We start from the raw sequence: 72,089 nt of genomic DNA on the forward strand, positions 1-72,089 counted from the left end.
ACCATAACTTTGGAATTTTTTAGAGTTTAAATAATATTATTTTTTGTTATAACTTTATAAAATATACAAATTATTTTTATAATATAATTTTTTAGGATTTATAATATAAGAATTCTTTTTTCACCATAATCATACTAAACACTCATATGTGTTCATGGTTATAAAATAATTTGTATACTTTGTATAAAAATGAGTTTTTAAAAATAAATTTCAGATATAACTACCTGCATAATTATTCAAATTCACAGCCTCTCCCTAAGAATCGAAAAGTGTAATTGGGTTCTTCAATTACACTCAATTTGGTGAGACCCATCAATTACAATAGACAATAGTTATGTGGCTTTCCAAACATTACCTTAATAAAACTAGCTTCTAAAATCACTTAAAAAATCTACCCATTATTATAGCTCATGCTCAAGCTCTAGTAAAAGTGATATTTTTTTCTTGTAATGTTATTTTTTATTTTAAAATAAATTTAATAAATTTTAAATATATATTTTTAATTTTTTTCATGTTTAAATATTTTTTAAGATATTTTCCGGATGAAGATAAATTGAAACTTATGATAAATTTAAGGACTGAAATAGATTAAAAAGGAGAAACAAATAATATACTTTAGAGATTAAAGTAAGCATTTAATTGTTTTTTTTATAACTTTTATTTGTTTAAAGACACAATCATTTTTTAATATGTTTACATAGTTTTTTTAACCGCAAATTAAATTGAGTTCTGTTTTGGATTCTTAATTTTGCATTATAACTCTATTGGTAGTATACATTAACTTTAATTAAATGTACAATTTTATACATGAAAATTATTTGATTAAATTTTCACAAATTATTGATAACATTATCAAATTAGCACCACTTTACGTCCATATATTGCATACACAAAATAATCATATTAATTTAAAATAAAAATATGTATTTGTTTCTTTAATTGTGTATAGTTTAATCAAAATCAAAGTTTTATATATATATGAATCGCAATTCAAATTTCATATATATAATTGCATCAAATCAAAGTAAATATTAAGCTAAAATTCATTTATAAACTTGATATTTATTATTTCAATAGTTCTAGAAAAAATGATAAATTTAATGTTACGTACACATATAAAAATATTCATGTTTGAAACCTGTATTCGTGTGTAATAGACCCTTCTCCTCCCAAATGGGAAATATATATTTAGCTCTTTTTGAAATTATAAAATTTTAATTAATACAAGGATCAAATGCATTCTAATCCCTATAGGAAAATAATTTATCTAAAAAAAATTATTCCTCCAAATATAATAAAAACTTTGAAAAAACAAACCCATATCAATCAGACAAACCCTGGTCCAACTAACACTACGTCCCAGTAATCTATATAATAAGCCTTAATTTTTATATTAATCCACAGCATCGTTCGCTAAATAGAATCCTAAAGGTTCTTAAAATCATTATATTTACTTAGCACTGATGATTTATCAATGTCTCTCTTCCAGATATAGCCATTGACATGGTTAAACCAAGACATAAATCACATTCCATTTGTAATCTAATGCTCAAACAAATCAAATTACTTTCGAATATATATCCACACGCTCTTCATCTCACCCTTCCTCGCTTTTAAGGGATATGATCCTTCAAACACCGTGACAGACATACAGGTAAAACTTACAGGAAAGCAGGGAAAGATGTGAGAATAGGAGAAGAAAGGCAGATAATACTCGATGTCATATCACAAGAGATGACTAACCTTCTCTAAATCTCTGGTCCGGAACCTTATTACCTTCTAATTCTCTCAATCTCTAGAACAGCTTATTGTTATTTGTTATATACTACCATGGAGCTCAAAATGCGGGCAAAGTTACAGTTTCTATGCCATGGATGTATCTTATCAAAGGAGTCTGGAATATGCGCCAAAATCTCATTAAAACATAGCATGAAGTTTTAGCAAGGATAACCAAATGAGAACAAGCTAACCATAACTACCGGAAAGAGTTCAGATATATCAAACAGTAACTGGAAACACAGCAATCATTCAAGGATCGATCATATATAGGAACAGATGAACAACCTTGTTTCTATTGTCCGCAACAACAACATATAAAGCATTGTTATGAGTTCAAAAGACCCTGTAAGGCATGCAACGCCAACCAATCACTTTCAGATAAGTTTAGTTGAATAGTTACTTTTCACTCTAATGATGGGCATCTCGAAAGAAAATATTTAACATCTCATATCTTAACACCACCACTAATCAAACAGTTCAACATGATGCATAATACCTAAAAGGTTTTGAACTTTCAAAGTTCACCATAATCAATAAGGGATTTGTAGAAACCATAAGTGCATAAAACAAATTCCCAAAACATACGTTTCAAGGCTAAAGTACCATCAAAAAGTGATTCAAAGGAAATGGAAAGAACAGCTTCTTATATTCTCCACTATAACCAACTGTATGTAATCCTTACAACTTTTTGCCATGAAAGCTTATTTAAAGACAGCATAGTTTCTGATTAGACTAACCAGAGAAGGGCATTCCTCAATGCATTATGACTACTTTCTGCATTGCTTTAATTCCTCTCTCTCATGATATTCATATCCCAAGACCCTATTTCTTGATCTTTCTTTGCTTCTTTGGTCCTGGAACCTCCAACCTGCCTACAGAACATCCACACCTGGCTCGGAATACGAGCACCGCTCGTCCATTAACGGGTGCCATCTTCTTAAGTTCAGCTTCCAATTCCTTGTGATGATCGCGGGGCAATTCGAAAAGTCCTTTCTTAACACCATCTTTAACCAAAGTGCAGGAATTCTTGACACATTCCTCAGTTTCCAACTGAATATCGAATTCGGCCGCCTTCCTAAGCCCTTTACAGTTAGGGTTCCTGCATTTCTTGGTTGTACATAGAAGCAAAATCCAAGCAGCTATTGCAGCACAAGAAAAACCAAGTCCTATGGACCCATATATCATAGGAGCTCTCATAATTTCCTCACCAATAACGTAAAAGGCAGTTCCAATGAATCCAGTCAATTTCAATGATAGACACTTTATAGTTGGATACAACAAGAATCCACAAGCAGCGATCACAGCAATCAAGATGACAACATCAATGGCAGCGGATCTTGATCTTTCACAAGATGGAATCTTTAAACAACTTGGTGAATTGAATACCTTTTGTTTCTTGTAAAGATTGTTTCTTGACGACGACGACGACGACGATTTGTTGTTCATCACAAGATCATTTGAATTCACAGAACTTGCCATGATCGGAGCTGAAGAAGCCTGGTCAACCGAGTTGCAGACTGAGATAGAGTTACGGAAATAGACCATTTCAAATCAAACCCGGAATTTTTAAATCCAAAAATAAGGAGAACCCAAATTGAAACTCCTATAAATTTCCCTCCAACCCAAACGCCAAATCCAGATCAAACCCACCTCATAAAAGCTTAAAAAGGAAACAACTTTATTACTTCCACCTCAATATCACGTAATTCAGTTTGTATCCAAATGAATAAATTCCTAGGAAAAAAGAAAAACACAAGAAGGGGAAAGTTTCAATCACAAAGGAAAATGAGATTTGAGATTGAATTAAAAGGATGAAAAAGAAGAAATGGAATGGATTTAATTAAAGAAAGGCCGGCTATGAGAGAGATAGAAGGGGGACAAATGAAGAGTCATTTTAGTTTTTATCCTTTTGGCATTATTATTTGTTTTATCACAAAATTTTGTTGGGGAAAAGCTTGATTGTTTCCGAGGTTGTAAAAGGGAGAATGAGACACGTTTGAAGAAAGAAAGCAAATCATTTTGGTGGGTGGGCTTTTGACTATAGGAATGGGCTCAACTTTGCTTTTCCAATCATGTCTTCATCATTTGTCTCTTTTTTCCCAGGTTTTTTACTACAGGTGTCCACACCTTCTGTTGCTGGATTAGGCTCTTTCCACCGCCAACTTAATTTTAGAAAATACTATAAACCAATTTTAAATAAATATCATCATTTGTTTTTTAAGTTTAGGAGTATAAATACAATACATATTCACATCATTCGAATCTAAATGATGAAAGATCTAACACTTGATGTGAGCCACTTAACTCATGGTTGAGTCCAATATGGGCCAAGCATGACCGAGTTTGCGAAGTTGAAAACATTAGATGGAATTAACTTTAATGTGATAGTAGTCATATCTGCAAGAGTGTGACAATAGTCATTAGTTGGAATGTTACTCTTAAATTTGAATTAATATAATTATAAATGTGAACATTCTCCATTATTCAGTGTAATTTAGATGAAGATGCAAGGAACTAAAATTAATGAATTCAGTTGGTTGGTTTTAGGAAGTCGCTATGAGACCCATACCATACACCATAAACCCTAAACACAACTCTAACCTCAATTTATTTTTTTTTATAAACAATTTAAGTTTTTTTTATCAATTTAAACTTAATTCTATATAAAAAATCTAGAAAAATAAAATATTAAAACTAATATATTTAGGAAATAAAGAAAATTATAATCCAATAACAATTTGAAAATAAAATTAGTAATATCTTCAAGTCGAGTTATCTGCCATTGAAGAACACCCAAAACTGACATTTTAAAGGCTTGTGAAATCAACTTTGATACCATTTTTATATTAAAAAAATACCACAAAAATTTATTTTTTCCGTACTCAAGTCATTTAAATTAATTTTCAAAACCCAAATAAAAAGAAATTTTATTTTGATTCTTTTATTTTCTTATAATGACAATGCTATGTCAAACAACAAAAGAGGTAAAAAAAAACAAACAATCAATAATTTTACTTAATGTTTTTACTTTTTTATTTTTTTTAAAGAATGAGTATTAGATGTTTCTATACAAATAATATTGAGAGAAATTTTGGAGGATTTAAAAATAATTTTTCTTAATTTTCTCTCACGTTATCTATATTTTAATTTTAATATTTTTCTAATTTTTTAAAAAGAATTTCATTTTATATATAATAATGGTCAAAATGATAGAAAGTATACAAATTCAGGGCTAAAATTGTTATTATACCAATTAAAAAAGTGTCATTTAATAGTTGGGTGACAAAAAATAATTTTAAGAATATTAGTGGTAATATTGTAATTTTTTAGTTAAATGACAAAAATAAAAACTTACTTATAATTCAGTGATTAATAATGTAGTTTACTTTTTTTTTCTAATTAAACCTAATATCCACTATAATCGCATTAAATTCGGGATGATTCCCGATTCTTATCTATAAATTCAAAAAACTAATTATTTTTAATAGTAAAATCGATAAAAACAGCCATTTTAATTAAATAGGTTAAAATGTGATGTTAATTTTGGATTTTTGATAAATTTTGAGATTTAATCTTTATACTTAAAAAAAATTAAGTTTTTTTATTTAATTTTAAAATCTCAATCAAACCAATAACTTTGTTAGCATTTTTCATCAAATTTTGTCAATTTAACAAGTTGATTAGACTGTCCTCGTATAGCGTGACTTATTATTGACAAAACTTTAGAAATAAAACCAACTTTCGAATTAGACAAGCTCGGATTTCCATCGTCGATCGTTAGATCAACCCAATTTTCTAATATATACTTATTCTCTCCGGTACCTCGCTCCTCATCGTTCAATTTTGTGGACCGATACTTGGAGGGCCACAAACCTACCATAGGCCAGACCTAAATTTTTAGGTTCTTGTTCTTTGATTTCTTCTTCTCTCTTTTCTTTTCTCTGTGATTTTTTTTGTTTGACTATTTCTTGCTTCATTGTGTGTTGTGTTTAGTGTTGGATTTAATTAATAAAGGGTCATTGGTTGGCGAGGAGAGTTATTGAGACTTTGTGATGGTTGAATGATGATATTGTGAAATAAAATAATGTTTGGAAGGAAGAAAAATGAAGGGAAGCAAGAAAAAAGAAAAACTGATGGACTTGGGAGAGAAGAGGGAAGCAAGAAAAGTTAGGTTTAATGATGTGTTTGTGTGGGAAAATTGAAGGAGATTGATTCGAATTTCGTTGGTTCTTGATTTTGGGGTTTGGATATTAAAAGCGGGAAAAAAAGAAAAAGAAAATAATCTAATGGAACTTTAGGAAATAATTATTTTAATCAATGCAAAAAAAGAAAAAAAAAGGGTGTTGTATGACAATCCACGTGGGCGTTATGTGGCAAGTTAATATGCGACATCATACTCTCGCTGTAACAGCCCAATTTTCAGTGGTGTCAAAAACAATGATTCGAGACCACTAAATCCGATAAGTGAGTTCGTAAATTTTATTATATAGTGTTTATGAGTCGATTGTGAATTTAGAAAGGCTTATGAATTAGTGAATTATGTTTCAGAAATATTTGTTAGATTAATTAGTTTTGAAAATAAGGTATCGAGACCTCGATTTTATAAACCGAGCTGTAAATATTTTTATAAATATTTACGGAGTGTCATTAAGGTAGTATTAAAGTTTCGTTAGAAAATTTTATCATTTCGATAGTTAATTAATTAAAAAGGACTAAATTGAAAAATGTGCAAAACTTGATAAACTGATTAAATAGCATATATGGTAAATGATGGAGGACTAAAAGGGAAATTAGACACCCAAGTAATGGCTGAGGTGGCATAAGCAGAAAAAAATCTTGGAATTAGGTGATTTAAGGGTAAAATTGTAAATTTGGTAAAATTAAGCTTAAATAAAAAGAAATCTAAAGATTACTAGGCAATTCTTCTTCAATTCTCAGCCAAAAACAGCCATTAGAGAGTTGCTTAATCTGGATTTTATATATTTACTTCATGTAAGTTTAATTCTTGCTTTTCTCTTGAAATTCTTATATTTTTGAGACTTTTACAATTAGGTCCAACTATCTAATTCATTAGTTTTTAATCCTGTGGGTAAATTTGAAAGTTTCCATTGATGAGTGCTGGATGTTTATGCTGAATTAACATGGATTTGAATTCTTAATTTTGTTATATGGAGATTTTATCAAGTAATTTCAATAGAAATTGATTTTAGGACTAAATTGTGAAAAAATTAAATCTTAGGGTTTGGTATTAAATTTTGTTTATTAATGGCTGTGTAATAGATTATAATATTTAGATAAAGTGTTAATTGAGAAAAATTATCTCATTTGATGAGTTAATTGGTAAGGGACTAAATTGCAAAAATTGTAAAAGTTGGGGTAATTGTGTAATTTCAAATTTTGAGGGGTATAAATTGTGAAGTGGATTGAAATTAAAATATATGCTAATGAATGAAAAATTGTACATTCTAGATCAAAAGCTCGTAGATCAACGAGAAAAAGGGAAATTAGCCTAGTCTCTGAACTATTATCAATTTTACAATCCAACCCAAGTAAGTTCATATGGTTAAAATTTCATGATTATTTGTCAATTTAGGAATTGTATAATATATTTATTCATATTTTGTTGTTGAAATTAAGATTATTGTAAAAGTATGAAAATTGAATTGAATGTTTAAAACGACTAGAACGCAAGATTGAGTACGATCGTTCTGTGGCAAAGAATGAATTGACGGATAAGACCATGGTTGGACCATGGCAATGTTTAAATGTAAGACCATAGCTGGGCTATGGCATTTTAATGAAAAAAACCATAACTGGGTTATGACACCTTGAACGTAAGACCATAGTTAGACCATGGTAGTATAGATACATGTGTAAGACCATAGCTGGGCTATGACAATCTGATGATAAGACCATAAATGAGTTATGGCACTACAAATGTAAGACCATGACAGTGTCATGACAATGCATATGTAAGACCATAGTTGGACTATGGCACAAAAAGAACAATGTACTCATATCCGTAAGCCGTTCTTCGATTCAGTAAGAAATGATAACAGACTTATGTGATTGAATTGAAAGATTTGTAAATTATTATTGATATTGATCTAGAGGAAGTGTGTTTATTGATTATGTTGTATTTGACAGGGAAAAATGTATGATTTATTTACAATTTAATTTAATTTATTATATTATATTATATTATATTATATTAAGTTCAGTAAGATCAATTTTTAACCTATTGAATTTACTAAGCTTCATTAAACTTACTCGTGTTGTTTAATGTTCTTGTAGATTAACGTGTAGTCGGAAGATCGGATCAACATATCAAGCTACACTATCCAATTTATTCTAGTAGTTTTTGCAATGTAAATTTTGGTTTATATGGCATGTATAGAGTTGGTTTGGCAATGAAATAGTTTGAATTGTGGTTGTGAATATTAAATGTTTGTATGCATGTAATTAGTAGTATAATTTGATAAATCAATGAAATGAGTTAAATAGGTAGGTATAAGTAAATGAAATATTTGTGATGTTATGTCATGTTGAGAACATGTTTTAGCTTGTATTGATTGCTTGGTTAGGATATATTGGTGTATGTGAATGTTGAGTACAGGTTAATGTCAAAATGGGTGAGAAAAGTGGCCTTAAAATGGTCTATTTTTGTTCACACGGGTAGAGACACGGGCATGTGTCCCCTGCTTCTAAGAAAATTTTTGAAAATTTGGGAAAAATTCCTTGAGTACCTAGTTTAGTCCCGATTCTCTTCTAAGGTGAATATTGGGCCTCTAAGGTCCATCTAAGGGACAACATGAGTGTTATATAATTGATTCTTAATATGTGTAACAAAAATTGGGAAATGTCCGTATTTAATTCGTAAAGTTTGGTAATGCTCCGTAACCCTATTCCGGTAACGGATAAGGGTTAGGGGTGTTACACTCGTTATTCTAGTAGCGACATATAACTGTTAAGTGATTGTTTTGTAATAATCCAATAATTTTGCAAATTTAAAAATTTTAAATGTTTAGTGGTTGAGATGTAATTTTAATCTAAATCAATGGACAATTGGTGTAGCTTACCCACTAAATTTTTAACCAATAAAACTAATCCTTATATTAAATAGATTATTTGTTCTTATAACTTGAGAAATAAAAGCATGAGTTTAGAAAAGCATTTAAATCGGTGAAAATATATTTTATTTTCCATCATATTACTAAATCACATTTTAAATTAAATATAATATTTAATTTATAATTATTAGTTAAAAAGTTTGACGTAAAATAGAAGTTTTGTAATGATACATTTAAAATTAATATAATTTAATAAAAATTGTGATGATTACACATTTAAAAATAATATAATATAATTTACAATTATTATTTAAAAAGTTTGATATAAACAAAATTTTACTAATTTTAAAATAGAATTATTACTCAATAGAACTCTAAGAAAAAAGTTGTGATAATTATAATTATAATTTATAATTATTAATTAAAAATAATTGTGATAATTTTAACATTAATATAAGAATGACTTCTTTATTTAAAAAAAAAGTTACACTAATTCTATTTACGTAAAATAGAATTATTAATTGAATAAAACTTTAAGCATCTTAATTATAACTTAATTAGTATAGAGTTGTATACAAATTAAAATTTAACTTTATTTTTTTATATAGTATTCGGTAATTAAGTATATCCAATCAAGTAACATTTTAAAAAAATTACCGATAAAAAAATAGAGATTGCGAGCAACAGTAAGTTAGAATTATATAAAAGAAGAATGGAGCATTAAAGTTATGATTCTTCGAAGAGACAATATCTAAAAATATTCGAACAATAATGACACTAGAGATAGATAGAATGTTATTTTAATTGATGTTAGATAATATAATACTCTGATATCATTTTTAAAAAAAAATTGTAAGTTGTTTATACTATGCGTGGTAAACAATCCTAAAATTATTTTTTATTTATCCATTATTTGCTTGTAGCAAGTGCAAACCATTACGGGGATTTGTTTTGAGAAAAAATTTAAAATTAAACGATTGTTTTGTAATCATTATTAATTTAGTGTAAATATCATCTGTATTTATTTTATTATATAATTTCAAATCTGTATATTATTTTAATAATTTAATTTAATATTTTTTTTCTATTTTAAAACGTTATTTTATTCTCGATTTTTTCAAAACTAATAGAAATTTGGTATAAATTAAACTAATCCTCATTTAATTATCATAAATATATATTTTAAAAATTTTAAAAAAATATTATATAATTAAAAATACATAAAATCACGTGTGTTAAACAATAATATGATTTAAACAAAAACCAAATGACTTTAGTTTGTGTATTTAAACAAAAAAAATATTTGATATTTTAAAATTTCAATTTTGACCTAAATAATATCAATTAAATATGTTTAATTAAATTTTATTATAAATATTGTATTATGCTTAAATTTCTAAATTTAATCCATATTTTTCAAATTGATCATTCTTAAACCCTATTTTTCTAAAAAGAAATCAATATTTTCCATTTTTTGTCAACCCTTGAATGTTTTGGGTTATGATTGAAATTCTAATCTTAAAAGAACCCGACTATAAAAATTAAAACTGCAACTTGTACATAATATTTAACTCTTTTGAAAATTGCAATCTTGTGAAGAATGGTGGTAAACTTTAATTAATTTACAAAATTTCAACCGAGTAAGTGCTGGGCCAAAAGGTGGTAGTTGCTAGACTTGATCCAATGGCATATTTTTGTGACTTTTGTTATTATTCATAGAGATGTCTTTTCAACTCAGGGTGTGTTTTTGGATTATCTATAATCTCAGGGATGAAATTAGTAATTCCTTTAGGGATTGAAATTAAATTGTTATTTTAATGATAATAAAAATATAATTTCATCATTTTAATACCCTATACTTTCATAATTTTTAAAGGATTAAATCAAATTTTTATATTATAAGGGGTTAAAGTATAATTTTACCATTATTAATTTAGAATTAAAAAAACTTCATTTTGAGGGAGTCGACCCCTACAAACCCCCTTAGTTTCGTCCCTGTATAATGCATACCCATTAAGATTGCATTTTATTTATTAATTCAATGAATTATTAAAAAAATAAAAAAAAATCATTATTAAAACATTCATCGTATGAGTATTACTGACAAAATCCATAGAAATAAATAATTCTCTAAACAGCGATTTATAATTCCTCAAAACCATCAACTATGTTTTTGTTTGCTTATCTATATTAGTTTCACTTCTATTCTTTCAAGTTATCAACGGTGGATCTTACAGCACTTTGATGATCAATTGAAGTTTTCTCTTTATTTATTCCAACACCCTTAAATTATTATTTAAATTCTACATTGGGCCATAAACTTCAAAACATTTTAATTAAGTTTCAATATATAAATATTGTATCAATCTTCTCATTTCGTTAGCCCAGACGTATTAAATATAGCATAGAACATATTTAGAACACGTAGATCAAATTGTAAATGCATATATATGCTATCACGTAGATAATTAAGATCTATCATATTAAAAATAGACAGTGCACACGAATTTATAATTTGATTAAGGTATTTTAACAAATATTTAGGCTTAAACTAATAATTAAGTTAACAAAAAGACTTAATTAACATGATAGTAATGCTTTGGGGTTCGATTTAGAATAATTAAAAAATAAAGGGATAGTTGGAGGAATAATAACCCGAAATTGAAATGCTTTATAAATGTGAATATTTTTTATGATACAAGAGGTTGGGCAAAAGTGGACAACTTGTTGAAAATTTGGTGGAGACAAGGAAACATATAGAAAAGTCATTTCTGGTGACATTGCAAGCTCTTTATTTAATTTATTTCTTAATAATCCTAATTTGGTTCACCAAATCAAAATCTCACACGAGTAAAGGCCGTATAAAATATATGCTCTAACCTTTTTGGTAGATTACACGTGTCAACACCAAAGCAAACCTCCACTCTACGAGGAAAATTCTCAGCCACGAGAAGAAAAAGATTCTTTATTTGCTCTTTTTTGATTTCGTTTTTACGGAAAATTGCTTCACACGTGTCAAACCAACACGTGTAAGCAAATTAAAGGGAGAAAAAGATTATTATTATTATTTATTAATTAAAAACTTTATATTTTCTGAATCGTTGGCATGGCCTTTTTTTCACTTTACTTTTTTTTAGAGTTGGGGTCCACACGAGAATATGATGCTGATGTGGCAAAAATTTGTGAGCCTCACAATTCGTTGGTGGGACCCATCACATGCGGAGCTTAAAAAATCGGACGGTGACATGGATTTAAAAAAAAAATATTTCTATGGGTTTAATACTTCCCGTGGATTTTAAAGTCGGACGAAATTATTAAAAACTCGTCAAAAAATCGGATAATGCTTGAAAAACGCTTTTTCTTTTTCCTAATTATTTTTTCATTTTGAAAATTACGAGGAAGCTTTTCACGCAATTGTATTTTTTTTTAACCATGGTGGCTGACTTGTGAATATTTTCTATTTATTTTTAAATTCTTAAAGAAAAAAGAAAAAAAAGAGTCGAGCATATGAAGAAAAGTAGGATTTTCTTTTCATTGCTCTTTTAATATTTTGATATGATGCTTGATTCTTGTAGAACCTCATCCACATTTAACACACCCAAGACAAATATTAAGTTTGGGATTATTTCATTATAGAAAAATACATATTAATAAGGGGAATAAATTAAATATTTAAGTTGGTAGTTTAAGAACTTGGTTTATCTCACATGTATGAGTAAAGAGATATAAGAAGCAATAACCTTATGAACCATAGAAAAAAGATATGAAAAGACTAGGAAGTGGAGTAATGGGCCAACTTATAATATCAACCACAAAATAACCCAAAGAAAAAAAAAAGAATTATAGTTGGCAATACCAAAAAGTTTGGCATGGAATTGAATGGAAATTAGCTCGAGGTAAAAAGAGTACAAAGAATATTTAAGATAAAGAAGAAAAAAAAACTTATTAGTATTAAATTGTAAGACATTTGAATATTATACTCCAATAATATTAATATTAATATTAATATTGTTTTTTTAGTATATAAACATTTCAATATTCATGATGGCACTGTTTAATTGGGGGAAATAACATAAAATTTTTATTATTTCACATTAGAGCCAATGATAAAAATGAAGTCGAGTTTCCAACCAATCAACAATTTGCATTAATATTTAATTGTCTTAATCGGGTGAAAGGCGTGATTTGATATTTATTAGAAAAATGTAATTTTTATTAAATGAAATTAAGAAAAAGGAAAAATAAATGCTGACTAGGATAATGCAACATAAAATAAGTGAAAGGAAAAAGGAAGTTATATAAAAGAAAAAGAAAAGAAAGAGAAAGATCTTTTAAGGCCACAAAGGAACTTGTGGATGAAAATTTACCTGCATGATGACGTGGCATATCAACTTGTTTAAACAAATCAAAAACGTAGACTCCACGAGACCATCATCGATTATACCCCCTTTTTCTCCTTACAACCAAATATTAAAATTACAAGATAGGGTAATGACAAATTTAATTTATGCTTTCACTAACAGCTACAAAATATTCTTACAAAAATTATTTAAAAACACACTCTTGGTTTGATTAGAAAAACTAAAAACAACACAAGGGAAAATTCTTATTTCGAATACTTTTGATCTATTTATTTTTATTTAAATCTACTTCTTTATTTTTAATTAAATTTTATGACAAATCAACATCTCCTTTTATGATGCCAAGTTTGAATTTTTGTGAATTAGGTTTTGTTAAAGTTTATATATTGAAACTGTCAAAATGAACAAAAATTTCCTTTTTTTTCTTAACAGGAAAACAATACATTTCATATTTTAAAATTAAAATTATTTTGCTTATTCTAATTATTTATTTTTAGTATTATATCTATAATTATGATTTATAAATTATAGTTAATAATATAATCACTCTTCATGAATTATTATTATTATAATTTAAAATTTATTTCAACAACATATTAATATATAAATTGTAATAAAAGTAATAATTGTTATAAATTTGATAAAAATAAAGACTAAAAATTATTTAAGGAACTGAACTTATTAAAAGAAATTCTATAATAAGGACAATTTAGTAAAACGTATTTCTCCATAATTTTATTTTCATCAATCAAACATAAAAATAATATATTCCAATCAAATAATATATTTGAGATGTATTTATATTAATATATTTTTGTTTATGGTTGTATCTAAATTATAAATTCCTATTATATTAATTTTGCTATATTTATATATTCATAATATTTTTGTTTGTTATATTAAGTCATGTTTTAATTAATTTTTTATGTATATTTTATTTGTTTTCACGCAAGCAGCTAATATTTTTAGTGCTTGACCTTATTTCGCAATTTCGCTTGCTATTTTTATTCTTGCAAACCCACCCACCAGAAACTAAGAAAGAGAGAGAGAGAGAAAAAGTAAAAACTATTTTCAAGAAAGAAAGAGAGAAAAGCATTATAAAGTTGATTTTTTTCCTCTTGAATTTTTTTGATGACAATAAAAAGTTTGTATCATAGTAGTCAGCTTGTGCTACAAAACTTTCTCTCTCTAGAAAGTTTCAGTTTTTAGTTTTGTGTTGGCTAAGGATTTTATAGAGGAAAAAAAGGAAAAAAAGAAAAGACACAGAGAGAGAAAAAAACAGGGGAGATAACAGAAAATGTCGGAACCAAAAGATCCGGCGATCAAATTGTTTGGGAAAATGATCCCTTTGCCTGAGAAATCTCCTAAAGTAGCAACAGCGGACTTTTGTGCTACTTGTGGTGATGATAACACCAACAATGATAATACTGATCATTCTTGTTCTACAAATTCTTCACCAGAGGAAAACAAAGGGGAAGAGAGAGAAGCTGAAAAGGTAAGGAAAATTTTATTTTCTTTTCTTTTTGGGAAATTTGAGGAATACCCATAGTTTAGAATATGGAAATGAAAAATGGGTTGGTCTTTGATTCTTAGTTTTTGCTATAAAAATGGTTGGCTTTTGAATGTTAATGATGTGTGATTATTAGGAGATTGGTTAAATTTCGGATCTTGGTTTAAGTAAACATGAGGTTTTTGGAAGTTAAAATTGGTCTTGTAGATGTATTTTCTTAACCATAATCCAATTGTTTATCATAAAATCTTGGTTAATTGCTTTTAGATTAAGTTTGGTTGGCTGTGTTCATAAGAGTAGCTTGCTTCCTGAGTACTAAGTTAGAGTTCTCCTTTTTCATGTTTTTGGCATTTAATGGAGTTTTTCTTTTACTGCATCATTTTGGAAAATGGTTTTGGAATCTGATTCATGGTTTCATTTTTCTGGGAAAAATTTCTGGCTAGCTTCTTTGGAATTGATAGTTTACCTTGACATGAATTATATGTCATACTTCCAATTATTTCATCAAGTTTAGCTTGGGAATTGTGAGAGATGTTATCTGGATCTCTTTTCACTGAAGATCATCAGCTATGATTAGGGTTTTATGTTCTGATCCAGCAAAAGCTCAGTCTTTCTGGAATCAGACTTCTAGTCCCCATCCCTGTAGAAAGTTACAACCAGTTCTAATTGATTCTTAGCCCTACTAAGCTTTCCGTGTTTGTATATTGTTTGTGCCGGTTACATAGTTAATCTTTCTGGAATCAGACTTCTACTCCTCATTCCTGTAGAAAGTTACAACCCGCTTTGACTGATTCTTAGCCCGAAGTTCTTAAGCGACTTCTCTTATGTAATTTCTATGATAGTTGTTAGAATGGTGGTTGCTATTGCTGTGAAACTGATTCTCCACACAGCAAACGCAAGAAAATGACAACAAAATGCAGTTAGTTTGGATATGCTTTGTTCCTTCTTGTTATGTATAATATGATCATGTTTATTTTTCTTCATACGAATTATTCAGGACACTGTGGGAGCCAAAACAACGGATGTTGAACATGAAGTTGCAGATAGAAAGGAGGAGGAGGGATCTAAACCGGATGATGGTGCTCCTCCAGTTACTTCTGGAGAGTCCACAAATTTGGAGGCAAACTCTGGAGCAAGTGACAACTCTAAAACGCCTTCTGCCGAGAAGGAGAGCACTGCTTTAAAAACTTCAAAAACAGAAGAGGATCAAAGCGAGACCAGTAATCCGCAAGAAAAAACCTTGAAGAAACCTACTAAAATTCTTCCATGCCCCCGCTGCAACAGCATGGATACCAAGTTTTGTTACTACAACAATTACAATGTCAATCAACCTCGACACTTTTGCAAGAACTGCCAGAGATACTGGACAGCTGGTGGGACCATGAGAAATGTTCCTGTGGGTGCTGGACGTCGCAAGAACAAGAATTCAGCTTCTCACTATCGTCAAGTAACTGTCTCTGAAGCTCTGCAGAATGCTCGTATTGACATTCCTAATGGAGTCCACCATCCGGCACTAAAAGCTAATGGTACTGTTCTGACCTTTGGCTCAGACGCACCCCTCTGTGAATCAATGGCTTCTGTTTTGAACCTTGCAGATAAAACAATGCATAATACCACACGGAATGGGTTTCATAGGCCTGAAGAGTTAAAAATTCCTGTCTCTTATAAGGATGGAGAAAATGGGGTTGAGTGTTCAAATGGATCATCTGTCCCGACTTCAAAGGATGAGGCTGGTAAATCTGGGTTGCAAGATCAGATGATGCAGAATTGTCAGGGTTTTCCACCTCAGATGCAATGCTATCCTGGGGCTTTTTGGCCTTACCCGTGGAATTCAGCTCAATGGAGCTCTCCTGTACCTCCACCTCCACCTGCTTTCTGCCCTCCAGGTTGCTATCCGATGCCATTCTATCCTGCAGCTGCTTACTGGGGCTGTACTGTACCAGGCACTTGGAACGGCCCTTGGCATCCTCAGCCTTCCCCTTCAAAGCAATCAGCCTCAAGTTCCGGTCCTGATTCCCCCACCTTAGGAAAACATTCAAGAGATGAGAACACGAGCAAACCAAGCAACTCTGGAGAAGAGGAGCAAGTGAAGGAAAATAATGCAGAGAGAAGCCTTTGGATTCCAAAAACATTGAGGATCGATGATCCGGGAGAAGCAGCAAAGAGTTCTATATGGGCAACACTCGGCATTAAGAATGATAAATCCGATTCAATAGGTGGTGGAGGACTGTTCAAAGCATTTCAATCAAAGGGTGATGAAAGGACTGAGGTTCCTGAAACCTCTCCAGTCTTGCAGGCAAATCCAGCAGCATTGTCAAGATCAATAAACTTCCGTGAGAGCTCATAATCGTGTAACTTTATGACATTTACTTGCTTATGGTGCTGCATACAGCTTGGTGGTGTTAATTATTATACAAATCCAAACCTACTCTGTTAGCCGCTTGGTCATATTCACTCACCATCCCCTCTATATAACCAATTCTCAAAGTATGCTAACTGAGGAGAACAGAAGAAGAGTCCTATCATATGGTTTGAAGGCAGAGTGTCTAGCTAGCTTAAGTAGAAACTGATTTTTCTTCCTTTTGTTTTTTGGGGGTTTAATTTTGTTTTTGGGATTCCTTTTTCTTTCCATTGATGGTATGAGCAGGGTTTGCGAGTTCTGTACATAAATATATATATGAAATGGTGAGAGGTAGGACCAAGTAAGTTTCTGTACCATAAATCCCACTTGTAGTTAAATAAATTTGGGAACTCAAGTTAATCTTCTTATTCTCTTAATCTTAATGTCTTTTTTTTTTTTTTTGATAATGTTGGCTGAGTCTACCTTACTTTTATTTTCTAAAGATCTCTCATGAACTGATATATAGAATCCATTGTAATTGCAACTATGCTCTATTTCTTCTACACACAATTGGATCGAAGTAGCTTTCCCTTTCCGTAACATAGGTAGAACAGAAACAGGACGCAACTTGGAAGATAGAGAAAAGTCCATGTAGGCCCTTCTTTTACAGTTCAACTTGAATCCTTATCGCAAAAGGCCAAGTACCTTTCCCTTTCCATAACTATAGAATCCAAACAACTAGCACCAAAAGGTAGAAAGTTGATCTTAAAGTTTCTTTCTTTTTGTTTCCTCTAATCCTTTATTTTTTTCCCTTTTAAAGAATTCAGTAATACTTAGCAATTGTGGGTGTTTTCCCTGTCATATTTGTGTTTAATATAGATTCTATATATGATGATATATTCTTTTTGTGTGTGTGTTAACCGTTGATTTATGTCGCATGTATAATGTGTTAGGAGACTAGAGCTTAGACCATTAAAAAAAAGACATGGAGATATTTTGATTTGTTTTTTTTCCCCTGAAAAATTTGGGTTCTATTTGAGCCATGAACTGGTTATGGGACCCAAAACATGTGATGCTATTAATACTCTTGGCCTTCTCTGTTCTTTCTGTTTCTTTGCCTTTTTCTTATCAAGTAAATCTTGCAGTTCTTTTCCCCATCCCTGTTTTGCTATTCCTTTTTTTTGGTCTGGATTGCAAATTAAGACTTGTTGCATTCCAGGTCTTAAAAGCTAGAAGTATCAACCAATTGGGCTAAACTCAACTTCTTTGTTTACTTTTTTTTTTCTTTTCCCTTTTCCTTTTAGCAAAAGAAGTTGTAGTCCGGAAATCAAGATTCGAATCCAAATTTATAAAATTTTAACTTTTAGGATATGAACTAATTAAATTAAAGCCCGAACTCGATTCTTTTTATGTATATATATTTTAGGGCAAAAGAGATCATGGTCTTGAAATTTAACCTAAAACTCATTAAACATCATTACCTAGATTAAAAGCAGCGGTATGAATGAAGCGAATTCAAGATGATCTGAATATTTCATTTTGGGTCACATATCAGATGGAAACTTTTGTTAGATAATGCAATTGCTGGATTATGTGCACTTCCTATATCTGCCTATAGATATTTTGGGTTTTTGATTTCTCATATTGTCACATGGGAATCTTAACCAAATAATGTTGGGTTTGTTTCCCTCTTTGTGAGAAAGGCCAACCATCTACTATCTCCATTTTCATCCAGATTGAATTCTAAATTTTTATGAGAGTAAAATTAAAATTTTATAATTTTAAGAGATTAAAATGCAAATTTACCATCTATTAATGCATAAAATTATAGCTTTTAAAGGGACCACAACCAAAAATTTCCAATTTAAAGGGCCAGGGCCGCCGCTTTTGGATTTTATCGGCTCCATTTGAATTATCTATTTAATATAAAATCAATTTAGTACATACTTTGAAAAAGATGGAAAAATGACCTATGACTGGCCATAATTCATAGCCACAAAACCCTTGGATGTGATCCTAAATACTGCTAACCACATGTAAATAAACCCTACATATATATATATAGTGTTTTTAAGCATAAGGTAGCTGAGCATCCCCCATAATCAATGGTCAGTCATAAATAAATCTTATTATTAAATAACAATTCCTAAATTGTTTTCTTTAAAAAGTACAGCTAAATCAATCATAGGGTTTTGGGATTAAAAAGTCAACCTTAAGGTTATAATATTTTAAAGAATTTAATTTATCAAAACTAATATTAATTTCTTCATTAATAAGAGTTTTGATTTAACGTAACTAACTTTCTCTTTTCTTTTCTTAAATTTTAACTTATTCAACTATAACCATCCATTTTTAATTCATATAAAATAATTGTTGATTTTATTTATATATTTTAATTAAAGGATGTAATTCAGTAATTTACTAGAAATACGAGATATGGTGAGCAACAATAAACCGATTAGAAATTATCTAAATAAAGTTGGTTGAAGGTGAATATAGATAGGAATAGGATACGCCAAGCTTAATAAGGTTTTACAACTGCAAACAAAGACGAATTTAGAGAGGCCAGGCAAGACAAGGACATTGACTCTCATATAAATGAGAAATTTAAATATATAATAGAAAAAAAAAACCAAGATAACTTATCTGAAAATTTTGATAATATATCATTAATTTTCACTTTTCTCTCTTATTTGGAGTCCCCAATAGGTTGTCTTTAACAAACATGGGTTCTGTAGCAAAGCACTGTAGATGTGCTTAGCTGAGTTGCCAACACCTGTCTTTTTTTTTTTAATTGTATGGAAGGTTTGCTGGATGGCTGGGGAAAGAGAGAAAAAAAAAGGAAGGAAAAATAAAAATAAAATTGTTATTTATTTATCTTGATTTAAAAAAAATAAATTAAGAAAACATTTAAATAATTTTTTCTACGTAATGCATCTTAAAAATTTTAATTAATTTTATTTTAAAATAATATATTTAAATTGATTGGTCTAGATGTTGATTCTCGAATTGATTTAAAAATTTTCTCGACCAGTCGATCCATTTATTAAAAAGTATAAATAAAATAATTTCAAATAATGAATTTTGAGTTATTTTAAAATATTTATTTACAAAATTTAAATTCGAAAGTTAATTTTGGATTTATAATTTGTAACGATTTACTTGTCATTTTTTTATTATATTATGTATTTAAATGGTTAATTTTAGGTTAATTGTAGGTTGACCGAGAATAATGAGTATTTATATTCTGTAGAATATAAATTTATTTATTTTCGAATGATATATTTAAAATGATTAATTTAGGTAATAATTTGAATTCTTTAATAATTATAATACAGTTGAATTTTTTTTTTTTGGTGAAACAAGAGAAACCTACCATAAAAAAATTAGACTAATTCCTCCAGTGGGAATCTTTCAATGAGGCCATTTGTAAAAATATTTTTTACTCGAGTAACATGTTGAATATTCTAATGTCGAACTTGAACTTGATGTACTCTCCTAATCAAAGTTCAGTTCATTAAAATCAACAAGTACTTACAAAAAAGATTACATTAAATTCTAGACTTTATTAAAACTCGCTCGGTCTATAATCTATGTGGAGATAAATGTAAGTTTTTTAAAGTCCTTAATTTCATTGGATCTGAAGAAGCTTAGCAGCTTCGTAGAAGCAGTCATTCAACAGCGTGTTTATAAAATCTGGGAAGTAGCCATTCCTCAGGACTGTTAAAGAAATAATGGGTGGTTCTTGGTTTCTCAAACTACTACTTCTTTCAATGCTTTTCATTCTCTCCTTCTCTCAAGGTATTACTTTGTTTTTATTTCATGTTTGCTGCTGCTTCTTTGTTTTCTGAGTCTTCTTATCTATATATATACACTTTGTTTTGTTTCTCAATGGGTTAGGATTGGGTAGGAAATGGATGGAGAATAATGTTGAGTTTCAAGATTACAGTGTTCAATTGGAGGTTGATTTTTCTCTATTTCCTTTGATTTTATCTCGTCTTTTATTTTCAATCTTAGGAGCTAAAATTGGGTTTTCTTTTTCTTTTTTTATAAATGTATGGGAAGCAGGAATTTGCAGAGAAAGCAAGGGAGATGATGGAAATCATGGATTATAAAGAGCCAGGGCCAAATACGAACCCCAGAACTAGTTACATATTTGGCCCTCCTCCCCAACCACAACCCTAGCTCTGTTTTTCTTTGTTCTTTTATTGCCTTAATTATGTATGTTTGAATGAATTGCAGAACCACAACCCTTTCTCTGTTACATGAAAATGGCACCTTTTTTTTTATTACTCCTAATGTTATGTATGTATGTAAGTATGCTGGAGTTATTGATTGTAAGGGAATACGAGTGACAATAACCGAATTATCCATTGAACTCTGTAACCGCAATTTTTAGTTCTGGTCTGTTTTTGTCTAAGAAATGTCACTGTTGAACAACCATCGACATAAAAAGAGAGCCTAACTATAGGTCCATAGGTACATGGTGGGGCCAGGGCTTTGGAATCCCACTTATTTATAGTATTAACAGGTTGTTCTGAAATAATATATATATATATTCATGGTACTCCAATTTTACTTAAATCGATTAATTTTTTAAAAAATATTTTTTGGTTACAAGTTACACGCTATTGATAATAACAAATCAATGTCGCACATGCACCCATCAGTAGCATGCAATTTCTACGGTTCAATCCGACATGAGTGTGGGATGAATGCCTTCAGGACAAAATGCTGGGATCTTTCTTTTGTGGATAAGTCAACATGTTAATTCATTCAAAGAAAAGAAGCATAACCAGGAAGCTACAAATGCTCTTAGCAAGCGCATAGGCATATTCATAGTAAGCTTACAACAATACAAATCTATCTCGAATAGACCCCTTAATTTGATGAAACAAAGACTGAACCGGACTTGGTGATCGCCCATCAAGCCTTCTATTCCTTTCCTGCAAGCGCTATGTGCAATCTCAAACCGACAAGCCTGCATAATGATCTTCCATAACTGATTCCAATATGAACAATCAACATAATAAACACGCAGCATCAACCTGACAACCCCAACATATAGTCTACTGTAATCGATTTAGAATAGCCAACCAAGAAATGAAGGAGCTTATTATTGAAAGTTTCATATCTAACCAAGTTTTCTTCTGAATTGCTCAATGACACCATCCGACTTTAAATAACTTTTTAAGCTTTTGTTGTGAGAGGTCTGAAGTTGGTATCTGGTCTTCACGAAACAGGAAAGTTTTTGAAGGAGTCCTTCAATTTCTGATAGCAGATATGATACATTAATTGCTGTTTGTTGGGGGAATTCTCTACAAGCCCTTAGTTTGCAAATATTTGGGGAAAATGTAGAGGGGCTAATAAAGAATCAAATACGTTGTTGATAAATTCTCCCTACAAAGAACTACTTAATTCCCCACATACTGCAATAGTTCCTCATTCATTCAAGTTCCATGCTCTTATAATTTTATATTTTTATTACGTCACATAGAGGTGGCCGTGGCTAACATTTGTGCCCTTTTCTTTGAAAATAGAATGAATGAAAATATGAATGAAGGGAAAACAAGTACGACCGATGGCAACAAGCCGCTAAGCAAAAAAAAAAAAAAAAGGAACACAGACAATTCCAGAGTACAAATTCTTGGTTCTGTTCACTCCAAAACTTTCAACAATCTCTGAAGGTCACATATAAAGTAAATTCTCAAAATGTTGACCAATCAGAACTAGTTATACGTTCTATTACTACTTTACAATATATTTTCTAATAATGCGACCTAAGCTATGCCCTGTCTCATCCACATATTGAAGATGCACTAATCTCCCTGACTTGCACAACATTAATAAGAACACTGTACCAAAGAAGCCTGACAAAAATCCCAATTCTACGGTTAGAAAGAACCAGTCAACTTGGTGTTGATCCTCTCGATTTTTCAGTACACCGCCGGTGCCGAACCTCACATCAGTGGAACTCTCACTTAGTGGTGGCCCAAAAAGCTTGGTGCCATAAAAGCTGTCAGCATTCAAGCTTTGCAGCTGAGTTCCTGTGGGGATTTTTCCAGTAAACTTGTTGTAGGACAAGTTGAGGTGACTCAAGAAAGAGAGGTCTGAGATTGTTAGAGGGATTTCACCAGAAAGATTGTTTGTTGACAAATCAAAACATTCCAATGATGTCATTGCTCCTATGTTATAAGGGATCCTTCCAACTAAATGACTATGTGAGAAATTCAATGATTGCAGGCCTGCAAGACTTGTCACCTCCTCAGGGATTTCACCAGATAAGTTATTGTCTGAAAGGTCCATTGTTTTAACCAATTTAAGAGTAGTGTCATAGTTCACAACCCTTCCTTTCATCACAACTAAAATATCCTCAAAAAAGCTTCCTTTTGAGGTTCTATAAAATATTTTGTCATCTGAATTATTTCCCGAGTTCATAGCACTGAGATTGTTGATACAGCTGGGTATCTCACTTACCAAATTGTTGTGGGCAAGGTCTAGGATTTGCAGATAGGATAGGGCACAAAGTTCTTCAGGTAGGGTACCTGTAAACTTGTTTGAGTGAAGGCTTAAGATTATCAACTTTGGTAACCTCTCTCCAATCCACCCTGGAATATCTCCAGAGAGTTGATTATAACCAAAATCAACAGTAACCAATTCACCGCAATGTCTTAAAGATGAGGGTATTTCACCAACAACAGAGTTGTTTCGAACGTGTAAAGATTGAAGCAAAGTTAAAGCTCCCATGGACCCTGGAATCTTGCCACTAAAATTGTTGTCACAAAGTTTGATCCCTACTAATCTTGACCACTTCTTCCAGCATTCAGGTATTTTACCTGATAGGAGATTATGACCGAGATTTAGAATTTCCAATTTCATTGGCTCATTCAGCTTGTGGCACAAGAAATGCGACATTGATCCTGACAGGGAATTGAAAGAAAAATCTATGGCGGTCACGTTGGAGGAGAGAAGAGGAAGTGAACCTGTAAAGTTATTACAACTGAGATCTATCAAGACAGAAGGTTGAGTCATTGTGAGTAGATCAGGAATGTTGCCTTGGAACTGATTTCGAGAGATGTTGAAGTAGGACAGATTGGAAGACATGTTCCAAAACCAGGTTGGAATTTCAGTTTGTCTGAAATCATTGTCGCTTAGGTCCAAGTAAGTTAAATGGTTCAAATCTAGCAGAGCTGGATTCAACTTACCTCCCAACTTTCTGGTACCGCGGGAACTTCCAAGGTGGAGCTCAATAAGATGGCCACTCACATTGCTGCATATAATTCCATCCCATCTGCAACAATCTCCATTTTTGGTCCAACTGGATAATCGATTTGAAGGATCTTTGAGATGCTGCTTGAACCTCAAAAGAGCTTGCCTTTCGCTTTGAATACAAGTCACGTTGTGGTTTCTGCCGCAAAAACTTAGTTTAAAAGATTCTAAGAACACCAACATTAGGAAAGTTACTGTAACAGGACTCACGATCTTCATGCAAATCTAAAAAAATAATATATATTTTGCTTATGAACACTCTGACAGAACCCAATTTCTATTCAATTGAGTATACTTGTTAAATTATTTGGATATTTTAATAGCACTCAAGGGATGAAAATGTCCGCTACTATTTCACTTCTATGATATATTTTCTACAAAAGCCCAAATTGGACCAGACCTATCTAAACTGGAAAAGTTTTCCAACCTTTAGAAAATGAACCATGCTTATTTTTCATCTGATACTCAGCACCTACCTTCCTAGTCCTTTTCTATGTTTCAACTTATTGAATTTTCTGCTTTTAATTGATCAACCTTCCTGTACTCCTAATGGTTTTAAGTCTTTTCTTTTTCTTCCTTATCCTGGGACTAAAAGTCTCTGAGTTTCTATCACGCTTTCTTAAGCAAAGGTTTCCACATGCCCCACTTGTCTACCTATCCATCCCTGAATTAGTGGGATGAAACCTAACTTAATAATAATAGCTGTTCAAATTTAGATAATTTCCATATGCATATAATCTTAGGTATTATTCGAAAGTGCTTTGATTTTAATGTATGTAGTGTCTGTATATAAACTTATTCATAGATCAACATGACTACTGAAGTCAAAATTTAAAAAGATTTTAAGCAAAAATACTAAACCTTAAAAGTGGACTTGATGGAAAAAAAAAGTCTAGTTAAAATATGGATGGATTCAAGGGGATATTTACTAAAATATTATAACAAAAATAAAAAATTATCAAAATGTTATAACATTTTTTTATTATTTACGAAAATATACCAAAAAGAACAAAAAAAAACCTGCAAAAAGCTGACACCAGCCTGATCAGGCCAATCACATTGGCGGCACCAAAGGTGCCAAAGAGATTAGTGGCACCAATGGTGCCAAAGTGATTGGCGGCACCAATGGTGCCAAATGACTAAAATTGGGCTAATTATCTTCTAAGCCTTCCTTATTTATTATTTTCTTTTTATTCTCCTTCAACTCATTTTTTTATTTAATAACTCTATTTTAATTTAATAAACTATTCTCATTTAATAACTCTATTTTAATTTAATAAACTATTAAGTATTTAAATTAAAATAAAGTTATTAAATGAGAGAATTCTAATTAAGTGACCATTTGCATTTTTAAGGACTTGATATGCAAATTTACTATTTTGAATTTTGAAAGTGAATTGCTGCTGTGCGCACTAAAATTAAAATGTGGCTAATTACCTTCTAAGCCCTCCTTATTTATTATTTTCTTTTTATTCCCATTCAACTCATTTTTTTATTTAATAACTCTATTTTAATTTAATAAACTATTACGTAATACTTAATTTTTTTAAATTAAAATAGAGTTATTAAATGAGAGAATTCTAATTAAGTGACCATTTGCAGTTTTAAGGACTTGACATGCAAATTTACTATTTTGAATTTTGAAAGTAAATTGCTGCTGTGCGCACTAAAATTGAAATTGGGCTAATTGCCTTCTAAGCCCTCCTTATTTATTATTTTCTTTTTATTCCCCTTCAACTCATTTTTTTATTTAATAACTCTATTTTAATTTAATAAACTATTCTCATTTAATAACTCTATTTTAGTTATTAAATGAGAATAGTTTATTAAATTAAAATAGAGTTATTAAATGAGAATAGTTTATTAAATTAAAATAGAGTTATTACTTAATTAGAATTCTAAGGAGGGCTTAGAAGGCAATTAGCCACATTTTAATTTTAGTGCGGGCAGCAGCAATTCACTTTCAAAATTCAAAATGGTAAATTTGCATGTCAAGTCCTTGAAACTGCAAATGGTCACTTAATTAGAATTCTCTCATTTAATAACTCTATTTTAATTTAAAAAAATTAAGTATTACTTAATAGTTTATTAAATTAAAATAGACTTATTAAATGAGAATAGTTTATTAAATTAAAATAGAGTTATTAAATAAAAAAATGAGTTAAAGGAGAATAAAAAGAAAATAATAAATAAGGAGGACTTAGAAGACAATTAGCCCAATTTTAGTCCTTTGGCACCATTGGTGCCATTGGTGCCACCAATCTCTTTGGCACCTTTGGTGCCGCCAATGTGATTGGCCTGATCAGGCTGGTGTCAGCTTTTTGCAGGCATTTGCAGATTTTTTTTTGTGTATATTTTTGTAAATAATCAAAAAATAATAATATTTTGGTAAATAAAAAAAATATAATATTTTTGTTAATTTTTATTTTTTATAATATTTTTGTAAAAAACCCTGGATTCAAGCTTTGATATAAAAAGCCTAAGCCCGGCTTGACTTAATCTATTTTCAAATTTATAATATTTTTCATTTATGTTATGTATAATATTTGATTTTTATCATAAGAAAAACTAAATATATTATACTACAAATCTACAATGCAAATATTTTAAAATATATATATGTTAAGTTGTATATATTTAAAAGTCAATAAAAGGAAAAAGAATTTGAGCGGACTTAAAATTTGAAGCAAATATTTTAGATCAAGCCGAACTTGTCACTACATGTGACATTTATACCATGCATGGACTCGACCTAAACTTAATTTGACCTGACTTGATCTATTTTCAAATTTATAATATATTATTTTTTTATTAGGTAATTTACAAGAAAAATAAGACGTATTATATTATAATGCAAATATTAAAAAGTAAGTTAAGTTTTATATGTTGAAAATTTTAATAAAATAAGTACACATATAATTAATAAATATTAATTAAAAAAACGATTATGTTTTTAAATAAAAAAAATTAATCAAAATTTAAAATTCATATTTGGAGCTAGATTGAACTTTAATAACTATGCATAGGTTTGGCCTAAACTCAACTTGAATAGGCCCATAAGCATATCTAAGATTACGGAATGTTCAAATATTTATATATAAACTCGAATTCGATGTCTTATAACATATTAAATCTTATTTGATTTGAAATTTTATATTTAACAATTAATTTAATAAATTTGAATATTAAACAAATCTAAAGATCTTAATATGTCAGAGTACTATCTAAATGCAGATTTAGTATCAGATAAATTAGATGAAATAAAAAGATGGTTAAGTTTTGTAAAGCGCTGCCACATTTTAACTCCTGTTCATAAGTTTTAACTTAAAATTTTGGGGGCTCTATAATATTGAATGGGAGAATGTGCCACTTCTATTGGACTTCACATGTTGGGTTTTCACGTGTGCAAACTAAACACACCTGATAATTTATATTATATTATGTAATTTAAGATCTCATGGAAGTAAAACTAGATTAGACTTTATTCATACATACCAATGAGTTGTTTTTTTACTATCATCTACGTATCATAGCTAATCAATTTAACAACTTCTCATCGCATTTAATCCAACATAGCAAACTAAAATTTGAAAAGGAAATCTCATTTCAATGTCTTTGTGGAACAATGGGAGCCCGAATGGCCGAAACACACTCTTTTTTTTTTTTTACATTAATATAGATTTGGAAAGTAAATGAATTACACCGTGTCTGACAATAAAAAGCATTTAAAGGCCTTGATTTCATTGGATCTGAAGAAGCTTAGCAGCTTCGTAGAAGCAGTCATTCAACAGCGTGTTTATAAAATCTGGGAAGTAGCCATTCCTCAGGACTGTAAAGGAATAATGGGTGGTTCTTGGTTTCTCAAACTACTACTTCTTTCAATGCTTTTCATTCTCTCCTTCTCTCAAGATATTACTTTGTTTTTATTTCATGTTTGCTGCTGCTGCTTTGTTTTCTTGCTCTTCTTATCTATATTTACGCTTTGTTTTGTTTTTCGATGCTTAGGATTGAGTGGGAAATGGATGGAGAATCATGTTGAGTTTCGAGAATACAATGTTCAATTGGAGGTTGGTTTTTCTCTATTTCCTTTGATTTTACCTAGTCTTTTATTTTCAATTTCAGGAGCTAAAATTGGGTTTTCTTTTTCTTGTCTATTTTTATAAATGTATGGGAAGCAGGAATTTGCAGAGAGAGGAAGGGAGATGATTGAAATCATGGATTATAAAGAGCCAGGGCCCAATACGAACCCCAGAAGTAGTTACATATTCGGCCCTCCTCCCCAACCACAACCTTAGCCTTTATTATGTATGTTTGAATGTATTGCAGAAGCAAACTATTGAGATGGTTTTACAACTTAGGATTAGACAATGTATGTATTGTAAAATCTATGGATTTCCACTTCCTATGTTACATGAAAATGACACCTTGGTCTTTTATTACAGTAAATGTTATGTATGTTGAGTGCTTGATTGCAAGAACCCAATAATCTATTGACTTGTAATTGCAATTGTTACTCCTGATTTGTTTGAATTCTGTCTAAGAGATGTCACTGTTGAACAACCGTTGACATCACAAAGATAGTTTAACTATGAGATTAGAGCCCTTCATTCCTCGGTCCAGCCAAGTTTAGATAAAATGTAAACTTTAAAATTTATTTATATATATATATATAAGTTCATTTAGTGATTAATTTTAGCATTAAAATTTAATGGTTTAACTAAAATTTTCATAAATAATTACTGAATGAATTTTTTTATATAATATTTAACAATTATATATTTTAAAATTTTAAACAGTTATAATATATTTTTGATGTTTATATTATGTTATCATATATTCAATTTTTATGTAAATAAATTACATAATAGCATTAGAAAATAGATCTCACTTGAAGGGAAACTGAAGCGACATAATTTTTTTGGTTTAAATTTGTATTCCTCAAATATTGAACAGACAAATTTATAAAACTACAGTTTGGCAATGAAAGAATGCTTTGAAATTTAGTGTTACCATATAACTTTAGACTTGAAAAGAGAAATAAATGATGTGAAGATTAGAATTTAAAACATACGATTATATCACTTAAAATTTAAATAATATAAATGAAAAGAAATTAACAGTAGTACAATATTTTAAATTATCTTATAAATATTTATAGACGATCCATAAGACCAAAAAGATTGGAAGAATAGGTTATAAAATTATCTCCCACTTTCACTCCACGGCCTAACTTCTTTTATTTATTTCTTATTAGTCGCTCGGACTCAATATTTGCATATACCAACAGCGCAAGCAAATAATTTATTTTGTATATTACATTTTCCTCTAATCATCATGTTAAAATTTTTATTTCTTTCCGTTTCGATTTTATCCATTAATAGATTTATAAATTTGTCGAGGAAACATTTAAAAAAATCTTTGAAGTATCTACATTTAGAGTCGAAGTTTTATATCTTGTTGAATCAAAACTGATGTCCATTTGTCATTGGACCTAGGGTTTAAATCCAAGCCTTAAATGATATTAATGGGCATATGTGCTACCACTTTTACACGTTGGAATGTCACTTTATAACCTCACCTCAACTCGAGGGGGAGGCAATTGTTCTAGATGCCTCGCCATCTAGGCTTTTCCACCACAATGTCGACTTACAACAACCTCAAGCACCTTGATCTCGTCAAGAGCAACACTTTGTCAGGGTAAAACTTTGAGAACTCACATGCGTAACACATGAAAACTCCTTTGATCAACTTCATCAATGATAGGTGTTGAGAGTTTTCTCTTACATGGCTCACACGTGGAGCCTCATCTATCAGATCTCCATCCCATCATTGCCTATTTAGAAGGCTACCATGCTTCTCAAGTGGTCAACCATAATGAGACTTGTGCCATAAACGTGCCAAGGCCCTTCTCTATTCTTGAGAAAGGACCTCTCTCTCTTTCTACTTGACTACTTTACTAAAAATATTATAAATTTTTCTTTAGAGTTCTTTGCACACTATTGTGTGAACCGTGATTCAAATCTCTTACTATTTTCTTTTGAACATAGTTAAATTAGAAATTTTATAAAATTTTAAAATTAGAGTAACCAGCCCCAATGAAGGGCCAGGAAAGGGGCGTTGACATGGTTCCTAGCTATCAATTTTAAAATTTTAAAAAAAATTGTAAATATGATTTCACTGTAAAATAATAATCCCAGAACAAGTCAATGGGTAGTGGAAAAGGGAAAAAGTAATAAACCGCCTACAATATTTCATAATCACTTCCAAGAAATTTGATTATCCTAAATAAACAAACAAAAAGTCCATTCACAAAGCCCTTTTCCAACAACATAGCCGGCTGCAGGTTCCAAGCAAGAAACGACACACATTCCATGTAAAATAAATGACACGACAAAAAGGTAGCCAAGGCCGAACCCCATACCAAGTTTCCTAGGTGGTCTCTTGGTTGCACCATAGGCAACTTCCCCTTCTCTTAACCGCCCTTTGAAAACTTGACCAGGTCTACCATCTCTGTGCCTTCAAATACCCCGTTCCCAACCTCACCATTTCATCAAAATTCATTCATTCTTTTTACACTTTCTTTTACATATTTGTAAATCAAAATAGTTTTAGTTTTTTGGTCTTACTCTTACATAATGGAGACATCATCACTAAACTCAAACTATACCCTTTTTCCATTGATTGATATCAGTATGATCTTGTTGTTTCTTAGCTTGACATGTCATGACAGGTTTAGGAGTTTCATCTCCAGATATTATTGGTCTTTCCCACAATCCAAACATGGCAGCTCAAAGACATCATCCTCAAGTCGGGAGAAAACCCAGAATTATGAGTGTCCAAGCAAAGAGGCTTCATTTAATAATAATAAGGAAGGTTGTGCGATAGTTTGCAGAAAAGATGTGGAGAAGTTTATGGGAAATCTGGGAATTTTTTGCAGCCTAGAAAGTGAGGAGCTACAGGAATCCTATGGTTCTGATGAGCTTTCCAGGCTGTTTGAGGAAGAAGAGCCAAGCTTGAAAGAGTTGAAGGAGGCTTTTGATGTCTTTGATGTGAACAGAGATGGGTTTATTGATGCACAAGAGTTGCAGAGAGTTCTCTGTATTTTGGGTTTGAAGGAAGGTTTAAAAGTGGATAATTGCAACAAAATGATCGAAAACTTCGATGAAAATAGAGATGGAAGAATAGATTTTCAGGAATTTGTAAAATTCATAGAGCACAGTTTTTGCTGAATCAGTATAATAATATTCAGATACACTGATTATTTTACTTACATTTCTTGCTATGTGGTTTATTTGATTTTTTTCATTTTTCATTTCTTTTGGTTTCAATTGTGCTTATGAATTTTTAGACTGACAAGTGAAACAAATATCCCGAATCAAAATCTCATGTATTTGAAGAGTACTTGAAAAATTCTATACTTATATCATATGTAAATATTTATCAAACATGAATACTTTAAAAAATGAAAAGTAGAAAGATGTTGAGTAATGAGTATATACAAAAAAAAAAAAAAAAGCTCTGAATTCATTCTTTCTACAGAAAGCAACTATAAGTGACCATGAAAAGGAAGCCAACAGATGAAGGTTCTAAAAAGTTTAGAGAATAAATTTGTTTCCAGAAGCAAGAATTGAAATCCGTCAGAGGAAGGAACACTTTGCATCTCACTTAGTTTGGCATATGGTAAAAGGCCGATTTTCGATCTCTTGTTCCTGAAATATGGGAATAATTGTTGATTCTTGGATTCATACATGTACTTGAACGTCAGCTAAGAGGACCATGGCCTTAAAGATATAACCGCACAGGTAGGACTGGGGCATTAGTTAACTGGATATAAAGCCTGACATTGGAATCAATGACCTAAAGAAAATAAATCTATTCATAAGTTAGTTAATTATAAATTATAATAAAGGCATGCTCTAAAACAGTTTTAAGATCATCCATTGAGATACTTACAGGGATCCAGGTAAAAAGAATGAGAGTCAACGATCCCTGGCTGTCTTGGAGATAGGAGTGGAGTCTTTGTCCTGTAAGCTATAGGACATACAAATTTTGTTCTCCATCCATCCAAGAGTAATGGTCAGTGAATCTATTACCAGTAATCTGCACACGAACAGCATCCATTTTGAAAACTGTGGAAGCGATTTGCATCTCTCACGATGATCATACTGTTTGTGAGCTTAGAAATAAGTTTTGCAGCTGAGTGGCAATCTTCACACATTCTAAGGTTTTTAAACACACGAATAGGTGCCTCTAAGGGAGCATGCATGAGTCCATATGCAATGGCCAGTTTCTCGCTGTGATAACTAAGATAGTCTTCCTTCTGCTCTTCCTCCACGTCATGCAACACTGCAGTAACATCTGGTATATATCCCAGTGGCTTAATCCTGGCTAAAAGTTCTTTTACTTTCTCATAAATTTGAGTTGACTCTGGGTGTTGACAGTCATCCGAAACAAAAACATGGGTAACATTTCTTATCTCTATCCAGCTTACACCAGGTTCTTTCTTGATATTTCTCTCTCTCATCAATTTTCGGATCTTCACTACTCCATCCCACCTCTTTGCCTTTGCATAAATATTAGATAATAGTGTATATGTTCCCACATCATTAGGGTCCATCTCTAACACAAATTCTGCTATACGCCTCCCAAAACCATAATTCCGATGTACATGACAGGCACTGAGCAATGTACGCCAAGCAATGACATCCAATTCTACTGGTATAGACCTCAAAAGTTTCTCAGCCTCATCAAGAAGTCCAGCCTTGCTCAGCAGCCCAACAACACAGGTGTAGTGCTCCAACCCGGGTTCTACTCCAACCTGTCTCATGAATTGGTTCAAGTAGTATAAACCTTCTTTTACTAGACCAAGATGGCTACAAGCAGAAAGAACCCCCACAAAGGTAACATAGTTAGGACATTCTCCTGCAGCCAACAAGTCATTAAACAAAGCCATAGCCTCCTTTCCTAGCCCATGATGAGAATACCCGCATATCATGGCATTCCAAGTAATGCAGTCTCGATACATCATATCTAAAAAAACTTTACTTGCTGCTTCAATGTCACCACACTTCGCATACATGTTGATCAAAGCATTTCCAACGATAACATGGTCCTTAAAACCTGACTTTACAATTTCTCCATATAGTACGTTTCCATGTCTTAGTGCGGACAATCCTGCAGTAGAGTTTAACATAACCGCAAAAGTAAACCCATTAGGTGAAACATCACCAATTTTCATCTCAGAAAACAGATTTAGTGCTTCCTCAAAGCATCCATTTTGAAAGTATGCAGCCATGATTCCAGTCCATACAACTACATTTTTAACTTGGAGCCAATCAAAAGTTTTCCTGGCATTGATAACCTTGCCGCATTTCCCATACATATTAATGATTGCACTATTAACAAAAACATCCAACTCCACATCACTTGTCAAAATCCTACAATGCACTTGCAAGCCCAACTTTAAATCCTTAAGACAAGCACAAAGTCCAAAGACAGTAACATAAGTTACACTATCCCACTCTACACTCTCTCCCATCAGCCTTTCCAAAACTTGAATTGCTTCATTCGAGAACCCTTGTTGCACGAGTCCATTTAGAACTAAATTATATGAATAAACATCATAACCAGGCACTAAACTAAAAACCCTCATAGCTCCTTTAACATCAGAAAACTTTGAATACATATTTATCAATGCATTCTTAACATATTGATGAAAAACCAACCCGGACTTGACCACATAACCGTGACACTGTCTACCCTCTAAAGCCTTCCCACCGTCAGAACAAGCTGAAAAAACAACCGCGAAAATATACTCATTAGGCCTCAAACTATCCACCAAAGTCATATCTTTGAACAACTTTAACACTTGCAATGAAAACCCGGTTTGCAAATATCCTGCCATAAGGGAACACCAAGAAACCAAGTTTCTCTCAGGCATTCTATCGAACACTTTCTGGGCAACCGAAATTTGGTTACTTTTGGCGTAGACATTGATTAAGGAGTTTAATGGGTATCTGTTAGATCGAGTGGAGGTTTGATTGGTTACTAGTAAAAGGGAATGGATTATTTTGGCTAATATTAAGTTGTTTGTATCAGCTGAAACTTTTAGGAGCTTAATTATGTGGTTAAGGTGTATAAAGGTTGTTGGTTTGAATAAAACTTGCGCCACTTGGTTACCTGCTGGTTTTAGAGCGCGCATTTTCTTTTGGCTGGGTTTCTGCTTAAACAGCTCCACTGTCTTTTGTTACCATCCCCGGATCTTTTGTGATTAATTTTGAGGTGTTCATGATTTCTTTTTTAAAATTCTATCTTAGGATCCTTTCAATATATATATATTTAAATATCAAATTATTTGTTCCACTCAATAAATTTACCCTGCACTAGCCCCGCATCACACCACTTTTCTTGTTTTCCAAATGAAATTACTATTTCCTGATTCACCACAATTCCTTTTACCTTTTTATTTTTGAATTTCCGATTAATTACCATGTCTTTTTTTATTTACATTATTTTAAAATGTCACCCAAAAAATATTCACTGTGTAAATAGTTAAACTTAAATTTTACAATCTAAAAAAATAAAAAGGACTAAATTCTTAAAAAATAAAAACATATGGACTAAATTTTAAATTTTTGAAAAAAATCTAAAAACACATGACAAAAATTTAAGGTTTTGAGTATCTAAATTCGAGATCCATATGTAATTAAAATATTTGGATCTTTAAGCTATTACCAATTTAATTAGTTCATAATTTGGATTATTCCACTTCATAAATTATCTTGTTCCAATTCTAAATCTATTTGCATATTAAATAATTATTCAATATTAAGAGAAAGGAGAGGAAGTAATTGAAGAAAACCCAACATCCTCACTCAATTCCATTACTGCCAACACGTTTTTAACAGAACGTATGTTTACATGATTATTTATTTTTATTTAATTAACTATATGTTTTATTTCATTTTATTCATAACAATACCTATCATTTAAATATACACTTTTAATGAACTGAAAAAACTCTAAAAAATTATCTTTTTTGTTCTTTAAGATCTTTGAGCTACCCATCCTCCGCATTTTTCCTCTCCCATCAACCTTTTCTTTCTTCTTTCTTCTCAGCCACAACACATGTTTTATCTCTTTTAAGTTTGTAAATCTATTTTGCGTGTATCTTTATTGTCGTCACAAGTTGTGATGGACAGAAGACGGTGCCTGTCATTCGTTAAAATTCCATCGGCCACCAGTAGTTTTTCTTGGAAAGTGGGTGGCTCTTCATCAACTTCTTAACATATTTCTGTTTTGAGAGTATTTTAAAATAATAAATGATTTCAAGTGTCAATTTCAACCAGTGTTGTCTTAAGTTTTTTATATATATATATATTGTTTGTTTTTCTATTGTTTAACAAGTCTTCAGTTTTAGAATTTTTTGTATGCTCTTGTAGCACGTTTTTTAGTTTTACTTATGCATGTAATCTTAGTTTTACAAGTGATTTTAGGGACGATTTTGTTATCGTCCTCTCTAGTTTGGCGAATGCTCGATTTTTGTTCGTCACTTTGAACCATTCAGGGTTGATTTCCTTATCATATTAAGTGTTTGCAATCACTCCATATATGTCGTGCTTCAGTTGTGATAAAGCCAATTGTCAACGTGTCATAATGTTCTATTAATGCTGAGGCTAAAGCCTTTATTGTGTTGGTGGCGCTTGTCTTTAACCATCTATGATGAGTGTTTGCTATTTTTTCTCTAAATCGTATCGTTCTATTTATTGAATGGATTATAAATTTACCTTTCAACATATTTGTGATTATATAAAAAAATACATGATTAATTATTTTTAATTCATCTAATAAAAAACAATTAAATATTTTATAATATGATATTATTTATCTATAAATTTCAATAGTTTAAATTACGGATAGATACCAAAATTACATAAGAACTTTAGTTCAATGTGCAATGTAATTTTGATTTTGTACAGTTTTATACAACATGTTAATTTGATTCAATTTTCATAAATAACTAACATAATTATCGATATACTATCATTTTACGTTTGTGTATTACATACACAAATAATTATATTTATCCAATATATATAAAAATAAATTGATGTATTCATTTCATTAAATGTTGATCAAAATCAAAGTTTTATGTGTACATTTGAATCAAAATTAAAGTTCAATGTATATAATTGCACAAAATCAAACTTCATGTATCAATTTGCACATTAGATAAATTAAAATTGATGCATAATTTTGATATTAATAAAATAATACTTTCTATTCCTAAGTGAAATAGCTATTGAGATTATATCATGTAACTGTGTTATACAGAAAATAATATGTATTAAACAAATTTAAATTCCTATACAAATTACAATTAAATTATATTCAAACGAATGAAAATTCCAATTTAAATTATATTCAAACAAATAATATAAATTCTATTCTTAAATTTTGGTTAATTTAAATTATTAAAAAGAGTAAATAAAAATTTAAATTTAAATTATAAATATAATAAAATTACCTCATCGTCAATTAAATGCTCTATCATCTCTCCCTAATATAATTTTCATTCAAATATGATCTAATATTTATTTTTCGAAAAACTATATAGTTAATTAGAGGTGGCAATCAAGCTGTTCATGTCAAGTTGTTTCAAGTTTAAATCTTTTCAAGTTTGAATTATTTTAAGTTTAATCTCCGAATACGATTTAGATTTAGTTTTATGTTACATTTGATTTTTTTTTTTGGTGAAAAAGACAAACAACTCATATTAAAGAGTCATAATCAAAAAATTGAAATTCTAGTAATCACTACCATCTTTTATGGAATTTTTGGAAATACTTGAAGAGTTGAATTTCTCTTTCAAGCTATTTTTGCAAGATTATCCGCAATTTGATTTCTCTCTTGGTGTATATGCTTGATTTCCCATTGTTCTATAACTTGTAAGATTATATGGATTCTTTTAACCAAGATCGAAGTTAACTCAATTATATGGATGCCTTGAAAAATTTTGATTACCTCCAAATTGTTTGTGTGAATGAAAATCTTCTTATATCCCTCCTTTTAAACAAATGTTAAGCCATCTAAAATTCCCTACAGTTCAACATCAAAGACTGAGCATAAACTCAAATACCGATTATATCCAGCGATTCATTGCCCATCTTACTTGTATGCCACCCCTCCAACAACAACTTACCTTGCATTCAACTTTACAACCCCATCATTTGATATATTATTTGATAATATATTGTCGAAACCATTTTTTGAAAACAAAAATTTGGTCATCGACTTAAAAATGAAAATTGGAGTCGCCACCGATCTTTTATTGAAGTGTGATCGGATTACCTTGAAAACAATTTTGGTCTACGAATTTCAGAAAAATGAGTTCGTGAGTCAATTACATACGAGGAAGGGTTAGCACCCTCTTAATGTCCAAAATTGGTACCTAATTGATTATTTAACGTCTTGAGGTTGAATGTCGAAAAAGGTTAAAGTGCGATTCCCCTTTTAAAATCTTTATTGAAATTTATTATTTTGAAAACTAAAAAATTTAGCCATCTTGCTTCAATGAAGAAATCGAAACCCCATAAGTTAGGGCATGATTCTTTGAAGTTCCTATGACAACACATGAATTTGCTTTTATCAAAAATCTCGTCTCGAGATAACAAAATGTCAGGCCCAGTGAGTTAGAATATAACATTTCGAATTCTCAAGATAAGCTTTGATTTGAAATTTTTACATTTGGATTGAAAAAAATGATACCCGGGTACTTAAATTCAACGAGGAAAATTGAAGCCCAGTAAGTTAGGGCACAATTCTCTTTGAAAATCTAAGATACCGAGTATTGCCTTATTTTATAAATCCTTGAATGAAAAAAAGTAAGGTGATTAAATGACAATATGCAACGCAAAAGGATAACTTGTAAATAAATCACACATTAATCAAATGAGCGGAAGTTATATACAAGCAAGTAATACACATAGCAACAATAATCTCATGTAAATACCCACATTGGCTAATAAGAGAAAACTAACTAAAATCAAGCAATTTTATATAAACACTAACGAAATATACAAATTTAAATATGATTTAAGAAATAAATATAATATATAAATATAAATATTAAAATAAATTTAAATAAATTAACAATATTGAAATGAGTTGAAATAAGTTAAAGATGTTAAAATATTTGAAAGAGATAAAATATCTATATAATAATACGAAACTAACAATAGATTATGTACGTATGTATGTACAATCAAAATAGTTTAATATAAATTATGTATATAAAAAAGATTTTAATATATATATACATTTAAAAGAAAACTCACAATTAATAATTATTATAATATGAAAACAATAATAGATATAAAGTAAACATAATTCAATGTAAATTATATATGCATATATAAAAAATAGTAGATTATATAAAAAATATAGTAGATTAATATTAAACCAATTAATTTAATTAAAAATAATATAAAGAAATGACTAATTTGCAATTAAAACAACAATTTAAGGGGAAAATATAAAGTAAATAAAACGGAAATGGACCAAATGGAACACGCGAATAATAGTGGAGGACCAAAAGAGAAATTAATCCCGCCTTCCTGAACGCTACGTTTAGTACAGATCGAATTGAAACAAAAATAAAACATTTAGCTAAATTTAAAAGAAATAAAAAATTTGATTGCGAAAAACAAGGGGACCAATTGCGCAAATTTCCCATTTAGGGCAAGAACGCGCAAACCTTGCTTGCGGGTCGGGTCAACGCGCAGATCCTACCATCACCAAACGGCGCCGTTTTGCTTATATTATTAAAACCAAAATTTCCTGAAAAAACATTTTTATTTCATTTTTAGAAAGCAAAGCAGAGGGGAGGGGGTTTTCTCTGCTAGGGTTTTGACCTTAGCACCTCCGTGCCGCCGCTGTCATGCCCACCATGAAGCCACCACGACCGGCGCTCAGCACCAGGTAAAGCGCTTTTTCCTTTTTATTATTTTTTCTTTTTAAAAAAAACATGGATAAAAATCGGAGAAGAAAACTCGAAGAGGAAAGAAAAAAACCAAATCACCTTCAAATTCTTTTTGCTTTTTATTTTCTCAGATCTTTGTATTTTTGTTTACACTAATTTCTTTCTTCCTTTTTGATTCAATTTGCCTCCCCTTTACAAAAAAGAAAAACCCTTTTATCACTTTGTCATCTTTCTATTATGCTAACGTGCCTGCAGTTTGTGGTTTGTTGCTGGAAGATCGTGCATGGTGTGAGGGCGACGTGCTGTGATGTTCGCGGAGCCGTGCGAGGGAGTCGTGCGGCACGCCCTAAGGTTTCTGCCTCATTTGCGGAAAACATGTTGTGGGCCTATTGGGCTAGGGTTTCTGCTGTTTGGGCTAAGTATTTGGGCCATTTGTACTAGGTCATTGGGTCTGCAATTTTGGGTTAATGTAATTTGGACTTTTAAAATTTGGTTTTAATTGAATTTGGTATTTAGTTTTATTTATTTATGTACGGGCCCGGGCAAAAATTGGGCATTACATCTGCCCTTCTTTGCTTGTTGACGTGTAACAGGAACGAAGTAAAGACTTTAAATTGGCCAATTTTGCCGGGTCGTGTTGGACCTTGGTGCTCTTCTTCTTCTTCTTCAAATAGCCTCATTCCTTCCTACTGCATCTTCAGAGGTATAGGAACTGGTGCTTCAATCTCCACCGTAACATTTAAAAAAATAGGGTTTCTAATTCTTCGGGGGAACATTTGCTATCTTCAGTCAGCTCCTCTGCAACTTAAAGAAGATAAGACTTGTAGCTTCAACTTGTTCCACTGAAGTTTGATAATATTTGCTCTACTGCAATTCATAGAGATAAAATCTGTAATTTTAATCCGCTCCACTGCAACATCAGAGAGATAGGATTGGTTTCTTCCATCTGTTTAACTGCAATGTCGGGGAAACAAGATTCGCTGTCATAGCTTCAATCTATTCCACTGCACCGCCAGGGAAGTAAGATTCGCCGTTGTGACTTCAATCTATTTAACTGCAATGTCAGGGAAACAAGATTCGTCGTCGTAGCTTTAATCTGTTCCACTACACCGCCAAGGAAGTAAGATTCGCCGTTGTAGCTTCAATCTATTTAACTGCAATGTTGGGGGAACAAGATTCGCCGTCGTAGCCTCAATCTGTTCCACTACATCGCCAGAGAAGTAAGATTCGCCGTTGTAGCTTCAATCTATTTAACTGTAATGCCAAAGAGATAGGATTCGTTGCCCACAGATTCAATCCGCTCCACTTCAGCTAATCCAAGTCTTAACACCAAGGAGATAAGATTCACTGCCCTCAGCTTTAATTTGCTCCGCTGCAACGCCAGGGACACAAGATTCGCTATCTTTAGCTTTAATTTGTAACGTCAAGGTGATAAGACTGGTGTCTTCGATTTGCTTCGCTGCCAGTACAGGAAGGCAAGATCTGCTATTTTCAACCTACTCCACTGCTGCTCAGGGAGACAAGGCTGGTATCTTCAATCTACTTCGCTGCCAATACAGGAAGACAAGATCTGCTATTTTTAACCTACTCCACTGCTGCTCAGTAGACCTGTCCATGGGCCGGGTTCGGGCTGGGCCCAGAAAAAAATTTTGACCCGACTCTTAGGCCCGAGCCCAGCCCGGCCCAAAATATGGGCCCAACTCTTAGGCCCGGGCCCGGCTCGGGAAAAAATAATAAGCCCTGCCCGGTTTTTAATAAACACAAAAAAAATATTTTAAAAATAAAAAAAATATTTTTAATGTATTTTAAAATTAAAAAATAAAAATAAAAAATATATATTTATTATATTCAGGCCGAGCCCGGGCCAAAAAAGTTGAGCCCGAGCCCGGCCTATTTTTTAAACGGGCATCGTTTTTTTGCCCAAGCCCATATTTCGGGCATATATTTTTACCCGAATCCTCCCATATTTTGGGCGGGCCGTCGGGCTGGGCCGGGCCGCCCGACCCATGGACAGGTCTACTGCTGAGGGAGATAAGGCTGAGGTCTTCGATCTACTTTGCTGCCAATACAAGAAGACAAGATCTGCTATTTTCAACCTACTCCACTGCTACTCAGGGAGATAAGGCTGAGGTCTCACCGGCTTGTTCTCTAGGGAACATGACTTGTATAATTCAATTTATGAACCTAATTATGCCTAGTGATTAGGATGTCATGATCAGGATGAATCAAATGCTCCTAACTAGATGTGTATGAATGACATTTGAATGAATGTAGAATATTATTTTTTCGAGGATGATCCCGCTTAGGTTGTCATTACTCAAAGTTTATTAAGATTTTATCACTGACGTGCTACAACATCTTCTTCTTGGCTGGCATCTCCAAAGAAACACTTGATCAGATTGCCCCCACTGTAAACTTCAAAGTTCAATCTACTAGGATGCAAAATTTGTACCATCTTTCTCCCGCTGTAACCCAATGGTAGAAAAATCTGGTCTTTTCTCAATCCTCTCCTATCGCAATTCAAGGATACAGAATGTGAAACTCTTTGGTATTTTATACCAACCTCAGGGTGTCATACCAAATGCATATGCACGAATGAATGATTCTCTTCTCCAAGAAAACCCCTTTTTATTGCTTGGTGATTATTGATTGCTTGTTCATCTAAGCCTTGCCACCAACCTATCATCTTTTCATTTTGTTCAATCAATGTTTTTGACAACAAAATCCAAAAAAGAAAGTCCTAATTTAGACTCTTCCTTCTCAGATTTCCAACCTTTAAACTTGGTGCGTTCTAAACAATAGTCCTGTTTCAGGTTACTGTATTATCTAGAAACTTTTAGAGTAATATGCAAAACTTCCTTTGTGAAAGTTTTATTGGTCCATTAATCATTATTCAAATGCAACATGCTTGTAAAATATCATAATGATAAAAATATAATTGATTTGGGAGCATGGCTCGAAATGAATAGAATATCAATGATAGTAAAAATAAAAGAAGAATGGATTGGGAACACGTATCTTGAAAAAGAATGAAGTATTCCAAGAACAAGCAATTCAATATAAATAGTATGAAAACCAAGTGCCCCAGATATCGCAGCTTGAATTTCTCTGTACAAACTTGCTGAAGACCATTCTAAGTTTGACATGTGTTTAGGAGATCTACAGTACTCTGTCGATGCCCCAAGATGTTGCATACCCTTTCCTGCTAATTCAGGTATATTAAGACCATTATATGCCCCATTCTGATCAAAATCTGAGCTACTCTGATCACTTCCTGCCATATTCTGATCAAAATTTGAGCAGTCATTTTCAGGTTTTCAACTCAAATCCCCTTTGGTCTAAGGCGCATTTTGCGGGTTTTCACCTTAGCCTCTTCATTTTTACTTTTTCCATTTTTCATTATTCTTTTTCATTTTTTCATTTCATTCATTTTTTTACGATTCAAAGTGCCCTTTGCGGGTTTTTACCTTGGTCCTCTCCTTCTTTAAGCGAAGTATTTCTTGACTGAATCTGAGTTTACAGTATTAGACAAGTTTTTTACTATCCATCTCACTCAAGATTAGTGCTCCTCCGGAAAATGTCTTCTTTACAACATAAGGACCTTCCCAATTTGACACTCATTTTTCTCTAAAATCCTTTTATAGAGGAAGAATCTTTTTCAATACCAGGTCTCCCTCGTGGAATTCTTTGGAACGAACCTTTTTATTGTAAGCTTGCATCATCCGTTTTTTGTACATTTGGCCGTGACGAATAGCTTTTAGTCTTTTTCCTTCAATTAGGTTCAACTGATCGTATCAAGACTGGATATTCATCCTACTTCAGCTTAGCCAATACCCGGAGAGAAAGAATTTCAACTTCAATGGGAAAACCGTGATAAGCTAAAGAGAAATGCATTGCCCTAGTAGAGGTTTTTGTTTCTTTTTTTGTTTTTTGTTCTTCTTTTGTTCTTTTTTTCTTTTGGATTGAATCTGCACTTATAAGATTAGACAAGTCCTGGACATCCCTTTCGATCAGAATCAATGTTATTCCAGATAAAGTCTTCCACATAAAATCTTCCACTTTCATTTTGTATAAGAAAGATCTTTTTTGGTATCAGGTTTCTCTCATAGAGCCTTTTGGGCCGAAATTTAACTATGACGAAAAAAATAGGATATTCCTCTTCAATTAGGATGAAATCCAACAAAGATACGGAGAAATGACAACTTGACTTCAACGGGCAAAACTATGATGAGCTAAAGAAGAAGGCATTGCCCCGGCAAAGAATTCTAACTGCATCTTTCATGATGTTAATCTTGAACATATTGCAAATTTTTGACGTTGTGCTATTGCTCAGATTACAATATCAGTGCTTAACCCAGGCATGTCCCGGTATGACCATGCGAAAACATCTTTGAACCCTTAAGGTAACTCAACAAAGTCTTACTTTGTTTCTCCAGTTATGCACGTTCCATTAAGGTCACAATCTCCATTGTCTCCTCAAGAAGTAAAATTTGTTTCTCTTGATGTTCTACCATCCTCAACAAGTCCGGAGATAGACCACGATCTATGTCATCTTCAAAGTCATGAGATCCCTTTAAACACATGTCTTGCTCAAAAAGAGATTCTAAACCTGTAGCAGTGTCACTCATGACATTGATATTTAGGGACCTATTATAGGTACAAAAGAATATACAAAGAATGTATGAATTTATGAATAGTTATTGTACAGTATGATTATGAATGAATGAATAAATGATTTGGAAGAAAATCTAAAAGAATGAAAAAAACTAGGATTATTCGTAAGGAATGAAAATATTGGCTCAAAATAATCACAAAGATGTATTTTATTAAAGTAATAACGTTCAGACATGAGCCTATTTCACAAGGGTGTTCTTATCACTTCTAGGCTAAAAACAATAAGACTGTATTGAATATTACTCTGAGTAAGCTCTAAAAATTACAGGAATTTCCTCTGCAGTCCTATTATTTAGAACATCTCTAAGTTGATAAGGGTGAATATCTACAAGGACCCTTTTAAATTGTGTCTTCATATATGGCATTGATGTGAACATTTCCCAACATTTCTTCATACATTGCATTCACTCCATTATCAATCATGATTGGGTAGCGGATTTTCTGCACTGGATGAATCATCAAATTTGACAACGCCTATATTAATGAGTCTTTCAACTATCTTTTTGAATACGGTGTAATTTCCTATCGAATACCCCGTAATTCCTGTATGGTATTCACACCGAGCATTTGCATTATACCATTTAGGAAATGGGGGCAACATTGGTTTCAAATAGAATGAGGACACCACATGTGCATTAAATAGGCTTTGATATAGCTCGCTATATGACATCGGTATAGGCGTGAGCTGAGGCCCTTCTGTATTTGTCTTCGTGGAAGATTCTCGCTTTAAAGGGCTCTGATACCTAGTAGTAACTGTCTTTAGCTGGCTTGCGATAATCAACTTTGAATAACTCTTGTTATACCCACTCGTATTATTCACCTCATTTTTCCTTTTCCTTGGGGCCTTTAAAGTATTGATTTGGGAGTTCCACTCTCGCCCTTTCCATTTGTAACAATCTTCAAATTGTTTTGGGAACTCCACCCTCGCCTATTCTGTTTTTGCTAGATCATTAATGACAACAGGATTAGTTAAATTGCCCATCGGGTTAGAACCTGAGCCAGTCTAGAAATTCGCTGGTGTCGAGGTGCTGGTCTGATATTGGGGTCGGATGTTAACAATTACCCTTTGTGGATTTGCATTTGGTTATGCTTGGGTATTTGTTAGGGTGAAGCCTAGAGGATATGTAGGGTCCTCATTATCATCCCCAAAGTGGACCACTGGGCTCTTTTCTCTTTCTAACCCTCTAGCCAATAACTGGGTTAACTGGCACATTATATTTCTTTGGAATTCCAACAACTGATCCATTATATCTTGTTGAAATTTGGTCAATTGTTCCTGCATCTGTATTCGCACTTGCTCTAATTTTTCCAACCTTTGGTCTATTTCTCTAATCTTTGCTTGGCTGCCGTAAGGTTGTTGGTTTTCCAAATTAACTGAAATAATTTTACTCAATTAGGCTCTTTTAATGAATTTTAATGCATATGATGTCATGTAATGCAAATGCATGAAATGAAATGAATGCATAAAGAGACGTTAATTCTGATTCAATTTTATTTAGAAAACTTCACTAGAAAATAAACTTCTTTACATAAAACGGATGCTTGTACGGCATCGCTTTCATACTCCAAGAAACAATGATCTCTTTCTTCATCCGGATGCTTAAGATAAATCTCACAAATTTCCAATGAATACCACTACTAGCTCCTTTTTGCTTAATCTTGGTTGTAATCTATCGTCTGCCCATCCTCATAATACTTATCAGCTTCTTTAAGGAAGTTGAAATGTCGACAGCTCTTGAATAATTAGCTTAAATCCTTGGGCCACGAAGTAAAGACATGTACTCCTTTATCACCCTTTGTTGTGTTTCTTGGAATATATTCGAGCAGCTATATTATCTTCCACTTTATCATGAAATTCGTATTCCATGACAAGCTCTCTACTTTAGTAATCAAACTTGAATCAACACCTCTTTTCTAAGATGCAAATGCAATGCAATCATAATCAAAACAAAACGAAACAAGTCAGTACAAAACAAAAGCAATCAAGAAAAAATAGAGTACCTATTCGGGTAACCACTAGGGGTTTGGAGTAGTTCTACCTATGGCAAGTTCCTAAGGTTCACTATATGAGGTTTGGCTTCTAGGGCAAAGGTACCCGACCCAGCAGATTCCTCGATCCTCACCCGTAATAGGCTCATGCGGATCGAGTTCGGTTCAGAGGAATACATTTCCCTATGGCTACACAGAGATGAAAATCTCATGAATACATAGGTACGGATGTATCCCGAAAGCGATCCACTATCCTGCACGGAGGTGAAAACCTCACGAAGGACTAGTTTCTCAGTTACACTTAGAGGGGTAAAATTGACCATGAAATGAAAAATGCAAATAAACTAACGGACTTAGACCAATTAAGCAAGCATAGCATGATGAAAACCAATGAATGCAAAGGGGAAATCATGAATCTTAAAACAAAATTTGATTTTTCGACCAAAAGACAAAAAATAACCAATTTACGGCACGACTCTCTAACTAGTCCCCAGCGGAGTCGCCAAGCGGTCGAAACCATTTTTTGAAAAAAAATTTGGTCATCGATTTAAAAGTAAAAATTGGAGTCACCACCGATCTTTTATTGAAGTGTGATCGGATCACTTTGAAAACGATTTTGGTCTACGAATTTCAGAAAAATGAGTTCGGGAGTCAATTACATACGAGGAAGGGTTAGCACCCTAGTAATGCCCAAAATTGGTACCTAATTGATTATTTAACGCCTTGAGGTCGAATGCCGAAAAAGGTTAAAGTGCGATTGCCCTTTTAAAATCTTTATTGAAATTTATTATTTTGAAAACTAAAAAATTTAGCCATCTTGCTTCAATGAAGAAATCGAAACCCCGTAAGTTAGGGCACGATTCTTTGAAGTTCCTATGACAACACACGAATTTGCTTTTATCAAAAATCTCGTCTCGAGATAACAAAATGTCAGACCCAGTGAGTTAGGATATAACATTTCGAATTCTCGAGATAAGCTTTGATTTGAAATTTTTACGTTTGGATTGAAAAGAATGATACCTGGGTACTTAAATTCAACGAAGAAAATTGAAGCCCAGTAAGTTAAGGCACAATTCTCTTTGAAAATCTAAGATACCGAGTATTGCCTTATTTTATAAATCCTTGAATGAAAAAAAGTAAGGTGATTAAATGACAATATGCAACGCAAAAGGATAACTTGTAAATAAATCACACATTAATCAAATGAGCGGAAGTTATATATAAGCAAGTAATACACATAGCAACAATAATCTCATGTAAATACCCACATTGACTAATAAGAGGAAACTAACTAAAATCAAGCAATTTTATATAAACACTAACGAAATATACAAATTTAAATATAATTTAAGAAATAAATATAATATATAAATTAAAATATTAAAATAAATTTAAATAAATTAACAATATTGAAATGAGTTGAAATAAGTTAAAGATGTTAAAATATTTGAAAGAGATAAAATATCTATATAATAATACGAAACTAACAATAGATTATGTACGTATGTATGTACAATCAAAATAGTTTAATATAAATTATGTATATAAAAAAGATTTTAATATATATATATACATTTAAAAGAAAACTCACAATTAATAATTATTATAATATGAAAACAATAATAGATATAAAGTAAACATAATTCAATGTAAATTATATATGCATATATATAAAATAGTAGATTATATAAAAAAATATAGTAGATTAATATTAGACCAATTAATTTAATTAAAACTAATAGAAAGAAAGGACTAATTTGCAATTAAAACAACAATTTAAGGGGCAAATATAAAGTAAATAAAACGGAAATAGACCAAATAGAACACGCGAATAATAGTGGAGGACCAAAAGGGAAATTAATCTCGCCTTCCCGAACGCTGCGTTTAGTATGGATCAAATTGAAACAAAAATAAAACATTTAGCTAAATTTAAAAGAAATAAGAAATTTGATTTAAACATACTGCAAAAAACAGGGGGACCAATTGCGCAAATTTCTCATTTAGGGCAAGAACGCGCGGACCCTGCTTGCGGGTCTGGTCGACGCGCAGATCCTACCCTCACCAAACGGCGCCGTTTTGCTTATATTATTAAAACCAAAATTTCCTTAAAAAACATTTTTATTTCATTTTTAGAAAACAAAGCAAAGGGGAGGGGGGTTTTCTCTGCTAGCGTTTTGACCCTAGCACATTCACGCCGCCGCCGTCATGCCCACCGTGAAGCCACCACGACCGGCGCTCGGCACCAGGTAAAGCGCTTTTTCCTTTTTGTTATTTTTTCTTTTTAAAAAAAAAGAAACATGAATAAAAACCAGAGAAAAAAACTCGAAGAGGAAAGAAAAAAACCAAATCACCTTCAAATTATTTTTGCTTTTTATTTTCTCATATCTTTGTATTTTTGTTTACACTAATTTCTTTCTCCCTTTTTGATTCAATCTGCCTCCCCTTTACAAAAAAGAAAAACCCTTTTATCACTTTGTCATCTTTCTGTTATACTAACGTGCCTGCGGTTTGTGGTTTGTTGCTGGAAGATCGTGCATGGTGTGAGGGCGACGTGCTGCGATGTTCGCGGAGGCGTGCGAGGGAGCCGTGCGGCCCGCCCTAAGGTTTCTGCCTCCTTTGTGGAAAACATGTTGTGGGCCTATTGGGCTAGGGTTTCTGCTGTTTAGGCTAAGTATTTGGACCATTTGTACTAGGTCATTGGGTCTACAATTTTGGGTTAATGTAATTTGGATTTTTAAAATTTAGTTTTAATTGAATTTGGTATTTAATTTTATTTATTTATGCACGGGCCCGGGCAAAAATTGGGCATTACATATATATAAATAAAACTTAGAACTAAATCATCTACATTAGGAATTAAATGACCCAATCTAAATCTGCATTTCAAGAGTAAGAAGTTAAATGTAATCACAAATTAAAGAAAATAACTTCAAAATTAGATACCAATCTCATAGAGCTTTTGTGTTTGTGCGAAGGTAATATCATTTTCTAAAAAAGATATTATTTCATTATATATAAAATAGTTAGTTAATTTATTAAGAAAATATTTGAATTAAATTAATAATTAAAGCTTTTCATAAAAATATTTAATTATAATTTAATTATTTTATTTTTATTATTGAAATTGGGTTCAGTTTTTCGATTTGGGCTTTTGTGAATTTGAGCCGAATTTTTTTATTAAATTCTTAAACTTGGACCCATTTTACTATCTCTATCTTTAATATTTTATTACTTTTTGATATTTTTAATTTAATAATATTATCAATCCAACCTAATAAATAATATTAAAAACTGGTTTTTATTGAAGTTTTAATTGGTATATAGATGTAAGAGAATTTAATTGATATTTAATAAAAAAATTGAATATAATTTTCTAACTTTTGATAATTTCATAAATAAAAATTAATAATTTAACTAAAAATATCATTAACAAAACCCTAGTAACTTCTTTGTTCTTTCATCATCTCTAATTTATGAAAAGTGGGAGATATTTGTATGTGTAATTGGAGACTGCAAAATAATAAATGAGGGTTGAGAACATGAACTCGGAAAACTAGTCAGAGCATAGATGAAGACAGATGATGCATGTTAGGCATAAAAATCTCTTGGTTTTAGCACCTCATCCATGCAAAGTCACATCCAACCCCCATTGCTCCATCGCCTCTCCCAGTTACTCCTTTTCCCTCTTATATCCTAACGGACAACCAAAACACCTTGTAGTCAGTTCTAAAGCTGCCTTCCTAGTGTAAAAGGAACCCCCATTATTATTGCTTTCACTGCACATCCCCATCCCTCTAAACCTCCAACTCTTCTTTATAAACGCCACCAACTTTCTCCTCCAATCCCCACTTCTTCTTCGCTGCTTCTTACTTTCTTACTTTCTTTTTTTCAATGATGCTGCTATTTTCTTTTTGTTTGTTTTATATATATCTTGTCTCCTTTGGGAAAGTTCCTACATCTCTTCATCTTTGTCTTGGGATTCTGGGTTCTATTTCATTGGTTTAGAGATCAATAATGATTGGCATATCATGTAGCAGTGTTTTTCATCTAAAGTCTTGCATGTGGAAACGAGGTTATCTATCTATATGTGATACAGCCAAGGATGACTTGCCGGCTCACTTCTACTTAACATAAATCATGCTCTCTACATAAGCAGCTAAAAGTTAGAGCACTAAGCTAAAACCTGTATATGTTGTCATCAATTAATTTATAATAAATGTTAATTGATCGGCAAGTCATCTGTGGCTATATCATTGTCTCATTTTCTCATTCTAGATTTATGATGAAAATACAAAAATAGAGCTGAATCCTTGAGTGCTGATGAACTGCTCCATAAACGCAACAAAACCCTTAGCTTCAAGGTAAATCAGAATGTCTAGTCTTATATTTTTTCCTTTTGCCTATGTTGCAATCTCTATCCTACTTTATTTACCTTTTATTCTTAATTATCTAAGCTCAACTCAGTATACCTTTTTTAAATTATTGAATTACTATTTAAATTATCTACTGGAGCTTAGCCATGGACACCTTACTTTCCCTACTACTATCTTAACCTTTCTCTCTTGCAGGTTTCAATTTGCTCCATTTCCTTGTTTGCTTAGTGAAGCTCATGTATCAACATAACAAAGCATATAATTTGTACATAAAGATATTAATTTCAAGTATTTTATATTCATATTTAGCGGTGCAAAAATTCCCATGAATTATAATAAATATAAATAAATCATTTCTATTTTAATATCGCAGGAAAGTTGAAATATTATTACATCCGTGCTATATTATAGACATCGTACATGGCACAGAGTTTGGCATTTTTTTTTTAAAAAAGGACAGAAAGGTTGGAAAGTGTTGTCATTTTCTGCTAAATTGAAATCATGGTAGTGTCAATGTCAAGCAGTGTTAACCAAACAATAAAATAAGGCAAATTGTGCAATATTGCATTCATAATTTCAACATTGTCTTAAAGGGTCGAAACATTATACTTGTTTTCTTAACTTAGATCATCGATGCGTCGGTCTCATTTATTTACTTTTTACTAGTGATAAAATAGTTGGGCATAATGGAAACGTTTGCGACGCTATGATCTTTTTCTTAAAATAATGGTACATTTTTGGCTTCACCTTTGTCACTATTAAGCGGTTGTATCTCCCTTGAAAACATTTGTAGAGCCATTGTCTTGGTCTTGAGGAGAACAATCACTCTCTTAAGCTGCTTCACAAACATTACCATTACAAATTTAATTTGGTTACTAGAAAGGTTTTATGAATTTTAAATAATTTAATAATGCATTCACACTTTATTATTAAATAATAATTTTATTTCAACATTATTAAATTTTAATTATAAATCAAGCTTTTTAACTATAGTTGTAATTAGTTATTATTTAATTAAATTTAAATAAATTTATTAGTATTTATTTAAAAATCTTTTTCTTTTCTAATGATGATGTATCATATTATTATTTATTGACGGTGCATCAAGTAATTTCTATAAAAAATTTTAAAAAAATATTTCTAAAAATTTAAAATCTCATATTCAAGTATCACTTTTTATAAATGTATGAGATCTTTTGCATATTTATCTAGATTAATTAATTATAATTGTTCAGTCGATTATTCATTATATTAATTGAAGAAAAAAGAATTGTAAGTCAGCAGAGTAGGGTTTTATTTTCTCTTATATATGAAACAAAGAAATTATTTTGAAAATTAATTAACGAAATAGTTGAAGTCGGCACCTAGAGCAGCCAACTTTCAAAGTCAGCACCTCCAGGTGTCATCCTTTATATATGTGTATATATATATATCAAATGCAAAATGAAAAAAAAAATATAAATTGTCCCATGTTTTATCAAAATTTCATGATAGTTAGTTACTTTCAATCCTTTTTTTCAGTTTCAATACAATATTCATAGGGAACCGTAAGCAAATATGCCATTTATTTTATTAATTTATTCTTTTTTAAAGGATTTATCTTAAAATTTTGATAAATTACTTCATATTAGTCCAAAGCATAGAAACAAGTTGTTCTTACATCAACTAAAAGAAAAGAACAATGTGAGAAACGGTCCCTCGTAATTTTATCAAAATTTCAAGATAAAATCTAAAAAAGAAAAAATAAATATCATATTTACTTAAACTTCCCACCAAAGTCTTGGCTTGAAATCTATTAGTATTGAAAAAAATAATTGAAAGTAACTAAAATTAGTAATCATGAAAGTTTCCATTTCGCATCTGAGCCTTAAAATATGGATACACATAAGACGGCGCTTGGAGATGCCGAAGACGAAATTGGTTGCCTTAGGTGCCGATTTCAGCTATTTCATTAATTAAAAATTTCTGCCTAAATGTCATTTTTGTAGACTAAGATAAACACTAGATAGGTTGAATGGTAAATGTTTGGCACGATACTGATTAAGACACTTGTGCTACAATCATAATTTGTGTCAGTACATCGGTATACTTCCATTAATATGAAGATATTCATGAAGACTACAATTTTCTCTGCTCAGTTAGGAGTACATTGAATTCATCTAAAAGCTCATGTAAGTGATGACATTGCTTAAAATCATATCAAAATTTTGCAATATATTATTAAAATAAAAATAATTTATATAATGTAAAATGTATTTAAGGTTTGCTCAACCGAAACTTTGATCTGAAAAAGAAATTGGGAAGCTGATCATTAGCGAATGAAATTGGTATGGGCTAGATATTAGGCCCCCATGAAAGTCAAAGTTAGATGTCTAAGATTTTAGACTCTAGACCCTACAAAATTAACTTTTGATGACCACAGCCTAACTAGGCCCAACCAAAGGAATAAAATATTGAATCCAATCTTTGATTTTTAGTTTAATTTTAAAAATGAAATAAAATAAAATAAAAATATATTCAATTAGACCATGGATAACAATAAATAAATTCTACAACTATTCTTAATATTAATACTAATTTATTATTGTAGATTTTTTTTAAAAGAAAATCAATTCAGTCACTTACAAGATTTCCAAACACTTTCCTTTTTTGTCAATATGATAAACATTCCAAAATAAAAAGCTAGATTTTAATAAAAAATTCAAGATGGAGTTCAATTTAGCTTAGTTTATTGGAAAATATAATTTCACTATTTAAAAAATTATTAAACCATATAACTTTATATTTATATATTTATAATATTTTATAATTAAATTTAAATAAAAATACTTTAATTTTTAATTTAAATTTAAAATGAACTAATTTAAGAGTAAAAAAAAAATTGTTCAAACCTAAGTCAAGTCGAGCTTAAGTAGATCATTCAGCTCATGGCCCTTTATTAAAAAGAAATAAAAAAGACATAAACAAGTTGACTATGTATAAATAGAGCTGTAATAAAATCGAGTCAAGCTCAATTCGAAATTCGAAGTTTAATAATTGATTTGAGCTCAATCTGACATTTATTTTTAAATTTAAGCTTGATTAAGCTCACACATATTTAAACTCAAACTCAACTTTAAATCTGACTTGATAATTAAATTTAGGGTTAATAATATATATTAAGAACAATAACGTAAGTATTTAAAATATATATATTAAAATCGAAAGGTTTAATAAAACTCAGTATTGAACTTGATAATAATTTTAATTAAATATAAATAATTTACGATGACTTGGATAAATTTTCAGAAAGAAAATCAATTCAATAACATTAATATTCATGAAACCCAAATGGGAACACTTTTAATTGCAATTATACATGTTCAAAGGTTAGTTTGATAAGATGGATCGGTTGTGCCAAGAGTGCTATTTATTAATAAAAAAACAATAATTAAAAATTAATTAAAAAATATAGAAATATTAATAGTATTTTTGAAAAAACGACCCCACCCCAGAACAACTTTAAGATTAGTGAAATTAAAAGTAAGGCATCTGGCGAAGGAATGTTGAATGATAAACAAATGGCATGCCATTCACAGTGCAATTAAACAAAGCAATCAAATCTTTATTATATTAATAGGGTTGTTATTGAATAGACCAACCATGATCTAGCATGCTCCTTTAGTTGGTTGCAACTTCCACCACATCCTTCCCTTCAAGATCTATTACATCATGTCTAGAAGGTGTTATCTTATTATAATCGCATTAAAACTTACTTATTTATATTATCATCATATTATTTGGCAATATGAAAGGTAAGGTGATTGCCTTGTCTAATTTTATTTTAATTACTAGTGTGTGTGATGTTGCCACTTTCCTAATCATGTATAATTATTGTTAGACTGTGAAATGAAGGTCATCACTTGTATCATTATTTGCTTCATATCTTCGAACAATATAATAAAGTTAGAATCTTTGAACAATCAAGGTTTTTTTCTTTATGTGTTTCCTTCTTTGATTAAACACCTCAATACAGGACTCCCGATAAAACCATGCCTAATATTCTCAGTGATTAACTATTTTATTGCATCTCTTTTTCCCTATCTTTTCCACGTGTGTGTGTGTTTTTTTAATTTTGGATTGATAGTTTTACCTCCTCATTAAATGCTAAACACTATAACTAGAGTAGCCTAACCCTAATAATTAAGGACCTTAATTGTACTTTAATTATATATTAAAATAAAAATTAGGACGTCTCTCGAAATATAAGTATCAGGTGCTTGTAATGACAATTCAACAATCAGCATTTGGATTGAATTGAGAATTTGCTTTTTTGTTAGTCAATAACAACTCGTCACATGTATTGTGTAGTTAATTCCAAATTCATCATGATTTACGCTTATCGATTTAAACATTTTACTTCCAATCGCTTCATTCAAATGTGAAAAACATACTAAAAAAAGAGATCATCGAATCTTTTTTTAAAAAAAAGAAAAACACACACCCACAACAATAAAAACAACCAATAAGCAAGGACAACAATAAATTTTGAGTCTCCATTAATTCATAGTTTACTTGGTATCAATATTACCGTCAGTGTAATAGGAATCACATTATCATTTAGACATTATATAAAAAAATTTGAAGGGCGTTGGCCTCATCTGCTCCTAAGCCTTATACACAAATCCCATACCCTAGATACGTGGTAATTGATTGTATGGAATTATAAGTATGAAGCATAGAAAGTGAAGTTGAAATCAAACACTTGAGATCCAACAATGATAGAAATATTTTTGAAGTTAGGCCATTCCTTCTTAAAATATACTTTAAATCCATCAGCTGGAGCTTCACTTAACTATATCTCTATACACTAATTAAGATTTAATTATTTAGACAGCAATAATGTACCATCTCTTAATTAATTTACATGTCAACACACATTATTAAATCTAACTGTACTTTCCACATTTATTTATTTTTTTCTCACATCTTACGTGGCACAGCAGATGTCAAACTTTGAATTCAAATAAAGTATTAGCCGTTGGATCATGAAAGTTGCCAAGATAGATGAAATTCCTCAAATTGGCTACCTCCGTCACCCGCACTTTGGTCCACTTTCAAATAATTTATTTCTTTTTCCCGAAAAGGAAATAAGCTTGTCTGTATCAGGAAAAAAAAAGGAGAATTTTTATTATATGGCATAAAACTATGTTCTCACTTCCTACAAGGTCCTTGTCAATTTCATGTTTACAACAATAACACTAGGGTATTTCAGTCTTTGTGTTTGATAACAATCAACGGAGTATGGCCCTCACGTGGAAATAGTTGGTAAGAATTTATCTTAAAACTATTTTCGTTTTCTATTATTTAAAAAGATCTTTAACTTTAATTTTGGTCAATGCAAGTACATTAAAAATTAATAAATTTCAATAATTGAGAAAAACGTGAATATTTAAACTACATTTGTTTCATTGTAAAATTTTTTATGAAAAATATTTTTAGTCTTTTTTTTATATTTATTTCATATAAAATAAAATGGTCAACGTAAAAAAGTTTTCTATTCTCTTATTCCCATAAGATGTCTTATCGATTTTTTTCGTAAGATATTTTCCAAACAGATAAGGCTCTGTTCATTGTAACACTCTTATACCCGATCTGAACATCGGGTCAAAACACGAGGATGTTACATTCTTCACTTATCAAATATTTTCTTATAAAATTTCATAACTTTTCAATTTAGTCCCTTTTTGTCATAAAAGTTCAATATTCACTAATTAATCATATTCAATCAATTTTCTTTCTTGTTAACTTTAATCATATAATTTATCTCAATATCTTGTTTATATATCAAAACTCTATGTATTTCACTTCTATTATTTCATCCACATATTTTATCAAGTTTAACAATTTAGTCCTTGTGATCATAAAAATTCTATATTTTTCCACAATTTCACTTTTACAATACTTTATACATATTTCATCATCTCATAACACATTCATTAAACTTTTATCATAATTTTCTTATTCTCATGTTAAATTGTTTCACACTTAAACTTTTAGGCAATTTTTAATTTAGTCCCTATTGCCATGTAATTTATTTTTCACCGTATAAGCACTTTAATCAAACAATTCATTATAATATCTTATTTCGAATGACAAATTTTCATGCATATCACTTCTCTAATTGTTTCAATTATAAATTTCACAAAGTTTATAATTTAAACCTTAACATCATGAAAATTCATTATTTACTACAATTTCACATTAACATCACTTTGTAATCAATTCACTACTTCATTCTTTATCATAAATCTCAAATATATGTTTGTTTAATTGAAAACAACTTTTACGAAATATTTTCAAGAAATTTACCAAACAACAGAAAATATTTTACACATATTCATCCAATCACCATAAAATATTAACTTTTCCAAAAAAAAAAAACATTTTCCAGGAACCATTTTCAGTGAAACAAACGTAGTCTTAATATGTTTAAATTTTGTTTTGGATTAAAAATTTTCCGGAGACATTATTATGACTAATCTCTCAGAAACTATGGAAAAAAAAGTTTGTTTTACTTGCCAATTGAATTATTATTAATTAATTTTCGTAATTAATATTTTTTATAAAAGTATAATCATTGTAACTTATTTAATGCAATTATTATTGTAATTAAATATTCAATTTTTTAAAGAAAAATTACATGAAAAAAAAGAACATGTAAGATATATTTATGAACACCATTTGACTGTAAACGAACCTTAATTAGGCAATGGAAAAATATTTTTCAATACAAAAGAGGAAAGTTTGCTTGCTCCCCTTCGGATAAGAAAAAATATATTTTGAAAGTGTTAAATGAGATTTTATTAATCATAACTATATGATATGAAAGTATATTTTCTGAGGGAATGATATGAAAATAATTAAAATATCAAACAAAACAAAAATATTAAAATTCATCATAACTACATTTCTAATAAATAAAATAAGAGTGAGTAAGCTATATTTTTTTTAGGAGAAGCATTTGGTACACTGTTAATATATATTTTTATTCCACGAGTAATTTTAAAAAAAATAGTATATGTCTCTTTCTTTTTAAATATTTTATTATAACCCTATAGAACATTTGTCAACCTCCGACTCTGCTTGTAGAGTCTAAAACTCAATTACTAGTGTACCAAATATTATTCATTTATTTTATACATTTTGTTTGGGATCGACATGTATAAACAGTGAAATAGAAAAGGTAGAGAAGATCGAACACAAATTTTATGTGAAAAACTCCTCTAAAGAGGATAAAAACCACGGGAAAAAGGCAAAAGAGGCTTCGGCTTTTCACTAAATGAGTAAACAAACGAGAGTAAAATATGGATAAAATAAACCTAAATGTACTAAACGTACAAACCCAAACCCCGAACACAAAGCCCTAGCTCTCATAGAGTTCTTCTAAAAGGGGTACAAAATTCTCTCCATAATTATCACGAAAACTCTCACCAAAACTTATCTGCGGCTACATCTTGACGCCCCCAAAAGAAAAAATATTGGAGTACTACATCTTTAATTCTCTTATCGAAACAGGGATACATGGCCCCTTTAAATAAGCTAAGTTTAAAGGGCTAAAACAACTAAAATATCCTTGAAGTAATCAAAGTTCGACTAAGAGAAGAAGTCCTACTTGGTTGTTAGAACGCAGTTGTATTATTTGAAGAAAACGTTGTATCGTCGTGACGTCCCATGCATGCTTGTCATGATGTCGCCCTCTCCGTCGATTGGAGAACTCGTTGCGTCGCCCCGACGTCCCTCGTTGTGATGTCGGTGTCCTCCACGTCATGCCTATTTCACATTTATCGGACACTTAGCAAAGATAAATGCGAGACACACCCTACATATATTTTTAAATTTTTTATTATTATACCTTATATACATTTAATATCAACTTTGTTAAAATGTTAAATTTCACTCATAATGTATAAAAAGAAGATTACATAGATACGGAAATTTAAATCTAAAATTGAAGTTAGGTTTGCACATAAATGGGAGTGATTAGGGTTGTCATATAGTAACGTTTTCTGTGGGCAATTTTTAAAATATTTGGTTTCGTAGTTTCTGTTGGGTGCATTTGTCATCCTCGTATGAACTCAACTTCGACAGGTAACCTTACATTAGAGGTTGTTATTTTTCTCCTTTTGTCTAACAAGAACCAATGCCTCTTTCACATGCAATTTACTAATCAAATTTTGTTTAATTCATCTTTAATATTACACTCATATTTTGGGGAAAGTTGAGGGTTCCCTCTCAATTTTAGGCTATCCATGTGACCATGTACACTCAATTTGTGGACATTTGCATTTCCTTTATACTTGTTAATTAGGGCTCAGAAAAAAAAATTTAAATAATTGAAAATTACTTTAAACAGATGTTTTATTTTTAAATTAGATTAATTATATATATATATATTATAAAATACTTTGAGTTAATTGTATCAAATATTCCCAAACTATTATTTTCATTTTAAATTGGTTAATATTCCTATATTATTGAGGTTATATTGATTAGGTCTTTCTTTTACTAAATTAAATATAACTATTGAATAATACGTCAGATCTTATGTGACATAATTTAAAATTAAAATTTTAAGAAAAGATGAATATTGTGAAAATGGTTGTTTTAAAATATTAGTTTTGAGGTTTTTAAAGTTTTTATAGAATCTGTATCGTTCACTTTTTTTTCAACTTTACTTTAGGTTAAAATTTTAATTTTAAAAGTTAAGCACCAACATTCTATTTCTTTAAAAATTGTCATCCTAAATTTAACTACATAATTCATTTAACAATTAAATTAACAACTTTAATAATGATTGATAGTTAAGGATGTAATTGTAATACCTTAAAATTTGAGAATCAATTTAAAGTGAAAGTCATAGTTTAGGGGTGTCGGTACAATTAACTCAAATAGTTTTCTCTAAAAGATTATAAAAGAGTGAAATTGGATTTAGGTTGGTTGAAGTTCTATGGTATTAATTTGGTTGAATTTCTAAAAAAAAAAAAGGAGATTATAAGCATTAGCCATAAATATTTATAAGTAAATTTATAAAAAAATAAAAATAAAAATAAAAATTAAATATGATTTTGGTTAAAATAATAAAATTGACTAGATGTATTTTTAAGTAGGGCTCAGTCGAGGTTTAAGTATGATATTGATTACATTTTATAATTGCTTAAGTCCCGTTCGGCCCAAAATTTTAACTAAGCTTGTCCATAATAGATTGATAGTAAATGACAAATCCAAACTCATTTTATTTAATTTTTTTATATATTGACATCTTAATATTTTTTAATGTTTACATTATAATATTATATATCACCACCAATTTAATTTTTGTATGTGTTTTAAATTGCATAACATATAAAAAATAACATAACATAATATAATATATTAGAAATTTAAAAATAAGTCGAGCTTGGACCTTGAATGCTCAAGCCTAAGCCCGACCCATATTTTATATGGACTTATTTTCTTTGCCAAAGCTCATTTTTTAGGCTTAAGATTTTTGCTTAGATCTTCTAAAATTGACTTAGAGAAACTTACGATGATTTGGGTCCAAATCTTATTGTTCTTATTTCGTAGATCGATTGTTCTAGATTTATCAAATTACAAAAATACATAAATACCTTCAAAATAATATTCTTTACTTTGTACAAGGAAGGGGTTTTTGGTAATTTTCGAATTGAGTTTAATTCTAATTAATTAGTGACACCAATTTAGTCCGCCCTTAATATATAGTATAGATAATAAACATGATATAACAAATTAAAAGATATAAAATAACAAATGTTGAAAAGTATTGTGGCGTGGGTTCAAATTCTGTTTCATGTATTTCAATTTCTATTTTCCGATATAAAATAACAAAAATACTTTGAAAATTAATATAATTCTACGTCATTTACATCAATAAACCTTACTTTACCATTTATGCATGCTTTATTACCTCCCTCAATTGTGTATATATGATAAATATCTCTAGTGCATTTAATGTTATTAATCTAATGTATTTACGTATTTAAATTTCACTTTACTCGCAATTTAATGCTTTCATTTTAACATCGTACAAATTAAATGTGTTATTATTAATTAGTTTCAAACTAGATTTATCATTATTTATTGTATATTATTTTTAAAAATATTCTTATATTCTAAATACGTAATTTCTATACCGTAATAAAATTTCTAATATTAATATGATATTTACATTTATACGATTGAGATTAAGGGAAAAAAAAAAGCCAACATGCAAATTTTTTTCACCCTTTCCTTGTATTTTCATGGTAAAGCAAAAAAAAGAAGAAGTTAGTTGTCCTTCTTTTTATTTTATTAAGATATCATAAATTATAAACACTAGAAATCATATCATTGGTATACGTGTAAAATCATAAATTTAGAATATAAATGTATATTTAAAAATAATATATAATAAATAAGAAAACATATAGTTTGAAATTAATTAATAGTAACATATGAATATGTATGATGTTAAAATGAAAAAAAATATAAGTTAAAATTGTTTATCATAGTGTTCGTAAAATTTGATAGAGGTAATAAGTGTGCATAATAAAAATTGAAATGTATAAAAATATTTAAATAAAACTTTAGATGAGTGGTAAACTAAAAGTTTTATTTTATTAATTCAATTAGTTTGAGTTCAAATCCCACCATATATATATTTAAAAAAAAACTAAATTACACCCGAATAATATAACTTATTTCAATTACTAAATAGTATTGTCGTAATTTTCTTAACTGAATTGGTGACACTAACTTAATAAATAGTATAGATAAAACTTAAAAACATTTTGTTGATACTATTCAAATTCGTTATATTGTTGGTATTCGAAGTTTATAATTATTTATTATTTATTAAAATTATATATACATTATTAATTAAGAAAAAGACTGGATTTTTGACATAGATGCTGTAATATGTCGTTCAAGTTATATTTTTATTCAAGATGATGATTTTAACACCCATTTCTTTTCTGAACTTGTTTTAAATGAGATTTAACTTCAAAATTAACCAATTCCAACCATCCAATCCATTTCAACAACAGTGTTTGAAAGCTGAAACCATCCACCAAGTGCCTTACAGGCCACGCTTCTTTCCCCCCTTCCTAAAAAACCAGTATTTAGGGGCTCCATTTTTGCCCACTCCACTTCCTTTTCTTCTTAACACCATCGCCACCACCTTTTCACTTCATATCTTCCTTCTCTTTTCCTCTTCCTTCATCCACCTTCTCCCTCGCTTTTTGGCCTTTGAGTTTGGCTTTTCATTGTTTTATCCATCTTATAAAAACTGGGGTTATCCTTTCTTAATTTGATTCGTATAATTGTTGAGGTCGTCTAAGCTGAGGAGTAAGCGAAGGGTTTTGAAATGGAAAACGTTTCTAGATTTAGGAACGAAGATGAACAAATGGAACTGCCTCCAGGATTTCGATTCCACCCCACAGATGAAGAGCTGATAACACACTATCTCTCCAAGAAAGTTGTTGACAGCTTCTTCTCTGCTATCGCCATTGGTGAGGTTGATTTGAACAAGTGTGAACCTTGGGATTTGCCTTGTAAGTTTCGAAACTTGTTATTCTCTCTGTTTTTGTTTACTTGGAAGGTGATTTTTGAATACAGATTTTGATTGCTATATGTATGTTGAAATGAAAGGGAGAGCCAAAATGGGTGAAAAGGAATGGTACTTCTTCTGTGTTAGGGACCGGAAATACCCGACTGGTTTGAGAACAAACAGGGCAACGGATGCCGGTTATTGGAAAGCCACGGGCAAAGATAAAGAGATATTCAAGGGGAAATCACTTGTTGGGATGAAGAAAACTTTGGTTTTCTACAAAGGGAGAGCACCCAAAGGTCAAAAGACCAATTGGGTCATGCATGAATTTCGTTTAGAAGGCCAGTATTCCGTTTACAATCTTCCCAAAACAGCCAAGGTTGTAGAACAAATCATGTCTCTGTTTTCCTCTGTTTCCTTTTTCTAATGGCTACAATATGATGATGTTACTGTTGTCCTTTCCATGGTTAATTGATTCTTGTTTCCTTTTTGCAGAACGAGTGGGTTATTTGTAGAGTATTCCAAAAGAGTCCCAATGGCAAAAAGGTACATATTTCAGGTTTGCCTCCACTAATGGATCCCTCGCCGCACACCAGCGAAACAAGAACCGTGGTGGGCGCCGGCGAGACGTCAAACGTGACCTGCTTCTCCGATCCAATAGAAGACCGTAAAGCAGTGGAAGAAATGATGGACAGCTTCGACACTTCCCTTGTACCTTGTTCATCATCCTCTGTGAATTCTCTTCAAAAAGCTTCCTACACCACCAACCAAATCAAGTCGAACATGGGAAACTTGCAGTACCCGGATTGTTTTTGGATTCAAGAACCGTCCTTCTTAAAGACATTAATCCAAAGCCAAGGAGGGCGGTCGAAGCAGAATCTGAAACTAGAGTTTTCCCAGGATTCAGCCGTGTCCAACCCTGAAATGATTCAACTTCCTGCATGTTCTGCAGGAGCAATAGACCTGGGTTACTTCTGGGGTTACTAAAATTGAAGATTAAAAACCGAAAAAAGGAAAAATCAAGGGATGTAAATGGATTGAAAGAGTTGGAAGAATATTGTTGTCATGTGTGCATAGATAACATTAGTAGGGGAAGTCAAGAAAATGATTGTGTTGTAAAAGTAGTTAAAAACTCTGTTAAGGTTTTCATTGCCATTTTAGGATTTCGCTCTATTATCTCATGCCATGCCTTTGTTTTATACACAACTATTGTAATTTCTACCATATTTTAATTCCCATTTAATTCTCCAATATGCTCGAAAATGTGAAACAAAAATATATTCTTTTATTAAATTGAGCAACTTAATTTGGATGTGTTGAGAAATGATTTGGAAAATATGAAAACCAAATATCATGTGTTGATGTTGTAGTCTTTTTGGTAGATTAGTTAGCAAGTTCGTAATTGTTTGCAAGGATTATGTCACGTGTTAGGTCACCAACCAGGGGTCATCAATGATTAAGAGCCAATGACAAAGTGATCTAAAATTTTAAAACTCTTGAATATAAATTATACACAATTAATCCCAAATCTTGTCTTACTTACTTCTCTTATTATATATAATCAAATTTGAACTCGAGCCCAAATTTTAAGTAAAGGAGATTTGATGGAATAAGTTTAAGTTTTTCTGTTTTGACATAATGATAAATTTAATTTTTAATATTTATATTTTTTATTTTGTTAAATTTGATTCTCAATTTTTAAAAAGAGTTAAATTGTTATTTTTAACTAAAATATTGATTAAAATATATGATAACCTACATAGTAATCCATGTGTAGTCCATGCTATTTTTTTTGAATATTTTTATAATTTTAAATTATCATGTGACATATAAGACAAATAATGTCATATCAGCATAAAACACATGTGAACTACCACGCAGATTACCATGCCAACATTGTTAGCAATTTAATGTTTTAGTTTACAGTTCCGTTACAAAAAAACTTATTTGACTTTTTTTTGAAAGTTTAATAATTAAATTTATCTAAAATAAATAAATACAAAAGTCACAAAATATATAAAATTTGTATTACTTAAATTCAATTCAATCCTATTACAACTTTATTTATTTCAATCAAATGAATTACTATCTCTTATTAACATCTTTCTGTAGTTAAGCTTCCTACGCAATAAAAGTGACCCAAAATTTTAAAGAAGTCCTCCTGAAGTTCATGCATGCAATCTCCAATCTCATAAACTTATTTAGAAAATAGGGTAAGCAATCTCCAAACATAACGAATAGAGCTACAATGGATGAATTAACAGTATTTAGTAGGGGGATGGCATGCTGTAAGTCAATTCCAAATCACTACACTTTGAACTCTTGTTAGGTATTCAATGTACCTAAACTTGTAAAGGAGACATACCAAATTCTCCCCCCCCCAAAAAAAAAAAAGAAGAAGAAGAAGAAGAAGAAGAAGAAGAAGAAGAAGAAGAAGAAGAAGAAGAAGAAGGGGCCTACATTTGGATAAATTTTAGTAACAGAGAACTACCCAAATCTGCATATTCATTCACCTATTTTTATCCACATTCGAGTTAGTATAGATACAAAAACATACTTATTATTTTCTCTAAATTTCATCATATATTTGGAGAGGTATGCTTTTAGAAAAATGAAAATGTTAACGGCTCCACCAAAATGAACCAAATATTAGACACATTGACAAAGGGTGTTCAGTGCAGCCACTCACATGGAATTGACTTCATTGTAACCAATTCCCATCCAAACGTTATTGTCATTACTTTTTTTTTCCTAGAAAGAGATTGATTTTCATATAATATTTCCAAGACACCCATATTAAGCGACGGCTATCATGAAAACAAGCTTTTTTTTTTTATCAATTCATAATAATTGCCATTATTTTCCTCTTCCATATATATATTTTCTGCAAATATGATAAATCAACTTTGCTTAACGTTTGTTGTAACGATAGTTAAAATGAAAATAAACAGCATAAAAATTAAGAGTGGAAAAGAATTGACAAAACCAATATTTGTTAACGTAGTTCAGACATAATGATCCTACGTCTATTAAGCCTCACCCAACGAATAATTTTATTCAACAATCGTCGAAATCACCTATTGACTTAAGTTCAATCTACCCTTACATAAAGAACTAATTGCAACCCCAATACTGACCTTGATTGTCACAAATCACTCACTCAAATATCTTATAATACATTCAATAAACTCTCCAAAGAATACCTAAAAGAGTGTCACAAAATAACCACAAGAACATAACAAAGTTGTTGAAAAAGACACTCCAAAACTACTCTTGGTGTGCATAACAAAACAACCTATTTATAGGCCTCTTCATGTGGTTAATCAAAAATATTTTCATAGACTTTAAACTCCTATTTAAAAGATAAAATTATTCCGTTAATTATCTTGAGTATTTATCACATAAAAGTCTTAATAAATCAATCTTCCAACTGCTCCAAAATTCTCTTGAATAAATCTAATAATTATCTCTAAAAAATTACATATTAAGACTTCCATGCTTATCTAATCACCCCAAGCAATTCGGTTGGGAGTCTTAGCACCCTAGCCGACCCATGCTTCTAGTTTTGTCAAATATGCCACATCCAAGTGGATCGAACTCAGCACAAACGCAACTTATTCAAGGCCCAAGGCACAACATGAACAACAACTTTCCCAACAATCTCCCTCAAGGCATTTTGACAAAACCATGCAGCAAATGGTTAACCCACAATCCAAATAAACCACATAGCAAGACCATTAGAATATGCCTCCCCCTAAAAGATAGATCCATGCTTGACTGCACACTCTCCCTATCAATATACTTGTTCATCACATAATTAATTAAACATGCACTAATGTCATAAATATGCAGTAAAAAATATCATTTAAAAAAATCAACATCAATTCTCCCTTTGACAAAGAGAAAATGTAGCAACCACAATCAAGAAGAAAACATTTAATTTGCTGCTATCATATTCTACCCCTTTTTGTCAAAAATGCCAAAAGTGTAATCATAAGTGAAATCAAAGTAGACAAAATCACCAAATCAACATTCTTACTCCCCCTTACCCTATTTATCCCCTATTAGCTTCTTTAATGTTATTTAGAGGGGATGAGATCAAATGCTACTTTATCAACAAGATGAGTTGTAGCTTGTGGAACAACATAGTCTTTTCCACAAAACTTAGGTGATATTTCTCCAATCCTCGATAAATCTTTAACATGGTCATCATGAGTTGCAACCTCGTGTTTCACATGAGCATCAATTAAATGTTGATCTTCATTACTCAAATGTGTTTGATCCTTCATTACCCAACTTTGCCTATGATGTGGTTTTCTTGTTCCATTCATTATCCTAAAAAGTTTTGTAGCTAAGTTGAACTTCTTCTAATCTTGCATAATTCTATAACACTGGGGTATAATATGCCCATCTTTCCCACAATAATGACATACAATCTTTCTAAAGTTTTTATTCTCTGCCTCATGAAGAAAAGAAGAACCCCTATATTTAGCTTTAACAAAAATTGAAAGAGCAATAAGTTTCTTACCTTTATTGATGTAACCAAGTCCTTTATGGCTTGGTTCAATTCTCTTTAAAGTCAAAATTTCATTAAGATTCTCACTTTGGCCTCCAAACTTCTTCAAAACAACCTTTGCATAATCAAGATTATTTTCTTGGACCACAATTTTGAGCTTTTCTTTTTCTCCTTTAAAGAGAATAATTTCTTCCCTTAAGGAATCATTCAATTGGCACAATATCTCTATTTTTTTAACATATAGCTATAAGCATCCTTCAAAGATTTAAAAGGAATATCAACATTATCCGAATCTTCAGAATCTGTTGGGATACGGTTTGGAATAATAGTAGTAAAAGTAACATATTTGCTCACATCTTCACCTACATCAGAACTTTATTCATCACTCCAAATGACTGTGAGTGACTTCTCGTTAGTATTAGCACATTCTGATTATAAGTGACCAAATCCCTTACATTCATAACGTAGAACATCCTTCTTCATTGTCTCACTGATATCTACTTTAGTTCCTTTTTTAGCGAACCTCTTCATGCTTTTTGTGAGCAAGGCTAATTGCTTTTTAATCTCATCAATGTCCTCCACTATCTGTTTCACTATTGGGATAGTCTTTTGAGCATTGGATACTATGTTCTTTGGCAAACTCAACTTGTCATGTTTTGCTTCATTTATATTCAACTCAAATGTTTGGGGTGAGTCTATTAACTCATCCATCTTGAGAGCGGTAATATCTTTGGCCTCCTCTACTGTTGTGACTTTAATGGCAAATCGTTATGGTAAAGACCTCAACACTTTGTGTACCAATTTATCATTAGAAAAACACTCATCAAGACAGAAAGCCTCGTTAAAAATCTTATATAATCTTGCATAAAACTCAGAGATATTTTCATTTTCAAACATTTTCAAAATTTTTAACTTGCTTGTTAAAATCTAAAGTTTTGACATGTGTACGACATCATTTCCTTCATGTTGGTTTTTCAAGATTGTTTATCCTTCCTTAGCATACTCACATATAGAAATGACTTTAAGTTGGTTCAGGTCAACTCCACTAAAAATGACATTTAGGGCTTCTGAATTTCCATGAGAATCCCTTCTTTTTGCGTCAATGTATTTGCTTCTTTCTTTAGGGGGTATGGTGCCATAAAAAATAGTTACAATGGGTTGAGTCCACTTATCTTCAATAGCTTCCCAATCTGCTTCATTGACAGACATAATGAAAGCTCTCGTATGAGCTTTCTAATAAGCATAATTTGCTAAACCAAGTAGTAATGAGGGCCGAGTAATCAAACTCCCTTCCTTCATGGTTTCCATGGTCACAAATCGAACAAAGGATTACCTTCTGTTAGGGATCGATCCGATTAAGCAACAAACAAGTAAAAATAGCAGAAGAAATTGAGAAGATGAACACACAAATTTAACGTGGAAAAACCCCTACAAAGAGGATAAAAAACCATGGGCAAAGATAATTTTACTATAATGGCAAAAGAACGAAGAGTATAAAAGATGGAGATAAAACTAAACCCCGAAAACCCAAAAAAACAAAGAACCCTCAAAACGTAAACACAAAATTCTCTGAATGTGTTATAAGTTCTAATCTAATGGGTGTGTTTTCTAAGGTTGTACAAAAGCCTATTTATAGGCTAAATTCATATGTCAAATAATAATAAAATAATCTAAACTAATCAGTGTTTGACTGAAATAAATAAACAGAGTTTAACTAAAAGATTATTTTTTAAATTTGACTGAAAATAGGAGTCATACTTAACAAATCTCCACTTTGACTCATATTTCTACAACGCCATCTTTGCCAAAGCCCGCCACGAGCCTATCTTGAACTATGCAGGGAATTAACTGAGTCAAATATGTGCTTAAAAACTAGAAGACTTCTAGCCTTCGACTTGTACACTGCCAAATCAAAACTAACCCGGGTCTAATTTTCACGAACACAGTCCCTAACTTTTCAAAACCTGCATCCAAAAGAGAATCTCTCTTCAACGAAACGGTCATACATTTTTCCCTCCTATGACCAAGTTGCCTCCGCTCCAAACGAGTTGACTTCGACTCTGTAACGGACGAGGGACGTCCAATTTCACCGGTCACTGTAGAACCTTCCAGAATATAAAGACTGCCTGTTCTTTTACCTTTTAACAAAATAAGAGCTCCACGAGATACTTTAATGCCGCTTGACTCGATGTTGATTCTGCATCCTTTCAAGTCTAAAATACTCAAGGAGATGAGATTCTTTCGTAAATCAAGTACATACCTAACATCTGAGAGTGTCCTAATCGTCCCATCGTGTATCCTAATTTTAACAGTACCAATACCAATTACCTTACTAGATGAATCGTTTCCCATGCGCACAACTTCAACTTCAACCGAACTATATGTGGAGAACAATTCTCTATTGGGACACATATGGAAAGAACATCCCGAATCTAGGATCCACTCGGACGTGAGCTTGGAGTTATCGCTCGTTGACACTAACAAGAAATCATCACCGCTTTCATTGGCCAAATTAGCACCAGCTACATATTCCTCGTTACTCTCAGCAGCTTTTTTATTTCGCAGTTTATAATAATCTACTTTGACGTGACCTAACTTTTTACAATAGCGACACCTTTTGTCTCGTTTCTTTGATGCTACCAAAACGGAAGCTTGCCTATCTACCTTGCTATCCAAATGAAGCTCATTGTCGAGTTTGTCTCTACTCAACAAATGACCCTTCACATCTTCGAACGAGATTTTGTCTCTGCCATAAATCAGGGTCTCCTTGAAAGACTTGTATGAAGGGGGTAAAGAGCACAATAATAGCATAGCTTGATCTTCATCATCAATATGAACCTCAACATTCTTTAAATCATTTAAAAGAGTAATGAATTGACTGATGTGATCTCTAAGAAGCTCACATTCGTTCATGCGAAACGTAAATAGACGTTGTTTCAAAACTAAACGGTTAGCCAAAGACTTAGTCGCATAAAGAGTTTCTAACCTTTTCCACAAGGCGGATGAGGTCTTCTCCATCAATACCTCCTGCAATATCGTATTCGCGAGGCACAACTAGATTACAGACAAGGCCTTTTCATCAAGCTCTTCCCATTCTGTTTTATTTAGATTCTCAGGCTTTTTCCCGGTAACAACCTTTTTCAAACCGGATTGAACTAGAATTTCCATCATCTGAACTTGCCACAGATTAAAATTTGTCTCACCATCGAACTTCTCAATTTCAAATCTTGTTGTTGCCATATCTGAATGGGCTGATCTATGAAAATTGAATTAGCTCTGATACCACTCGTTAGGGATCGACCTGATTAAGCAACAAACAAGTAAAAATAGCAGAAGAAATTGAGAAGATGAACACACAAATTTAACGTGGAAAAACCCCTCCAAAGAGGATAAAAAACTACGGGCAAAGATAATTTTACTATAATGGCAAAAGAATGAAGAGTACAAAAGATGGAGATAAAACTAAACCTTGAAAACCCGAAAAAACAAAGAACCCTCAAAACATAAACACAAAATTCTCTGAATGTGTTATGAGTTCTAATCTAATGGGTTTGTTTTCTAAGGTTGTACAAGAGCCTATTTATAGGCTAAATTCATATGTCAAATAATAATAAAATAATCTAAACTAATCACTGTTTGACTGAAATAAATAAACAGAGTTTAACTAAAAGATTATTTTTCAAATTTGACTGAAAATAGGAGTCATACTTAACACCTTCGAATAACTTTTGAAGCCTTCTCTAATACCAATTGAAAAATAATTAGTCTGTGGAAATGATAAATCAACTTTGCTTAACATTCGTTGTAATGGCAGTTAGAACAGAAACATACAATGTAAAAATAAGAGCAAAAAATAATCAATACAACTGATCTTTGTTAATGCAATTCAGACACAACGATTCTACGTCTACGGAGTCTCGCCCAGTGAATGATTTTATTCAACAATCGTCTGGATCACCTATTGGCTTAAGCTCAATCTACCATTACACCAAAAATAAATTGCAACCCTGACAACGACCCCAATTGTCACAAATCATTCACTCAAGTGACTCACAGTACAATCAATAAACTCTTTAAAGAATACTTAAGAGAGTGTCACAAAATAACCACAAGAACACAACAAAGTTGTCGACAAATACACTTTAAAACTACTCTTGATCTGTGACAGAAAACAACCTATTTATAGTCACCTTCAAGTAGTCAATCAATAATGTTTTGATAAGCTTTGAACTCCTAGTTAAAATTTGAAACTATTCTATTAATTATCCTGAGTATTTATCACATAAAAGTCTTAATAAATCAATCTCCTAATTGCTCCAAAACTTTCTTGAATAAATATATAATATTTCTCTCTAAAAAATAACATCTTAATAATAATATTTGTATACTTATCCAATCACCCCAAGCAAATAGGTTGAGAGTCTTAACACCCTAGTCGAACCATGCTTTTAGTTTTGTCAAATATGTCACATTCAAGTAGATCGAACTCAGTACAAACAAAACATATTCAAAACCCAAATCGATGATGTAAGCATAGAAACAATTTGGTTATAATACAACATGGAATGAGCAACAACTTTCTTGACATTTTCAAATTAATATATATTTCTTTGACAAAATAAGTTTGACATTTCATATGCACGTACGTATGTTATGTATTAATCACACTATTATTTTATAAAAGATAAAATTGAGTCATCGCATTGATACATGAGTTTTATTATTATTATTTTCGTTTTTATATATTATTTTAGTTGATAGAAAAAAAGGTTTTTTCTAATAAAAGGGAAGAAATTACAAATGAAACTTAAAAAAAGAAAAAGAAAAAGCATCACAAATTCTAGTAGAGTGAGTTCCATTGCATCATTCGACAGAAAATAAAAGTGTTCTAGCATTAGCTAACCTAATGAAAACGATATTTTTTGTCCATGCCTAAAAATCATTAATAATGTCAAATCAACTGTTTAAATAATATTCTTAAATTTTGACCTAACTATTTGTAATTCTTTCTTATGAAATGAGTACATGACAAATACAAAGAATACACAGTATAAATGTATAAAAGTTTATATAAAAAAGAATTATTATTAACTAATTAGATCTATTTACCAAACAAAATCAAATTTTGTTGACACATTTGAAGGCATAGACTGTTTCTGTGGTTAAAATAATGACTATAACTTTAAACACCGTTTTATTGTCTTACTTGCTTATTTATCGAGTTAACAAATTTTAGAATATAAGAATCGGACTATCTATTTGGAAGATATTTGGACAAGCAAAGCCCAAAACATAAAGACCAATTGAGTTGAAATTGAAGACTTGAAGATTAATTTCTTACAGGTTAAGTTAGATTACTTACAGAACAAGTAAAGTCACGCTCTATAGTTGAGGCATTAATTACATCAGGATTCTTACGAAAAGATTATCTTATGCTAATTTTTAGTCTTAGTTTATAGAAAAGTGACTAGATTATGACTCTTATGTAAACAAAACTTAAGTAATATATAAGCTTAAGTCTTGTTTAGGTTTAAAGATACCGAGAAACAGAGAGAATTAGAGAAAGCACAAATTTGTAGTTAGGAATGTGCATTTATGCATTGTTTTTGTAAGCAATCAAGAGATTTGCAAAACTAAGCT

General features: G+C 31.1%; 7 protein-coding genes and 2 long non-coding RNA genes across 11 annotated transcripts; 6 read left to right on the forward strand and 3 right to left on the reverse strand.

Annotated features, from left to right (window-relative positions):
* Positions 1-2,406: 2,406 nt before the first annotated feature.
* Positions 2,407-3,747, reverse strand: LOC107911808 (uncharacterized protein At5g19025). The gene has a single exon (XM_016839744.2). It carries the CDS (start codon positions 3,322-3,324, stop codon positions 2,602-2,604), a length of 723 nt encoding a protein of 240 aa, XP_016695233.1. The 5' UTR covers positions 3,325-3,747; the 3' UTR covers positions 2,407-2,601.
* Positions 3,748-14,214: 10,467 nt separating this feature from the next.
* Positions 14,215-17,498, forward strand: LOC107911809 (cyclic dof factor 1). 2 transcript variants are annotated; one of them, XM_016839746.2, is made up of 3 exons: positions 14,215-14,705; positions 15,718-16,246; positions 16,316-17,498. In XM_016839746.2, exons 1-3 carry the CDS (start codon positions 14,508-14,510, stop codon positions 17,065-17,067), a joined length of 1,479 nt encoding a protein of 492 aa, XP_016695235.2. In that variant the 5' UTR covers positions 14,215-14,507; the 3' UTR covers positions 17,068-17,498. The 2 variants fall into 2 exon arrangements, with proteins under 2 accessions (XP_016695235.2, XP_016695234.2); XM_016839745.2 differs by having other exon boundaries at positions 15,718-17,498.
* Positions 17,499-22,809: 5,311 nt separating this feature from the next.
* On the reverse strand, positions 22,810-24,549 carry LOC107910867 (receptor-like protein EIX2). Its single transcript, XM_016838793.2, has one exon. The coding sequence runs from the start codon at positions 24,547-24,549 to the stop codon at positions 22,810-22,812; it is 1,740 nt and encodes a 579-aa protein (XP_016694282.2).
* A 3,473-nt stretch (positions 24,550-28,022) lies between these two features.
* LOC107911230 (uncharacterized) lies at positions 28,023-28,843 on the forward strand. Its single transcript, XM_016839105.2, has 2 exons — positions 28,023-28,397; positions 28,509-28,843. The coding sequence occupies exons 1-2, from the start codon at positions 28,023-28,025 to the stop codon at positions 28,623-28,625; spliced, it is 492 nt and encodes a 163-aa protein (XP_016694594.1). The 3' UTR covers positions 28,626-28,843.
* A 2,006-nt stretch (positions 28,844-30,849) lies between these two features.
* On the forward strand, positions 30,850-31,600 carry LOC107911812 (probable calcium-binding protein CML46). Its single transcript, XM_016839750.2, has one exon. The coding sequence runs from the start codon at positions 30,966-30,968 to the stop codon at positions 31,557-31,559; it is 594 nt and encodes a 197-aa protein (XP_016695239.1). The 5' UTR covers positions 30,850-30,965; the 3' UTR covers positions 31,560-31,600.
* A 75-nt stretch (positions 31,601-31,675) lies between these two features.
* On the reverse strand, positions 31,676-34,651 carry LOC107911811 (pentatricopeptide repeat-containing protein At5g39680). 2 transcript variants are annotated; one of them, XM_016839748.2, is made up of 2 exons: positions 32,284-34,651; positions 31,676-32,202 (listed from the first exon to the last, which is right to left on the reverse strand). In XM_016839748.2, the coding sequence occupies exon 1, from the start codon at positions 34,529-34,531 to the stop codon at positions 32,420-32,422; it is 2,112 nt and encodes a 703-aa protein (XP_016695237.2). In that variant the 5' UTR covers positions 34,532-34,651; the 3' UTR covers positions 31,676-32,202; positions 32,284-32,419. The 2 variants fall into 2 exon arrangements, with proteins under 2 accessions (XP_016695237.2, XP_016695236.2); XM_016839747.2 differs by having other exon boundaries at positions 31,680-32,187.
* A 13,457-nt stretch (positions 34,652-48,108) lies between these two features.
* On the forward strand, positions 48,109-48,746 carry LOC121223680 (uncharacterized). Its single transcript, XR_005920998.1, has 2 exons — positions 48,109-48,219; positions 48,502-48,746. It is a non-coding gene; the product is annotated as an uncharacterized lncRNA (long non-coding RNA).
* Positions 48,747-49,525: 779 nt separating this feature from the next.
* Positions 49,526-50,650, forward strand: LOC121223681 (uncharacterized). Its single transcript, XR_005920999.1, has 2 exons — positions 49,526-50,334; positions 50,542-50,650. It is a non-coding gene; the product is annotated as an uncharacterized lncRNA (long non-coding RNA).
* Positions 50,651-61,750: 11,100 nt separating this feature from the next.
* On the forward strand, positions 61,751-62,920 carry LOC107911813 (NAC domain-containing protein 92-like). The gene is given in 3 exon segments (NM_001327054.1): positions 61,751-61,937; positions 62,035-62,312; positions 62,429-62,920. Coding segments are annotated over 3 exon segments (957 nt in total).
* Positions 62,921-72,089: the final 9,169 nt, after the last annotated feature.

Source organism: Gossypium hirsutum, chromosome D11 (genome assembly GCF_007990345.1).
Source record: "Gossypium hirsutum isolate 1008001.06 chromosome D11, Gossypium_hirsutum_v2.1, whole genome shotgun sequence".
Lineage (NCBI taxonomy): Eukaryota > Viridiplantae > Streptophyta > Magnoliopsida > Malvales > Malvaceae > Gossypium > Gossypium hirsutum.

Excerpts from the sequence above, each read along its gene's own strand:
- LOC107911808 (XM_016839744.2), bottom strand. The coding sequence starts at position 3,324 with ATGGTCTATTTCCGTAACTCTATCTCAGTCTGCAACTCGGTTGACCAG.
- LOC107911809 (XM_016839745.2), top strand. The coding sequence starts at position 14,508 with ATGTCGGAACCAAAAGATCCGGCGATCAAATTGTTTGGGAAAATGATC. Across the intron at positions 14,706-15,717 it reads AAGAGAGAGAAGCTGAAAAG|GACACTGTGGGAGCCAAAAC; the intron begins GTAAGGAAAATT and ends CGAATTATTCAG.
- LOC107910867 (XM_016838793.2), bottom strand. The coding sequence starts at position 24,549 with ATGAAGATCGTGAGTCCTGTTACAGTAACTTTCCTAATGTTGGTGTTC.
- LOC107911230 (XM_016839105.2), top strand. The coding sequence starts at position 28,023 with ATGAATTACACCGTGTCTGACAATAAAAAGCATTTAAAGGCCTTGATT. Across the intron at positions 28,398-28,508 it reads AATACAATGTTCAATTGGAG|GAATTTGCAGAGAGAGGAAG; the intron begins GTTGGTTTTTCT and ends TATGGGAAGCAG.
- LOC107911812 (XM_016839750.2), top strand. The coding sequence starts at position 30,966 with ATGGAGACATCATCACTAAACTCAAACTATACCCTTTTTCCATTGATT.
- LOC107911811 (XM_016839748.2), bottom strand. The coding sequence starts at position 34,531 with ATGCGCGCTCTAAAACCAGCAGGTAACCAAGTGGCGCAAGTTTTATTC.